Consider the following 72089-nt stretch of genomic DNA (forward strand, 5'->3'; position numbering starts at 1 on the left):
TTCAAAATAACGTGTTATTACCTAATGTGACTCTCTAAAACCTAAACCAACCCAAAAACCGATGACAAGACCAATTAATAGTATAAAAAACTTGTTATAAAATGTTGTAACCAGTCAATGAAGGATTACCGAAAGAAACCATCAACAATATGTTTTTGTTTCGTTTTAAACAAAAGTAAATGTTTTTCAACTAGAAAACATAAAAGAAGAGAAATTGCACATATGGTTAATGTGGTTTGACTGAATTGTAAGTTTAATCCCCGAGTTTTGAAAATTGTAAACTTAGTTCAAAAATTTGTAAAATTATTACTTCCCCCGTCCCATTAAAGTGTCCAAATTTCCTTTTTATTTGTCCCATTAAAAATGTCTAGTTTCAAAATTTATTAGATAATTTCAAAGTTTATCCTTAAACACACATAACTAACATTAATAAACAATAATGATGGACCCAATTTCCAAAGGCATTATTGTCATTTGTTAAGCAAAGAAAACAATAATTTAATTTACCTTAAACTTTGTGTTTTTCAAACTAAGACACTTTGACTGGGACGGAGAAAGTATATGTTTAGTCTTCACCGTTAATCCTAGTAGGTTTTAAAAAACATTTAGAAAAATGGTTGGAGTTTAAATCAGTATAATTTATAAAAATGATTATGTTGTCTAGTTTAGTGATTCTTTTAATCATGTCACTCCAACAATATTTACAAGTAAATTGGAAAAAACAAGGAGCTTAATGAAAGCCAAAATCATCAACTAACATATTCAACATAATGTATCATATAATAAACCACAAACTAGCAAGAAACTTATACAACAAAGTTACACATGTCAATGTTCAACAGAATAAATAAGAACAGGTTTCCTAAGAAGTGAGTCAATCTTCAATGTCGAATACACCAACAAAAACACGAAAACTAAAACCGAAACCGCTGACAACACAAGTGCCAAATATGTTGCAGTCACCTCCTTTGCTTGATGAGCATAGGCCATGGATGCAAGTGCAAGGAATGAAAGTGGATAGGAGAAAGCCCACCATGCAACACTAAAGTTTTTTACTGATTTCTTGAACAATACTGGTCTACTAGCCTGTTTCAGTATTCAAAAACCAAAGTTAGACTTGAATAAAATATTATTGTATAAAAAGATTAGTGTCATTTCATGCTAGGGGTGTAAACGAGGCGAGCCGAGCCCTGGCTTGTTTTAACTTATAAGAGCTCGAGCTTAGTTTGTTTCGAGCACCTTTTCAAAAGCTCAAGCCTGACTTGTGAGTTGTTTTTTCTCAAGCTTAGACTCAACTCATTTATTATTATTTATTAATTAATTTATATATGTTTGTACGTATTTAGTTTTTTATATTATGAAATAAAATCTTAAACAAGCCTAATGTCGGCTCAAGTTCGATTGTGCCGTGTAAAATTAATACAATGAATATGGGTGAGCAATAACCGAACCAAAATTAACTGAAAATTGTTTATCGATTTTTTTTGTACCCCCGGTTAACGGAAATTAACCCGATCAAACGGAATCATTTATATTTTCATATATTTCTAGCTTTTATACCACGATTTCATGTATTTTACCTTCATTTCTTGTCTTTATGCCTCTATTTCATGTATTTCTAAGTAAACGGTTTAATAGCTCAAGTTTGCTTTTGGTTATTAACCAAACCAAAACCGACAAACTAATCGAACCGATACAAGTTTCAAGCTTGGGCTCGATAAGTAATTTAACGAACTTTATTTGAGGCTCGGGTTTGGCTCGAGCTCGAAAAAACTCGGCTCATTTCGAGCTTTTTTATTGATCCAAGCTCGAGTAGCTTGCAAACGGCTTAATTGGTTTGCACCCCTATTAGATACTAAGAAAGCTAACATGCATACCAATGATATGAAGAGAAACAAGGATAGAAAGAAGAGCATCTTGCTAAACATATCAAAGCTTCCATTAATCGATTTCCACGCTAAGGCGGCCATGCTCGGGGTGGCAACAAACTGGAAAAACACTGGCCGAAGCCTCGAAGGAATGCGATTATTACCCGAAAAACGTTGATAAAGTGTGATAAAAACCACCAAATAATGTGACATCCCTAATGTAAACAAACAAATGCCACTTTCATGCCATCCCATCTTAATGGCTGCATGGGCACCTACTAGGTTACCAATAACGGACAATTGACTCGTCGGGTTCGCCACCATAGAGAGAAACCTTTTCTCTGTGGTGAACCATTGTCCGTATAACTTAACATCCAGAGCGATCACTGGGACTATAAGCGGCCACCAGATATACTCGTACGAGTATTTATTTCGAAAAATGAACTTTGGGGCTGATTGAAGCAACAAAAGCCATGATACCCATGGTGCAAAAAGGTAGTTTACTCCTATATGGTGATTATATTCGGCTTTCACCATGTTAAAATGGAAAATGCACCTAAGAACATAAAGTATAGAGAGCGACACGAAGATGCATATCGCGATACACCATACGAGAAAGAACGTGGTCGAAGGTAACTTGGTGAGCAAGTTATTAAAACTCGGCGAAAAATTGGTTTTCTCACTTAGGGTTTTCCATAACAAGGCTTGTGCACCAAGGGATATGCAAATCCTAAAGTAGCTTGCATTGATCTTAGCTATGATGGCTTGTTGTGACCTGTTTAACCTGTTTATCTGTTCTTGGTTTTTGAGGTCTGGAGAGTCGATAACGACCTCTAGTCCGATTTCAGGCTTAACCATTGGTTAGAACTTAGAATATATGTTGGTGTTAGAAAATTGTTAAGGATGTGGTGTCTTGTGTTTTAGTGTTTTAGTGTATGTGGTTTTTATAAGAGAATCGAAATTTGGACATATAATGTGACAAATATGGACGTAAGAAAATTCGGTTTGCATAGTTAGTAAAATATTGCAACTTTAGTAGACATATTAAGTTAAAGTTACAGGTATAAACACTATCAAATTATTTCGTTTTCATATGATACGCAAAAAGGCAAAATCACTTTCCTCCACTCAGTTTTTCTTTTTAAAAGAAATAATATATTTCTATTAAAGATAGGATAATTATATTTTTAGTATGTCAATATTGCGTTTTGGTTTGTAATTAAACTTACAAAAGCCATTAATTAATTTTATCTAAATCATTACTTTATATCGTTTTATAACTAATATACCATTAAATTTTATAAGTGTTGAACAAGTTTGTATATATTCACATTAATTTATATATATGAGCATCTAAATTTGTATTATTTATTTGAAAAGCTATATATTTATGCTTGTGGATATGTTTTGTGGGTAATGGAAGCATGAACCAATTAGGTCCGATAAAAAGAAGATTGCAATAAATTAGGTAAAATGATATAATAATATAACTTGTTTACGTTATATTAGAGCATGAGTCAACCATAATCGGCCAGTGCATGGTGAGTAGTTTTTAGCACTATGTCATATTTTTTATATACACACAAGAGGGGTACCCGTGTGATGTGACTAGAAATACGAATGACAAGTATTCGGACTTTTTGGTGAGTTCGCTTTGTTGGGAACTTGACAATGTGAATTATCAGATTCAAAACTTTACTTTTTGGCTCAAGTGGATTCTCATTAAGATAAACTATTTTATATGAAGATTGTTATTAGACCGTATTGTCACTATAGATGCGTTATCTTTGAGAGGCATAGTTTTTGGTGATTTGAATTGTGTATTTTGTGGTAACAATATTGAAACGTCCAAGCATTTGTTTGTGAATTGCAAGGTTATTAAGGTGATCTAGTCAATTATACATGATTGGGTAAAATTATCTATCCGGGTTCATTTTGATTCTGTGGAAGAAATTCTTGAATATCCAACTAAGAACATAAAGAATAAGGAGTTGTGTCTTGCGGTGCAATCTTATCGACGATAACTTGTTGGATGATATGTCTATCTAGAAACGATTGTATTTTTATTAATATTCCATTTGTATTGTCAAAGTTGGTGAACGACATCAAATCAGCATCCTTCATGTGTGTGAAGCAAAATAACGTGCTTAGAGTGGGAAAAATGGAACCGGTTCAACTTATTGAATTTTCCAATTTAATAAGATGTACGTTTTGATTTTGTTTCGTGTTTTTGCTTGTTTTTGGGCTACTGTCATCTTTTAAGTGGTCCTTCTTTTGATTTAAATAAAACTGGTCTTTCAAAAATAAAATAATTATGTAACATGATAATTTTATTTAATTAAAAAAATATAATGTAGCAACCAGCAATGTCATACTTATCTTAAAAAGAATAAATTTACTGTTTTTATGATATAATTATTTAAATATTAATGTATGAAAAAACTTTTGGAAGCAATTTAGTTTAAAAGTCAATTGTATGACTGCGAAAGACTTTACTATATGTTTCAAAGTTATAATTACTTAAAACTTTTATAATTATTTAAAATATCATGATGGCCTCTTTACGACGAACATTATATAGTCACACTAGTTTGAGGCCGTGTATCATATAAATAGTTCTTAAAAATACAATATTTAATAAATAATCAGTATACAAGAAAGAAAAAATCGTTAAACACTACGTTATATAATAGTCTTTAAAACAATTTCACCAAAGTAAAAGATAATTATAAATATCAAAATGTTTGAAAACCAATAGAAATTAAATATTAAATTAACAAATTTGAAGCATACATTTTTAGAGTGGTAACTATTATAAATTTGTTAAAAGGGTTAGGTTTAATATAAGAGTAATGAGTGACAAAATTTATAGCCTTTTATCAGGGAGTATAAATTTACTTAAGTGAGGGGGGTTATAACAAAAAAACATATTTCATTAATTTCTCATACTTCATACACATGGATATGCAATCAATCATTAAATATATACGTTACTAGTTTTTATCCCCGTATTACAGGGGTTGTTTTATATTGTTTGTTTTAATATTTATTTATTTTTTTAATTTATATTCTTTTTATTGTATGAAAGTTAATAATATACTTATGGTTTGATAATAAATTGTTTCACAAATAAATGAGATGTTATAACTCTGTTTATAAGCTATATGGTTTGATGAGACCCAAGACCCGTTTATTTTTTTTTACTATGAAATTGGTTTTTTAATTATCTATAATATATATAAACGAAGACATAAAAATCCTACGTGTCGCGATGTGATCGCTCCCCCTTTTTTTAGAGTCACCAGATTTGCTTGATTTTTAAATGGAGTCTTCTCATGCATTTGACCCGAATTCATGGGTATGGGTCTTACCAAACCCAGATATTCCTTAAACGGGTTATAACATCTCATTAAATTAAAAATATTCTCACCAAATTATTTATGTAAAAATCTTATAAAATAGGATATAATAAAAATAGTATCTTACGTATTTTAAAAAAAGATATATATATATATATATATTATTTAAATTAAAAAACCAATTTGATAGTAAAAAAATAAACGGGTCTTGGGCATCATCAAACTATAAGTATATTATTAACTTTTATAAATATTTTTATAATTAAAAAACCAATTTCATAGTAAAAAAATAAACGGGTCTTTTGTCTCATCAAAACCATATAGCTTTCAAACCGGGTTATAACATCTCATTTATTTGTGAAACAATTTATCATCAAACCATACGTATATTATTAACTTTCATACAATAAAAAAATATAAATTAAAAAAATAAATAAATATTAGAACAAACAATATAAAACAACCCCCGTAATACGGGGGATAAAAACTAGTAAATAATATTTATGAAAGTTAATAATATACTTATGGTTTGATGAGACCTAAGACCCGTTTATTTTTTTTACTATCAAATTGATTTTTTAATTTAAATAATATATATATCTTTTTTAAAATAAATAAGATATTATTTTTTATTATATCCTATTTTATAGGATTTTTACATAAATAATTTGATGAGAATAATTTTTAATTTAATGAGATGTTATAACCCGTTTAAGAAATATCTGGGCTTGGTAAGACCCATACCCATGAATTCGGGTCAAATGCATGAGAAGCCTCCATTTAAAAATCAAGCAAATCTGGTGACTCCAAAAAAGGGGGAGCGACCACATCGCGACACGTAGAATTTTTATGTTTTCGTTTATATATATTATATAGATAGATACTCTCTTAATAATATTTGCTAGTATATCAAAAACATATACAAGGCATAGCAAATGAATATTATTTTATTAGGATTTCTCTTATAATAACGTAAATTGAGAAACAATTACATGACCGAGTCATGTAATATTTATCGGTATCAAATCTTAACACGAATTTATTTTTATGTTTAGTGTTGATTATGACTGGATTTTGCACATTATAAGGCTGCTCTTTTCACTTTTCCAACTGAGCTCAATTGTTGCTCTCAGTAAATATTATACATAACAATTTGGAAATTTTAAATGTCTAGTTGAGGCACATTAAATTAAATTTTATTGATATCTTTAAGCTTTTCCTAACTTAAAACTTTTTATAACCCCACCCTTTTACACTTTTTTCCTTCAAGCATGTTATCTAATTCTAATCGGATGTTACTGGTTCAAAATGTTATGGAAGCTGTTAACTGGCAGCCCATATATAAAACGAAAAAGAGACTATAATATCATAACCAAAGAAACTAGAAATAGAAAAAGGTTAAAAACATTTAGTTTTCGTTATGCGCGGTCTGCAGAAAGAAAATTAGCATTTGAAACCATTCGCTAGCTGGTTTCTCACCATAAAAATTGCTTTTACCAGTTAATTTTTTCGCCTAAAGAGTACACATGACACACTTCTAAATTGTCGTCATGCCCACGGATTTCACACTCCTGTGTACGCAACATAGGCGAAAAAATACACGTTTATTTGTAAATGAGAAGTTGATGTTTATTTTGTCAACTTTAACTAGTCAAATGTTTTTTGGTTATTTCTTCAAATATAAATAAGACCATCTCCAATGGGTGGTTTTTATGTGGTTCAAACCAACCCAAAAACCAAATAACCATTGAAGAACTTGGTTTAAACAAAAAAAACAATTTTCAAGTTTGGTTTTTCAAACCACCATAAACCACTAATTATGGGCCCCATCACTACATCTTTCATCTCATATATACACCCATATTTATATTTATAAAATATATTAAAATATTATACATATATACATATTTTTTTATATTTATTTCAAAAGTTATTTATTTTTTTGTTTGTCTAACGCAATGGCAAGTTTAACGGTTAAAGTTTTTAACGGCTATTTTTTTAATGATTTTATTATTTATTTTAAAACGCTTAATTCGAATAAAAAAACAATACAAAAAGTCTTAGAAAAAAAAAACGTTACAATTAGACATTAGAAAGAGTCTTAAAAGAAAAATGTTACAAAAAGTCAGAAAAAAAAAAGTTACAACATGGCCTACTAAAGTAAAGAGTACTAAATTTTTATTATATTGCTATTTATTTAAATAACAATTAAATATTTTATAGTATTTTGAAATTTTTATTTAAAATAAATGTAAAAGTAAGTGAATATGTGAAAATGTAAAGATGGTTTGAGCTGGTGTATTGTTGGAGTAAAACATGGGGTTTTTAAGAAAGCTGACGTGACAATAATGTGACTGGTTTGAACCAACAACTGTTGGAGATGGTCTAATTATATCAACTTGGACAAACTTACCAAAGATGTAAACAGTATAAGAGTATTAAAAATTATTGAGTCTTAATTATATAACTTTCTTTTTGCAATAAATGGATGAAAATTCCATTATTTTGTTTATAACTTTTGGAATAATTTTTAGTCCCTTTATATAACCATATGCCCTTGTATATATAAGCCTATTTTTTTTATAGATATGTAATACAAAATACTTTTTAAAAATTTTCGTGCCCCCGCCGGACACATGCCCTAGAAGTCGATCGAACCCTACATGGGGTGAAGGCCGGGCCTGGTCTACAACTCTGGACTCGAGCTTCACATTAAGGCTCGTCCGTGAGGAGCTCACCTATCCTCTCTCCACCACATCATCCGCACGTCAAATTCTTCAACATGTTGTAGTTGTTGATAGTGGGAGTCTTAAATAGACCTAAGAAAAACGGGTTAGTTGACATCTAAACCCCACCTAGTTATTGCTCAAAAGCAAAATCACTTTGCTCCACTTAACCTCTCACCTCAATCTATTCAACATGTCTACATATATATGTATAGTTTATTGATATAAAGGGGAGTTATATGTGTTGTGTTTGTGCATGCATGCTCAGGAATCCTCTTTGTTATGTCAAGGATAAGGCAACATTAATTAGGTTTTAGTCCAACACATGCAACAAGTTTTTGTGCAAAATTATCACCAAGTTTTTTTTTTTTGAACAAACAGTTCAGAAGTAGGATAAATATATATCAAGCTAATATAGAACAAGATTCAGAACAAAGAAGATGCATTATTAACGTTACGTTATAAAATTTGTTTTTATTATTTATACGCGTATACATATCAAGAGGACCGAGTAAGTCTACCCTTAATGGATTCAACTTTCAAGTATTTAAGTAGGGTATTGTGTTACATAATTGTTGCTACCTTATGCAACATTAATAGTTGATGAATGGCAAAAAAACACTCAAGATGACTACGGTGATCACTCTATGATGAAGTAGGTCACGTACTATATATATAACCGTAGGTTTTATTTCGTTACCTAAACACTGTTAGATGGTTACTACGTAGGTGTTACGGTTATCAGGATATGAGAAGACCACCAAATTAAACCACTAAACTCTATGACTAGCTATAAATTTGCATGAGCGGGTACATGATCAATATAATAAATCACGCTGCATTTATTTTCAATTCGTGTGTGTATCCTCTTGATTTTATAGTTGATCAAACATTCGTGATCAACTTATTGCGTCTGATTCCATGTCCTTCATCTTCAAATCGTTGTTTATATTTAGTTAGCTGCAAAGTTCTATATATGATCCTACAATTAACTCAAACAAGCAAAATTATAGACAGAGAAAGTATTTCCACTAGCATTACACTAAATCATATGAATAAGCTAAAATTAAACTAAATGTGACAAAACTTAATACCCATATTTAGTATGAGATATATAAGCAGTGGTAGGAAGGATTCACTTGAAAAAGATGTCAAATTTGAACCAGAAATAAGATAACTTGAGCTTAACATTGTGTCCCACTGTCCAATTATTAGTGCACAAGTGCACACCTTCTTAGGGTTGACGATGAGTGGATTTTGCATCTCATCTCTCTTTTTCTTTTCTTTTTATCAAATTAAGTTAGAAAAGGCGCGGCTTCGAATACAATAATATGAACAAATGTTCGAACCAACGAAAAGATGAATAAGAGAAGTCATGAAACTAGGATTATATAATTGAGTAGAAACTAGAAAGTATGTTATATTTTTAAAAGTAAGCCTCCTCTTTATGTTCAACCAGCAAAGTGATTAATGATATATTTGTGGTCACATATTTGGTGATTTGGATTAGATGCTAACCATGGCTGTAAAATACATTCATGCATTGGATATATGCATAGATAAACCAATGTTTGAAAACAATTAACAGTTTGAGAATAAATATGACGCTAAATTTGTATCACAACTAAAATAATAAAATATATCACTAGCTCCATCAATAATTTAATATTTTAATCAGCTTTTGTGTTGTTGTATAAATTTACTAAGTTAGTTACCTAGGTACTATACATGTATTTTAAATAAAGGATACAATGTTAAGTAACAAAAGATGTTCACAATATAGTGTTTTATAAATGCTTCTGTCTGATATATTTTTATAGGGTTTGGATCAAACACAAATGAGATTAATATGTTAAATGTGATAATCAAGTCGAGTAATTATATATATAAGTAGAGTAATTATGTAATTATTCTATGATGTAATTACATAATTACTCTATTTGTATATATAATTACTATACTTGCTTTTAGCATACGATTATATTTAGCATGCGTATATTGCAATTATTGTGTTTCTTTACATTCCTAGATTGTTTCTTTCACTTTGTATATATGGTTTATCTCAATGAATGAGACGTCAGGCATTTACATTTATTAATATGGTATCAGAGCAATAATACAATAATTACAATACATGCATGCTAAATATAATCGTATGCTAAGAGTTACTTTCATTTGTACGTTAATTTTTCTCTATTTTTTATAACTTTACATTTATTATTGCTACATTTATTATCATTAAATTAAAAAAATACATATATTTTATGAGTTTAAATTGTTCTTTGGTATATCAAAAGGTGTTGCTCTAAATAAGTGTTTATATCCAATATGTGTTTCAAAAAACATTTGTTGAAGAACGACTATAGATCTGTGAATAGTCCACACAACCACTGTCAAGTGCCACACAGACACATGTGCACAAACACTAATACTTGGGTATACAAAAAAATCCAGTTCGGGTATGCAAAAGACCCCGTTCGGGTATGCAAAAAACTCGGGTTTCGGGTATAACTAGAATCGGGTTTCAGGTATAACTAGAACCGGGTTTCGAGTATTATAGGTTTAGATCGGGAACGGGTTTGGGTTTCAGCTTTGAAAGTCATACCCTATTCGTACCCTAGAGGTAGGGTCAGGTTAAGGTTCAGGTTTTAAAGTTTCGGGTTTACGGTTCCGAGTCTGAGTCCGGTTCCGGGTTCGGGTTTTTTGCGCACCTCTATATGACATGATATTGAACATTGATGAGTCCATTACTAGATTGGTTAGACCTAGAGAGATTGGGCTTGGCTTTATAGGGATTAGGGGCATTTAGAAAAATAAATACGAATGGGCCTAATGACTTTTGAGCTTATTTTTTATACTCTCGAACTAATCTAATTCCTTTTAGTAGTCTTAGATGAGAGGTCTCGTGTTCGAATCCGACATGGAGCATATTAGTTAGGAGTTGGAGTAACGCAAATTTGCTGTTTAAAAAAAGATAAAACAAACTAAAATGAATCCAATTTTCAAATAAACTTTGAGACTGCATAATCAAGAGTCAAGTGAAAAATAATTGGTTTTTATCATATTCTATTAGTTATGTAAAAGTAGTTGAGAAATACAAACTTTCAAGTATTGATCGATAATTAAACACGAAGTAGACGACTAACTCTCGTTTATATTAATCAGAAAATATAACTCAAATTGATTGCAATCTCTTAAGCCCCTAACTCAGTTTAACTCTTCTTCATGTTGACAATCCCTAACTCGGTTATTTATGATGTTAATTTTAACTTGGTAATTAAGTAACTCATTTTAATTCTTGGGTTGACCATATTCATAAGCCATACGACAATTGAGCCAACAAACTTTTCTTTAGTTTAACCTTTAATATTTTAACAATCAATGATAACCTTAGTATTTTTGAAAAAAAATAAAAGATCCTGTTAAATAAAATACTAAAACATAAATATAAAACATGATTAAGAAGATGTAAAATATATTCTTAAAAAGAAGAAATAAAATATAAGTAGATAATATAGTAACTAAAAGAAACAAGTGGATTTATGGGGGGGTGGGGTTAACCAAAGAGCACAAAAGGACCATACCTTAGAATATGCTCTTCTAAAAGTCGTATCACTTTGAAAATTTAAGGGATCTTTCATAATATGCTCTTTTATCCCATCACCCTAGATTAAATATATATTATAATATATTTAACACAATTAAATATAAACATATTAATAAATAACACCGGAAATCATCCCCCATAGCTAAAGCAGTCTAACCAACTCTCATGCAACTACAGTCTGTTCATGCATTTGACTATAAACTAGTCATGTTTAGTTTTGCTATATTTAGTTTGTAAATTACTCTAGCTTCTTTTGTTTCCATGGACGGATCGTTCTCATAAGTTATTTATCGACTCTTCAAATCCATACACGACTATGTGAGCTTTGGTAATATTGCTTAACGACGATAAGGGACAAGCATGTATATTACTTTAATTCCGGTTTCAAAAGAAGATAATTTTATACTTATTTAACTATACAAAGACAAGCGCATATCTATGAATTGACACAAAAAACACGTTAAGTTAAAAGTTAACAAAGACTACATTACGTAAAATCCTTAACCAACTATATTAAGGGGTAAAGAGCGGGAAATTAATCATTTTATGTTTACCCAGTTTCAATATCCAAAACTCCACGGGAAATCGGTTTCAACAACCCAAACCGGTTAAAGAATAATGAATAATGTGTGATGGAACATTATGTGATTGGTCAAGTCCTATTCTTCATATCAAACCTTCAAAAGCACTCCACTAGTTTCCACCCCTACCAATTTGGTTAGTTCTTCATAAATTTGGTTAAATAGTAGGTGATAATCATTCATTGGTCGGTACTCCTCTGCGTGTCCTAGTACCCTAAGTCTATAAGAGCATTCACGTTCAAACCACCAAATTTGGGGAGTGAAGCATTTCAATATATTTATGAAGTGGTTTAGGGTGTTGTGAGTAGATGAGACAAAAATGCAATGATTTTTCTATATATTTGAAAAGCTATTGTTATAAATTTTTAAGATTTGAAGTTCATGATTGTATTATAATTGTATCAGATTTCAGGGTTGGAAACGTGTATTCAAAACTATGATCCAATACCAACGTGACTCGTGGTGTCACTAATGATTTAGAACTATTCTCACTCATGAATATGTATATAGAATGTCACGTTTTGGATAATACCCTATATTATTATACCTTATATGTGATTTTGATATTTATGTCACAAGAAGTCAAAATACTATACAAAGTTTCTTTAAATTCACAGCATTGATCGATAAGCCTAGCAAAACAAACTGCATTAAAGAGACTAATACTTGTCTGTTTTAGAAACTTGTATTTAGGATTATTGTAACTTTACATGTTATAAGTTTCATTACATCAAATTAGAGGTGAATAATGGGTTGGGTTGGGTTGGGTTGGGTTGGGTTGGATCGAAACGGGTCATGGGTCGGAACGGGTTAGGGTCGAAACGGGTTAGGGTCGAAACGGGTCACTTAATAAAAGGGTTGTTTTGGTTCAGGTCGAAACGGGTTAGGGTCAACAGGTTCAGGTTAGAACGGGTCAAGGTTGGAACGGGTCAAAACGGGTTTGGGTCAAAACTCGTTTAAGTGATTTTTCACTTCGTTTCAACGCATAACAGCTCGTTTAAGCGATTTTTCAGTTCGTTTCAGCGCGTAACAGCTCGTTTAAGCGATTTTTCAGTTCGTTTCAGCGCGTAACAGCTCGTTTAAGCGATTTTTCAGTTCGTTTCAGCGCTTAACAGCTCGTTTAAGCGATTTTTCAGCTCGTTTCAGCGCGTAACAGCTCGTTTAAGCGATTTTTCAGCTCGTTTCAGCGCGTAACAGCTCGTTTAAGCGATTTTTCAGCTCGTTTCAGCGCGTAACAGCTCGTTTAAGCGATTTTTCAGCTCGTTTCAGCCCGTAACAGCTCGTTTAAGCGATTTTTCAGCTCGTTTCAGCGCGTAACAGCTCGCTTAAGCGATTTTTCAGCTCGTTTCAGCGCGTAACAGCTCGTTTAAGCGATTTTTCAGCTCGTTTCAGCGCGTAACAGCTCGTTTAAGCGATTTTTCAGCTCGTTTCAGCGCGTAACAGCTCGTTTAAGCGATTTTTCAGTTCCTTTCATCACTTAACAGCTTGTTTCAGCATGTTTTTGTTTCGTTTTTGTCGACTTTTCAGTTTCGGTTAATTTGTCGATTTTTTTAACGAGGACAACGGACGAAACGTTTTAGTTTTTTTTACATTTTTTGTCTTTGTTTTATTTTTTTAGTTATGATTTTTTTATTAATTTTTTTAAATATTTTTTGGTGGTTTCTATTAAGATCAAAATCCCTCAAAAAAAATTTCAAAAAAAACAAATAAAAAATCATAACTCAAAATATAAACGAATAACGAAAAAAGTAAAAAAACTAAAATATTTTCGCCGTTATTCTCGTTCATAAAAAAAAACCGACAAATTAACCGAAACCGAAATGTCTACGAAAACGAATCAAAAACCTTAATCGACCCGTCTAGTGCGAAAACTCGAAAGAAACCGAAACCCAACCCGTCCAGTGCTAAAACTCGTGTCGGCACGAAAGCTGATCCGAGTCGAAACTTAACCGATATCGTTCCAATCTAAAACCCGTTTCAACCCAAACATGTCACTTTTCCTTAAGAGTCTAAGACACTAACCCACATTGACCCATGTAATTAAATTTGTCAACCCATTTTGACCCAAAAATAAGAATGTGAAATTTCAAGTGACCCGTTTTGACCCATTTAATTAAAACCTATGACCCAAATCAACCCATTTAAATTTTAAAACAACCCAAATTGACCCATTTGGAATGGTTTGGGTCAAGGTTGCCAACCTTAAACGAGCTGTTACGCGCTGAAACGAGCTGAAAAATCGCTTAAACGAGCTGTTACGTGCTGAAACGAGCTGAAAAATCGCTTAAACGAGCTGTTACGAGCTGAAACAAAATGAAAAATCGCTTAAACGAACTGTTACGCGATAAAACGAACTGAAAAATCGTTTAAAACGAGCTGTTACGCGTAGAAACGAACTGAAAAATCGCTTAAACGAGCTGTTACGCGCTGAAACGAAGTGAAAAATCACTTAAACGAGTTTTGACCCAAACTTGTTTTGACCCGTTCCAACCTTGACCCGTTCTAACCCGAACCTGTTGACCCTAACCCGTTCCGACCCGAACCAAAACAACCCTTTTTATTAAGTGACCCGTTTCGACCCTAACCCGTTCCGACCCATGACCCGTTTCGACCCAACCCAACCCATTTGCCACCTCTATCAAATATAAGTGCTTAATCATGTGCTAAAAACACTCTCAACGTGCTAAAAACATGTATCTTTTGATCTAATCAAAGTACGTAGCTTCTATTAAAAGCCAGCTGGTCACTGGAGAATAAAACTAAAAATATCCCTTGGAATATTCCTTTCATTTCCTTCCGTATAATAATAATATTGTCCCCCCTCCTCTTCTTCCTCCTTCACCGATCACAAATTCATTCACAATAATAATAATAATAATAATAATAATAATAATAAACATGAAATTTGGTAAGAGTTTGAGCAATCAGATTGAGGAAACGTTACCGGAATGGAGAGACAAGTTTTTATCATACAAGGAACTGAAGAAGCGGTTGAAGCTTATTAAGCCACTCGCCGGAGAACACGACGGTGACCGGCCGGCGAAGAGGATTCGTATCTCCGGCGAAGAGTTGTCGAAGGAAGAAGTTGAGTTCGTGTCGTTGTTGGAAGAGGAAGTTGAGAAGTTTAATTCGTTCTTTGTTGAGAAAGAAGAAGAGTATATTATTAAATTGAAGGTAGTATTTTGATTATGTTACTCATAGATCTGTCTTGTTAATTGATTCATTGTAGCTGCTTGTTGATTAATTAGATTAAATTTTGCTCAAATTGTGTTGTGTGATTGATTAGGTTATGATAATGCAAGAGGTTGAATACAATCATAGGTCTATATGTCATATGTGTATGTTGTCTGTTACATAAACTGATAAAAGCATCTAGGGGCAGAGGTGCCAATCCTATCTGGCTGGTTAACCGAACCAAAACCGGACATTATCTGATATAGTAAAAACCGGTTAGCTGAACATAGGTTAGTAACTGATCTTTCAAATATCGGACCTCTATGTGGAGTCTACACAGTTCAGTTTGGGTCAGTTTTGGGCTAAAACCGGTTTCGGTTGTTGAATTTTTTTAAAATCGTTCGGTTTTGGCTTTTTTGGTTTCAGTTTTGCCATTTGAGTTTGAAGTTTTTGGGACGAGGGAAAATTTTTTTGGCCGAAATAATGAATTCGGGCCTAAATAATTTTGTTAATCAATAACTAACTGATTGTTATATGCTTCGGCTAAAATATTTGAGTTACATATTTATTGAATTCTGCAAAGTTACTTAAAACAAAATATATACAATGAAAATCTATAAATTCGGTTCGGTTCGGTTCATTTTCTTTTCGGTTTTTATTGCATGAAAAAGCACAACCAAACTGTAAGTTTGGATTTGACAAAAAAAAATGATACCAAACAGTTGGTTTTTGTATCGATTCATTTTTTTCGGTTTCAGATCGGTTTTTATTTTTTAATTCACACCATTATGAGCATGCAACCAAATTTATATTTGAAAGATATAATTATTTAAAAAGCATTCGCAATTGCCTGATTATTATAATATAAAAAATATTAAAATGAACTGTAGAATTGAAAATATGGTTATCATTTATCAAGATTATGTTATTTTGGCACTATTTAAAGATATCTAAGAGGAATAGTAAATTGACAGGTGGAATATTATAATCTTCCATATAGTTTGAAAAGAGGACTTCACTATAGAATAGTGATTTTTGTCTTGTTTTTAAACTAACATAAAGCAGCCCTTCAGTAGCTTGAAGTGGTGTATAATGTATATATAATATTATGAATATAAGATACTTTAGTCAATGTTAAAAGTCAAACCATCACTTGAGGTCAATATCTGGTATGCAATCATGCTTGGTCAAGATTTTAGTATAATCAAACATTCAAACCTGTTTCTTGGTTTGACTTACAGGAGTTTCAAGACAGTGTTATGAAAGCTAAAGATTCAAGCGAAGAAATGATCAAGATACGAAAAGAAATAGTCGATTTTCATGGCGAGATGGTTTTATTAGAGAATTATAGCGCGCTTAACTACACAGGTCATTAATCTTTCTCACAAATTTGAAAACTTTTATCAGTTTCGAAACTTATATCCTTGTTATTAACATATATATGTGTATATATATATATATATTTACTTTTAAACAGGAATAGTTAAAATACTAAAGAAATACGACAAACGAACCGGAGCCCTTCTTCGTTTACCATTCATTCAAAAAGTCCTTCAACAACCGTTTTTCACCACCGACTTACTTTACAAGCTAGTGAAGGAGTGTGAGGCAATGCTGGACCTCCACTTCCCGCTAACCGAACCACCGCCACCTCCATGCAGTGAAACTGGCGGTGGCAGTGGTGAAGGCGGTGAAGGACCTGCCGCCAGTGTTGATACTGGTGAAATACCATCAAAGGTTAATGAAGTTGCTGTGTTTGAGCATATGAGGGGTTTGTACACAAAAAGTACCATTTCGGCTTTGAGGGCATTGAAAGAAATAAGAAGCAAGAGCTCAACGGTTAGTGTTTTTTCGTTGCCTCCTTTGCAAGTAAGCGGGATCGAGGAGACTTGGAGTAAGCTTCCTCTTCATGGGCAACTAGCAAAATGATGTTATATTTGGTTTGTTACATATGTTGATTTGGGTTAGATGCTAACCATGGTTGTGAAATACATTCATGCATTCATTACATAGATGCATAGTTGATGATGATGATGATAATTAACCTTAAAGATTATGTACCTTTGGATTACATTCTTTTCTACCCTTGTTATCATTGTATATTTGTATGTGTGTGCTTTGCTTTTCATTCTCACTTGGGTCAGCCCATGTTAAAGCAATGGTGTCAAATGGATCCAATCACAGATGACTTGATATGGGTTTTGGGGTGGTTAATGTGTTTGTTAATTTATTACAAAGATTATAGAGTTGGGCAAACCGGGTTTTTTTAGGAACCGGAACTGGTTTTTGGTTTTGTCAACAAAAGTATTATTTATTTATTTATTTTACTTTCATGTGGTCTGAGAATCATGCTAAACACACAAAACCGAAGACGATTCAGTTATTCGTGGGTTAAAACAAGTAGAGATGTCTATATTGTGTTTGAAGTTTGAACTACCTAAAACATGATTTCCATTTCTATTACATTTTTTTAACTAAATGCACGTTAACTTTTAAGTTTTGACATAAGATACAACAAGTTTAGGTTTTGGCATAACCAAGTTAAGTTATGAGTTTGTAAATTTTTTTCATACAATAAAAGAATTATTTCGGTTTTGTTATTTTCGATACGGGTTGGTGTTTGAATAAGATTTTTTGATTTTTAACTGAAGCAATTCGAATATGAATTATATTTATTTTGTAAATTTTTTATTTTTAATATAATTAAATACTTATTTCTTAATTTGGTTTATCTGAGTCAACTGAATTGAGTTTGAGTTTCATCGTCAAATATCAAAATTCAAATAACACGAATGAAGCTGTTCAAAAAAATAACACGAATGAAAATGAATTTATTGAACACCCCTAGTTAGGGCGGACGGGGCGGTGCGTGGTGGCCTCCCCGTCACGCGTGATGAGCCAAGGAACACCGCCGCCGCCCCCCTTGTCACGCACAAATTGTTAGTTTGCGTGATGGCCATCACGCTTGGTGGGGGTGATTTCCAAGAAAAATAGCCGGGGGGGGGGTCAAAATAGCCGTTGGAATTGAAAAATAAAAAAAAACATTAAAACCAAACACAATAAAAACATTATAAATATATCTTCAAAACATACACAAATCCAACTCAAAATCTTCTATTACACACACCATTTTTAACATATCAAATGGAGGGTTCTAAGAAACGTGGGTCGGGTTCAAAGAAAACCCAAACCCGACCAAAGGTTCGACAAAATCTAGGCGAACCGACAAGATTTCGCTTACAAGACGAACCAGACACAAACCAACCTTCCGAACAACAACCTTATTATCCCCAACCTTTTCAACCGTCCCAAAACCAACAACAACCTTCCCAACAACAACGTTATTATCAACCGTCCCAAAACCAATCGTATCAAAACCAACCTTTTATACCCCCTTTTTCTACCCAAAATTACCCAAATAATGCTTTTCAAAATTTTGGATCTCAACCGTCTCAACTGTCTCAAATGTTTGGCTCTCAACCGTCTCAATTGTTTGGCTCTCAACTGTCTCAAATGTCCGTCGATCCCCTAGACAATAACGATGTTATACATCAATTTGCAAGTGTTTTTCGTCACGATGTGCAAACTTTGGATGAAGATGAATCCGAGGATGAGGAGCCGCATCAAAGAGGTGCTCGACGTTGGTTGGCCGATGAGGAGGTCGCCTTGACCAAGGCTTATTTACATTGCTCCGAATCAAAAAAACGCTCAAACCAACAAAAAAAGACGCGTTATGGAAACGTATTAAAGAACATTTCTCGCAACTTCCCGGCGCAACCGAACGAAACAAGGATCAAATGATTGGCAACTGGGGAGATTTGAATAAAAAAATGTCAAAATTTAATGCTTGTTACGTCCAAGAAGTAACTATTTTAGTTTATTTATTTTATAATCTATTACTTTATTTTTATAATTTGATATATATAATTTTTTCTAAATGTTTTGTAGTCCCGAACTCCACAAAGCGGAGCGAGCGAGGCGACTATGATAACGAACGCTTTGCGCGAATATGTCTCAGTTTACAAATGTAAGGATTTTCCCCACTTGGATGCGTGGCAGATTGCGAGACGTCACGCGAAGTGGGTACCGATTCCGTTGGTCGATTTGAACGGACCAACGGCTCCAAGTAAGAAAGGATCTTGTTCAAAAAGATCAAAAACTTCCGAGTCCGGAGACTACACGACGTCTACCGGCGACTTGTCATGCAACATGCCGAACATGAACTTGAACGAAGAACCCGAAGACATACCCACACCCACACGGCCGAATCGCAAGAAATGTGGGGAACCGTCAAGACTTGGAAAGGAAGCGGTGGCCGAAAACTTCGCCGAATACAAGTCGGCTAAGATGGGGGAAATGGCCGAGAAGAAGGAGTTTAGGAAAGAGGCTCATATGTTAAAAATGAAACGTGAGAAGACGTATATCAACCATTTGAATGAAAAACCAAAAAACGCCGATCTAACTTTCCTCCTACAACCGCACGACCATCTTGATGAACCCTTTAAATCGCTCATACTTCAACGAAAACGCGAGATATGCGACAAGTGGGGTTGGGAAGGGCCGTAGGTTTTTTTTTTGTCGCTTTTTTTAATTTAGTTGTCTTTGTTTAATGTAATCTTGTTTTATTTTTTAGTTAATGTAAAATATTGTTTTCTTTTTATTTAATTTAATATTTATTAAAAAAACCATCACACACCATCACACCACACCATCACCCCTAGTAAAAAAACCATCGTTCGGATTTTATTAGGATTGTTCAAAGGGTAAGACCCTACCCTTTTACCTAATACCCTACCTAAACCCTTTACCCTTTTAGGAAGAAACGTGGACCCGAGACCATACCCTCTAACCAGTAAAAGGGTCGGGTATAAATAAGGGTTTCAAGGGTCCTACCCTTTACCCTTTAAGACAATAATCACATCTCCTTTTTTCTGCATTACTAGTTGCATATCTCATAAATGACTTTAATATATAAATCCTAGAACAATTATACTTTCATTTAATAACATAGTAATGTCTAACTTCGAAAGTTTATCAATCATTTGAACTTATGCAAACCATATCCACATTCACAAATTACTTGTAGAGAACAATTCAGTGATTTCCATATATATGTTTCCATTTAGTAGTATGACCCTTTATTATATCTTGTTTATATATAAACATGTAAATTACTTAAAAAAATATATTTTTGAAGTTATTTTTTATGAAGTTTAAAGTTTATAAAAAATGTTTTTTTTTTCAGAATAAATCCAATAAAATTTATTTAATCATGAAAAAAATATAGTCTAGTAATTTATAGGGGTGTCAAATATGTCGGGTTGGCAGGTTGGCGGGTTAACGGGTTGTGGGTTGGTGGGTTAACGGGTGAAATGTGCAACTCGAACCCGACCCATATTATTATTCATGTCAAATATGTCAACCCTAACCTGCACACACATAAATTCGGATTTACCCGAACACGACCCGTTTAACCCATATTTTCTAAACAAGTTAATTTATATAATTAGACATACAAATTATAATAAATCAAAACCGTATATTGCAAAATTCAAATGAAATTTAAGCATGAGTCGATTTAGATGGTTTTGACGTTATGTTCATGCATATTGGTGAATGGATAGAAGAAGTGCATCTTGGGTAATGAAATTCTGGTTGAGAATTTAAAAGTGTCGTTCACGAAAAATATAATTTAAAAGGATACCTAAAAAGGTAATATGGGGAATGAAAAATAATTAAATTCTCCAATACATTTAAAAAAAAGGAAGGAATATAAAATTAATTTTAAAATATCTAAAATTAAACTGGTTAACAGGTTAGCCCGTTTTTATATAGGTAAACCCGAACCCGACCTGTTTATAAAACATGTCAACCCGAACCCGACCCGTTTTTAAACGGGTCGTGTTAGCCGACCCAATACCTGTTTTTTCTGTGTCGGGTTCGGGTTGGATTTCGGGTTGTGTCAAAAATTGACACCCCTAGTAATTTATTTACATTTTCAACAATTTTCAATATAAACACACAAAATAGTTGATCAAAACAAAAGATACACCATCCAAGCTATAATAACTTTACAATACACAAGATACAATAACCAAATTTATAATTTTATGATACAATAACCACTTTAGCCTTTAGAAATTATATGTCACAAACAATATGTTCAATATTATTTAGTTAATCTTGGAACAAATCTTTCTAATTTCTCCTTGTGTGCCAGTTTTCACATCAATGCTACTCATTTGGATCATTGATTTCTTGAACTCAAAATCAAATCTCAATCCCAACAACCCTCTAAATGTTCCTGCATAGTTTTTCACTATATCATGAGTCGTCGGGTCGCCCCATAATCTCTGATCCGATTCCAAAACACCATATCCGTCACGCACGTTCTTGAAATAGTTCACATCAAACTTCATCTGGCTGTTTTTATCCAATGCCACTCGCTCCGTGCCGTCAGTGTTCTTTGGACATGTGGTTTGGAACTTGGTTAGAGCCGACTGGCTCAAGCTCGGGTCTGAATTCCCTGTTGTTGTGAAGTTGTATAGACGGTATCTAAAGAACCTGCACTCGGTTTGGCCTATTGTATGTGCACCTAGATCACACATTTGATCATCAATACATTTATTTGTTATAAAGTGATAATATGATATTTAGTAATGATGAATACATATTTCATTATAAATAGTGTTTGGATGTGTCTTTGTTGTTTGAAGTTGTAATAATCAAAAGGTTATATATGGTAGGTTTGATGTAATATTCGTTCCCGTTAGCAACCAACCAGTATTGTTTGTTTTGCCTACAAGGAGCTCAGGACTTCCCAGGATGTCACCCATCCTTGGATTGTTGTCACTCATTTAGTGCTTCAATAATGCGTTGATTTATTTGACGCGCTATATTTCATATGACCAATATTTTTTCTTGTGGACAGAACATAATGATGTGAGACTAGTCTTAAGGGCTCAAACATAATAAAACATACCGGATAGTGTCACTAAATCTTTGTCGTCGAGGCCTTTAGCAGCAAACTTGCTTCTTTGGGTTCAACCGAATCTAAGGGTGATGGTAAGTTTGATGCTCTAGAAGCCAATGAGACTCTGCCATCTCGTCTCCCGGTTGGCACGGACCAACTAGGACCGTCACTCTAAGACATGACATAAAGTACGTCAGATAACTGATCATAATCAGAATAACTTTATTCACATGCTAAAAGCTCGTTATTTTGTATTATACTAATCAACTATGTATAGGAACACAAGGAAAATTAATAAAATCATATGTTACATAATTACTATAAGAGAATTAAAAGGGTTACCAAATCAACTGAATCGCATGCAGCCAACGCAAGAATATCCGCACAAGAAACAACACCCGGGCACAAAGCTTCAAGTTGTGCCTTAGCATCATCAATGACTTCAAATCCTCTTAATCCAAGATTAGGCAATGCATTAATCTCAGCATTACTACCCTTAATCAAGACTGACCCATCACACCCCTAGATAAAAAACCAATTAATAAAGTTTAATTTTTTTTTATTAATTCCAAAAACACCCTTTTAAGTAAACTAATACCTCAACAAAACAATCATGAAAATGAAGCCTGAGTAGTCCAGCCGCAACCGTTGGATCATCCTTGAAGTGCGCTTCAACCGTTGATCTCACCGTAGCTTCAGCTTTGGGACATGTAGAAGAGTAAAACCCTGATTTTAATCCTCCTTGAGGTTTAACAACTGGGATTAATATATTTAATATTAAACACAAACTAATGACTATTAACACATTAGTCTTCATTTTTATATCCAAGATGGCTCTATGCATGCCTCTATATATAGTGGTTGCATGTATACTTGTAGCTCACTAGTTTAAGTACATTTTACTCGTATTAAAGCGTAGATATCTAGTTTAATATTAGTGGTGCTCGATCAACTGACTCATCGAACCAATAAAAAAAGGAAAAGACAACGCGGTTTTAGTATCTTTTGGTGATTGTTGTATTATTATCTTCAATTGTCAATGGGTTCACATTAGCTTTTAAACATGTTTGTGAGTTAATGGATCAGCATGCATGATGAATTGATGATTTATATTAGTGTTCTTGATTAATATATGGTTTGCATGCATAATGCATTGTGTTCAGACCAAGATTAATGACAGTTTTCCAACTAATCTTACTATATTAGTATGGTTGTATGACCAATAACTTAATTAATATTATCAAAAGAGAGAAGTGTTAGTGACTTAGTGGTGGGGTATAGAGGGTCACAATGGCTGTTTAAAGTTTAAAGCATGACTTGAGAATATTGTCTTTTAAAAAGATGCATGTCATAGATGATTGTACCTAATAATGTAGTCGCGAATAATCGTTTAGATAGCCTAGAGTTACGGGTGCTTTAGAGTAAGGGATACGTTTAAACCTCACATGAAATGGTCACACGAAAGAAAAACAAAAGAGGTAATCAAGCTATGTTTATGGATGGACATGGACTGAAGATATATTTTGTTGTTTTTAATGTAGCGTTATATGACTCGTATTGCAATAAAACGTCACATAGACGAGGTGACACAAGAACTATGTATACACATGTTGAAGGTCGAACTAGATATATTATATTAGTTAGTTTGTTGTGCTACAGATTTAGCATTATCTAGTGTTTACAGTTTGTATAGAGAGGGCGGATGAAGGCTATTTTCAAATTATTGACTGTTTTTCAAGGTTTCTATCAAATGGACTTGTGAATGGGCCCTAAAATTTCATATGAGCCAAGCCCACTAATACTGTTTTTGATTGAGATGTGATCCTCATACACCACCCCACATGTCTATAAAGCTCGTATAGGCCTATACGGTCGTACAGGATACGAATGACTGACAAGGGGATAAAAAAGCAGCTTTTTACAGCCTATACGAGCCGTATAGGCATTAATGACTTGTATTACTCCCCGACAAACCATAAAACCTATATGGTCGTATATGGCTATACGACCATATAGAAAACATTTGCAGAAAAATTCAAATTGTCTTTTGACCACTATTAATCGCTGCCGGAAAACGACTATACGAGCCGTATAGTGCTATACGACCCGTATAGACAAATTTTCAGTGGTCCTATATAACAAATGAAATGGTCGAAAAGAAGAACGTTTGAAATTGCTAAAAAAATATGATGCAAGTCAAATAATATTTCAAAAAAAATGTCTATACGGCCGTATAGGTCTATACGACCCGTACGAGACACTATAAACGATGACCGACAACATCAGACACAAACTAACACGATTCAGGTGCTATACGACCGTATAGCCCTATACGAGTCGTATAGGGAAAAAATGGTGTGTGAGGATCATAGGTGGTGTTGGAGGATCCTAAGCCTTTTGATTTTATTTGTTGGGCCAATTAATGTAAATTTCCAAATAATACGAGAGAGAACAAGACATGAATCTAACCCAAAATTTACGAGGTTCGGTTTTAGCTTAAATGGGTTCATATGGTTTTGGAACGATCCTGTGAATACGTTTGCATAAAAGGATGGTGTTTGGCTCATTCTTTTTCGATTTTTGAGTCCCATTAAAAAATAATTCCCCTAACAGTAACTGTAAAAACAGAAATTTTAGTACTTTGCCAAAAATACCCCTGGAAAGTCAAAATCTTGATCATGGTGAACTAGTGGAGTAAAAACTCCCAAGGGTATTTCAGTCAATTAACACCAAAAACTAATCCAAGGAAAACAGAACCCATCATCAACCACCCATTTCATCTTTACAAAATCTTGTGTTTCAAGTTTCAACACACAAATTCAAGAAACCATGGAGTCCACCCTCTTATTATCACCCAGGTTTCTTTCAACTCAAAGTAAGTCTTTTTAACCTTTAAAAACATTAAACCAATCTGGGTTCTTTCAGTTTTGCTTCATAAGCTTTAAAAATCATATTTTTAGCTTCAAAATTGTATGTTTGATGGACCATAATCTTGAAATTGTGTTTATGTGTAAAGTATGCAAATTTGTTTAGTTATTAATATAATTTTTTTTAATACAATTATTAATTAAGTTGTGTTCAAACTAGGCATAGAATTTAGCAGCAATGTGAGGCAATTGATTGGTAATGGAAACACTCAATTTGCTAGAAGAAATGATGCATATATAAACCACCATAGAAGTAGCTTCAAGATCAATTCTTTTGTAAGATTACTTTATTTTTACTATTATTATTATTTTATTTTTTTTCACATGTATGTGAACATGGGAATTTCAGATATATTATTATTTTTGTTGGTTTCTTGAAGAATTAATTTTTTAATTTTTTAAAAAAATTTTATGTATTTATTTTTGCTGTTTTTGTGTGTTTTAAAGTTTTCAATTGGCAAGAAGAAGGTGAAGGAAATCAAGAGAGAGACTGTTGTCCCGGATCCGGATTACAGAATACCTATTCTTCTTCTTGGTTTGTAATCTTTTCATAATTCATAATGCATGTTTTCAGCTGTTTTCAAAGTGATTATTGGATTTGAAGAAGATAATAAAGTTATGGGTAGTATGGTAATTTGGCATTTATCTTGATAAAAAGTTTTTCAGCTAAATTTTGGGCTGCTAAACGGGTCGTGTTAGAAGCTTGGCGGGTTGAACCCGACATGGACCCGAAAATTTTATACTTACTCAAAAATCATGTCACGCATGAGCTCGGACAGGTCGCGTTTATTCACTACAAGTAGACGCAAACGCGACCCGTTTAACCTGAAAACAAATAATATGGTTATGTTCTTAAAGCAATTATGTTTAAACTATGCCAATTTATTTTTTAACTTTGAAATATTGCCACAAAAATACCCAAATAGTTTAAGTTAAAACATAAAATACATTTCAAAGATTAAAAATAAATATAAGGGTCAACCCGCCTGTTTAGCTAAACGTGTCCACGGGTTCGACCTGAAACTGATCTTGCCAGTTTAGACTAGACCTAAATCCATGAAATTTAAATTAATTTAAACAGGTTTAGCTGGCGGTTTAGCTTATGAAGATAATCTATTAGCAGCTGCTCCTGTTGGTCTTCTAGGATTACTTCTACTTTTCCAAGTACATTTTCCACAATATTTTAAATCTTGTATTCCTTATATATTTACTGTTTTTTCATAATTTTTTATTCATCTCAATATTGCAAATAAATAAAGTGTATATTTTATGTATGCAGACAACTAGAGTGAGGTTCGTCTTCGATGATGAAGCCCTGGTTTGTCCTTTAAACCCTCTTTACTTGATACTGTTAACTTGGTTATAATCAACAGAACTTTTTAAAAATTTGTGTATTTACATGTGAAAGGAGGTGAAAGTAGGAAAAGAGCTCGAGGAGTCGGGTGAAAATGTGTTTGTTGGAGGTAAAAACCGTTGGAAGTGAGTATTTTGATTATGCGTCTTTTTTTATGTTTTGGTCTAAAGTTTATAAAATTATCAGTTGCTAAAACAACTAACCTTATAACAGATATACTTCATTTCTAAATTGGGAGCTCTGGTGGCCAAATTTCCCAATTTTGGTTTACTTCAAAGAAACACAAACAAAACCAGAAGGGCAAGTTCACTTTTTCCCTGTGATTTTTGTGAGTTTTCAGTTCATTTCAGACTTTACTTGCTTTTTTCATGAACTTGATTCTTAAATATTTGTTTTATTTTTTGTATTGTTATTGTCAGAACGGGAAACAGTTATACGACGTTATGGTGGAACGGGCTGGACCGTCAAAGACAAGTGGCCCGAATTAGTACCCACAAAAGAGATCCATTTATTTGCAGGCCTTGAATAAAGTTGCAATGAATTCGACTATTCGAGTATGCCGTTCATAATAATTGACAAGCATTTATTTGTTATTTGATGAATTATAGCAATTAGCAAGCTCATAAATATATCACATAGGGCATGTTAAGACTTAAGAGTTATGGCAAGCATAAAACTTCTTTTTCAAGCATGCTTACATTACTATTAACAACCAAAATGCTATGATATGGGTATGTTCGATGTTTACCAAAACCGCAAAGGAACTTACAAGTTACAACTCCAATTACAAAAACTATTTATCGCGTAAAAAATTGCTATCAAGTAGATCCGACTACAATACAGTTGTTCTCTAATGTTTAAGAATCACAAATACTTAAAAGAATTCCTCCAAAAGTGATAATTGCATGTGTCCCTCCCACTAATTTCGATTCTCAAAATACATAAGGTATAGACACTTGAGTAAAAACGCTCCTACGTAAATTATAGTTGGTTTCGTTACACACTGCTACAGTGGTCATATGTCTGCATCATTTCAAAGTTTAAGTGCAAAGAATAAATATACCATACACAACACTACAATTCAACACGATCGACTTTGAGGGAACTATCACACTCCTATTTTTTGAATTGTGAGTTCCTTGAGCGAAGTCGCTAATCTCTGGAACACCTTGAGGTTATGTCCCACTTTATCCTGCACACCACATAAAAACCAATCAAATATATACTTTCAACAAACTTATTACCTTTTATATATTATTTTATAAGATTATATACGAGAAACAGTGAAACATATCATACCTCTCTAAGCAATTCAAGTCTTTCCAAAACTGGAAGGAGCTTTGAACAAAATGAATCCAGGTCTTCTCCGGTTTGACTAGAACGCAACAACAAAAGTCAACACTTACAAAATTAAAAACTACAATCAATCATATAATATTTTCTTCGAGCAAACCTGTTTTGAAAATGAATGAGGAAAATGTTGAGCAAGTTCTCGGAAAGCAGAAGCAACAGAGTTATAAGCCGATCCCTGTTGCCTGCCACCCGACACATTTCCACCATTGCTATGTACCTCCTGCATGCGTCATCATCATGTAAAATTAATATTATTTAAAAAAAATACGATTCAATCATTATAAAATTTAATCTTTAATTATTAGTACTTAGTAGTACCTTTTCTGAATATTATCCGATGATGCAGCTTGATCTTCAAGAACACACATTTTAATAATTTCATCTACCTCTTGTCTTGGTAGTTCATTTATGTCTTGAATCTGGAACACAAAATAAGCATATATTCAGTTGTATGCTGACATGGCAATAACATATAAACCAAATATGTAGACGACTCATGGCTCACGACTACTGACCTTGTTAAGCAATAATGATTTTTCCTCCGAAGCATTTTCAAGGGCAGTGGTCACCGAGTTCAGAAGAAATCCTAATAAGCTTAATGTGGGCTGATGTTGTCCAGCTGGAGCACTATAATCGGTAGAATTGTTGGAAACCTGGTACATGAAACTTTGGTCAAATATTGTCAAGAAAGGCGGTTTTATATTAAAATAGTTGTTTTGTACACACCTGAAGTCTCAGTGATTTGTTTTTTACAAGAAAATAGAGATAAGAGCTCAGGCTAAAGCATAAACGAAATGCACTTAATTCTGGCTTCTTCTGTTTCTGTAAAAGAAAAATTAGATGAAATTATGTTACAAGTTATAAGTTATAACTCATGAAGATAACGTCACGTGAGTCGAAGTAAGAAATTAAATAATACAACTTACGGAGTGAGCGGAAGTAAGAAATGTAGAGTCACATGAAAATAGAGCGTGCATCAATCCAAAGAGTCCTTGAACAAAACCATACTCGGCTCCCTCCTCATATGGCCAAACCTTAAAAGTAAAAAAAAACAAAGAAAAATGAGAAAAAACAGGTAGAAATATTATATAGAAATTACAAAAACAAGATTAATATTGAATTCATCAGCATCTGTGATAACATATAGAAAAACGGGTAGAAATATCATTCTAAAATTATATTTGACAAACTACTTATTGCAAACCTTGCTAAGAATTCCAACAACAATATTCATTTGTTCCATTGCCAATTCGTCTGCATCTGTGATATCTTGGCGAAGTACTTGATCAAAAAGTAATTGATGACCTTTGACAAAGTCAACAACTTCGCGTACGATTTTATTCTTTACCTACCAAAATAAAAAGGAGTTAAGTGTCAGAATATATGAAATGTAGTAAAAATTACTAATTCTAACAAACAAGACCAAAATGCCATAAATTTACCTCAAAAAAGTCGGATGTTTCAACCAATGAGGTCAAAGAGAACACCAAACGAAGTGATGGAGTAACCACCATTCTTTGTCTATGACTATCAGCAAATGAATCTTTCCCAAAACTAGTGTCAAAACGCCTTATATTTCCCTGTGTAATTAAGACTTGATGTTAGTTTTTAACTTTATTATCATTTTTTAAGCAATCAACTCATAAAAAGAATACAATACCGACCTTAACTTGCATGTTTTGTGTCATGCATGAAGAAATATGCTCAAATGCACCCATGGAAAAAAGAATCTGAGCCCCGGCTTTACCATACTTGTGACTAATTCTTAATAATAATGCAAGTTGTGCCTCGAGAGCGCACAACCGCTGTAATGGATCCATAGAATGTATGCTATCCTATTCCACGAAAACAACATTAAATTTTATAAAAAAAGGTAATAACGCAACTATATAGACTGAATTGAATAACGAGTTAATAACAAACCTGATATGAAGCATTGCTAATACTCATGAGACAAGACCGTAAAAATCCTCTACTTTGAAGTTGATTTAAGAAAAACTTCTCATGATCAATACAAATTAACGCATCCAGAACAAAGAGTGCCATTATCTTTCCAGATTCACTTGCTTGAGTTGCATCCTTAATAACCTACATATCAGTGGAATTTTAATGTCAAATAGACCCCATTAATGATAGTAATAATATTATAGAAAGAAGCGAACCAAATCTAAGACTGATTGAGCTTCTTTTCTTATTATAGATAAGTTTGCATGTGCCAGCTCAGCCTGATCTTGATCAATCTGAAAAAAGAACAAGCAAATTAGTGAAAGTTGATATAAACTTACATTTTCATTATGATTTAAATTAGACACTTGTCACCTTCTCGAGATCTAAATCTCCATTTTCTTGCTCATCAACTAACAAAGACTGAAGAATAGAAGTAGGGACATCTGGATCAAGTACGTGCTGACAGTACTGGAAGTAGCTTAGAAGTAAAGTGTATTGGCTAAAAATTGAACATTAACAAGAATCAGAAAACAGTATACTAAAGAACAAATTATTAGCAGGTAGAACATAACTTTTTAAATTAAAATTATACCGTCTCCTTAATGCTTCTGATGTGTCATGTCTCAATATTGCCATCATGATCTTATACAAGATAGAGTGGCATGCACCGTTCGACAGTCGTTTTGTCATAATAACATCAAGACATGTTACAGTGTCAGAGCTTAGCGCACTCGAGTTAATAAATCTCTCGTCACGTAACTTCGCCATGCATGTAATTGAAACCTTGAAATTCATAAAATTCACAGTTTAAAATTACTGGAAAATAAAACCACCAAGTGATAACTTAATTAATAATTTCACTTACTCGGGTTAACACTAGTGCCATCTTTAACGAACAATCTGGAGAACCAGAAGCATTTAAAGATGCATCAAGCAACTGAAACAATAATTCAGATCGGTTTTCCATGAAAGATAGTCTTCTTGAAGCTGAAATCTGAAGAACAGATGTCATTCATTATTAGTTTAGATTAAAGTGTCAGCAAATTTCAAATGAACAAAAAGAAATGCAATTAATTATTTTACATTGTTACCTCAACAATTTGTGACCATCCTGTTAACATATGAAGTTGAGCAGCCTGTTCTTCAAGGTTTTTGTTGTGTTTATATGCCCATCGAAGTAATTGTTGAACCGTATTCTTAACTTCATTGAGTTCAACTTCACTACCAAAAGTAATAAGTTGTGGATTGTCAAAATTGCACTTCTGAAGATGAAAAAAAAGAAAGAAAATATTAGGTATCAAGAGGCAAAAGTAGTCAAAGTCAACAGAAATGAAAATGAACTTAGATACCTGCCAAAGTGCATCTCGAAATGAATTTAGATCAATCAACCGATCATCTCGTTCTGAGTAGTAATAAACACCACCTTTTTCATTAGTTGTTGGATTAGCAAGTATATCATCAGCCTGTCAAACAGAATTTAATTATATTAAATCCTAGCCTAATTAAATGACATAAATAATTTGGTGATTGGTGATTACAATTTGTCCAAACTTTGCGTGAGAAAGAATCTCAGAATGCTTCATTGTTGTATCCGGAGACCTAAACTGGATTATCTCAAGCAATTCTAAAACCTGAAAATAGTCAAAATGAAATGTTTAAAATAATTTTCATAAAAAAGCTAACAGGTGTAATAAGAGTAAATGAAAATAAAAAGATATATACCTTACTCCTGCTGATGGCTTGGTTTCCAGTATCTTCAGCATTAATTTGAAGTAAAAGTAAATTATTCTCATTGTAATACTCAGTTTCACCTTGACCAAACAAATGACGAATAATGCTGTGACACGCTTCTCGATGACTGGATGATGTCATGTTGCCAATATGTAATTCAAGTGCCATAAGCTTCAGCAGCCATGCTCTCTGAACCAATGAAAATATACTTTAGTTTGAATCAAATTAAGTTCTATATAAGTTTTTATACATTTACAGCAATAAGCACAAAGAAGTTGGCAAAACCTGATGCAGAGAACTGATTCGAAGTGGCTGTGTGTTATTTCTTTTTGGTAATGGTGCAACACCAATGGTATCCAGATGCTGTTATAATAATTTCAATTAGATAATTGCACAGTTAACTAAATACAACTCCACTATATAGGATGACAGATTGTACCTTGACAAAAAACTGATACTTTTTGGTACTAAGTAGATCAATTGTAGGACCACTTGTAAGTGGATCTGAACATAATTCATAAAGTAGCTGCAAGAAATCAAAACTTGAACTTTTAAGAAAGAAAATAAAAAGACTATCAAGATATCAAAAATAAATCAAGACTACGTTACCTGAAATCCAAACTCATGAAGCAGATAATTAATATCAGGCTTTGGTAGTGTTTCCAGGATATCAAGAATAACCTTCAAACAACTGAAATGACGATATACAGAAATTGAAAATCAAACAATTCAACAAATTATTTATTTATATTAAAGTTACCTGTAGTTAAACTTTGGCTGTAACACTGTCCTCTCTACAGAAGAATCAATATCAAACCTCAAAAGAAAGTGTGTTATGTTGGGGGCTGGGCGACTAATGTTGTCGATGAGAAGCTGCAATGTGGAGAAAAAAATAAATAAAAATTCAAATTTAAATGATGTCAACAGAAAAACGAAACAAGAGCAAAAATACTAACTTGCATTATAAGCACGCCCAAATCTTCAGAGCTGTTTTCTATAACTTGATTCCCTTCTGAACTTAGCTCAAGACAAGCAGCATAATCCTCAACCAGAAGACCAGCTGAGTTCGATTTTAGTAGTAACGGTACAAGCCCAACCATGCGAGAACTGTCACACAAAACATGTTTGGTCAGAACAGGTAGATTGACTTAAGTGGACCCTCAAAAACATTGCCCTTGTTTAAACTTTTTACAAAATGATTATTGTATTATGATAACAAAGGCTGTAATTTTTTACAAATGGGACAATTTCGGCCCATTTGACATGTTTCAGTTATAGCAAATATTTTAAATTGACCAGCTACAAAATTAGTGAAACCCAAGTCGAAACTCGAAACTGCGACCTCTGGTCACAAATGCACCAGATACATGGGGCAAAACACGAGTGAATTTAAGACGCATAAAGAAGATAGTAAAATAAAAAAACAGAGTTAATGAATAGCAGAGAATACCTTAAAATTGTCATGATTTTTATAGAGCATTGTTGAATTTGTGGGCTAAAATCATATCTGATGTATTCCAACAATGCTACAATCTGATTATGATCTTGAGAAAGTATAACATCAAACGGCTGCACAGAAACAAGCAATGAAAACATATAAGTAAAAAAGCAGACTTTGATTTCATATTCATGAAGCTCTGAAAAGGGATAACAGAAATGATAATAAACAGCTTTTTAACAATGTGCAGTAACCTGGTAAATCGGGCGCCAAAACTCAGAAACTGATAAATCCTTCTCCAAAACCAGAATAACAATTTCCAAAGATAAAAGCACAGCTTTTTCAAGAAGTAAACCGTAAGTATGATTGGTTCGTTCAGCTATTATGGCATCCACTCCAGGCAAAAGAATACCCATTATATTTCTAAATACAGTCTTCCCACTCATGAAGTCCTGCAAACATCACAATCAATAAACTGTATAAACATATATCAAAAAAATTAATTAGCTTACCTTGAGCAATTCTATGACAGGAAGCTGCATCTGAAGTGGAGTTGACTGTGGTGCCATGAGCTGAGACTGATTGACCACAATGTCAATATCTTCATCCTTTATGTCATACATACTCAATATCCTGCATATATGATATTACTCCAGTTTTAGTAGAATACTAAAAATCAAACTAAATAACTTAACATATGAAACAGCTTACATTTTAAAATGTTGGAGGCATGCAACACCCAACTGCCATTTCTCAGATGGGTCAGCATAGGCCCGTTGGGAAAATGGCCCAAACACATGATCATATACGAACCTAAAGATACCTATAAATCTACGCCCCCTATCAGTTGTGTCCCTTTCATCAGCCATTAAAGCATTCAGCAGATTAAGAAACGAGATTGTAGAGGGATAATGTTCACTTCTTGCTTCTACTTCGTTTAACTCAAATCGCATGTCATAAACCTGCCAGAATCAAATCATTGTAAATCTTTCTATTAAATATAGTGTTCACATTTTTTAAATATTTAATAAAATATTAACAGATGAGACCAACCTGGGAACCCATCATTTGGCCAACTTGAGGTCCAACCACAACGGGTAAATCATACTGCTCAAGAAATCCCCAAATGGTATCTTTCAAGTTTGGGGAAACATCAATAAAAGTTGATATTGAAGTACGTAAAGCACCCTACAATGCAATAAGCCACATATAAATATCAAAAAGAAAACTAAAAACTGTAGCAGCAGAGAGGAGCATCATACCTTCAGATAAGGAGGTACATTTTCATAACTAAGAAGTTTAAATAACGGCTCAATATCAGGAAACCATGTCTTTCTTTCAATAGGGTTCCCATTTTCCACCACCTATCAACCATAAGAAAAACACATTGCATAAAGGTTAGTCAAATAACAAAATATTGACGAGCTATTATTGACACACACACACACACATATATATATAAATATCTATATAAGTAAGCTAAAACACCTTGCGAAGAACACATAGATAAGCAACAAGAGCTTTTGCATCTCCCTCTTGAATCTCTGGCAATGCGGAGCCCGCATTTTGAAGGGATTGCTTAAATTTCTCTTCATAAATAGACAAACACTCAAATAAAGTGTTCCATGAAATATTCCGAAACGTTCTGCCTTGCAATAGTTCATATACTTTGGAAGCGCCATCCTCGCTGGAAGCCTGAAAGTTGAAAAGTCAAACGTGGAAACTACATTGACCACAAGAACATTGTAAATATATTAAAAAACCAGGTTACAATTTATAAAATTTAACTACCAGTGTACTAAGCATCTTCAAGAATGCCACGAGTGTCTGAAAATTAGTGTGATCCTCTCCAGAAAATGTAACAAATGTCCATAAGACATCATTGCCAGATAAAAGTTCAGGTTCTTTCTGTAGTAAATATCAAACTAATGAGTATATATATGAACAGATGGACGCCTAACTCCATACAATGTATACTGACCTCATAGATTTCACTAACAAACTCCAGAAGTGAAACAAAAGTTTGAGGGGCATATTCGGCATTTTGCGAAGAATTTGTGCTACCATTAAGTACATAATCAAGTGAGCCAGACATTTTGTATGAACTAAGAGAAGTCATGGCCTTCTCCTTTGTTTCTTTCACCTACAAACCAAGAGAAAAACATCATATCAAGAGCATAAATGATAATTTATTCACTAAAGCTCAAAATTAATGAATTATGAGTTATGGAGAAGCATGAACATGACTAACCTTGTCTCTTGCAAGTGGGTGCGATAAAAAAGATGTTATCAGCTTGTGTAAGTATGCGTTATAAATGTAGATCATATCTTCATCATCATTCTGTAAAAAATCCAGCCAACAACTAATATAAGCCCTACTTTAGCAATTAACTTAGGTTCCATAACTTAAATTTATAAAATTAACAAAAAAAATACCTGATAAGCTGGCGTTCGAAGAACTTTATCAATCAGAAACTGAAAAACGTTGTTTGAGAAAACAATTTCCAGGCATGAATTGATATTTCTTCCATCATTATTTATCTCACTTGCATCAGTTACATCTTGTATAATCATCAAATGCACAGCCCATGCAAGTCTAACACAATGCATACACCCCTCAATTATCTGATCATTCCCGATAGCCATCACCTATTGAAAAAAAGTGATAACAGTTACGAATTAAAGCTAAAGAAACACTAACAATAAAGTACAATAGGTTTTGCACTTACAGTTTCATGAAAATCACGCCTAAATGAAGCATCTTGCGACAAGATAGACATTTTATCTGGTGATGCACTAAGAGCGTCTGATATCAGAGAAATTATAAGAGAAAACAGAAGGCTAAATGCGATCTGCAAAAAATAAAAATTTTATCAGTTACTATGGCAAAAAGAAAATTAAAGCTAAAAATATACCTGATTCTTTACGATGTCGGTACTGCCATTGATGTCCCCTGCACTATCTTTCAAAATTGTGAAAATATCTTTTACATCTTTTGAGCCTGAAAGCAAAATTAAAAGTATTTTCAGGTTAAAATACAACATAGTGATACCAAGGACCCTATTATCACAATTCGAGACTGAAAAATGTAAACAACTGAAATAGAAGAAAGATAGAAAACGAAAAGAATAAAAGTATTATTAAATAGCTTACTTGGGCGTACAACCAACAGTGATAGAACAAGGCAATGACCAAGAATGAGTCTTTCCCTACAAACAACAGCCCGTCTTTCCACAAGAGCCCCTCTTGAGTCAAGAATATATCGCTCAGAGTTGGGCCCACCCAAACCAGCTGGTTCTTCTCGATGGAGTTCCTAAAAGAAAAAAAAACAAATAATTTGACTCACATATAACCTGGAGGCAAAATTCAAGTCATAATAAAAAATTAAGAAGTACAATATAAGATAACAAAAATAATACCTTTATAAGAGAAATTAGCCGCTGGCGAAGCCCAGTATTGATAAGATCTTCAACATATTTTAGAATGTCAGCTTGAAGATCGGCCTCAAGCCCCTGATCAAGCACAATTGCCTGCAATATGCAAATAACAGCATTAATAACATGTCAGAAAGAAAAAAAAGAATTAACTGGAGTGTGATGGAAGATGGAAAGATACCCGTAACAGCGTATAAAGTGCGGTTATTAAATCTCTTCTCCCTGTATACCAAAGCCCTGATGTAAGGCGTAAAATATCTAATGGCCCCAGTCCTTGTAACCCCCACTAAATGGATTTAATACAGTTACACCGGTCAGGTATGATAATGCAACTCAAACAACACTGAATGAATATATTATAAGAGTCTATATTATAAGAGAAAGTCTACCTCTTGATTAGCAGAAACAAGCAGTCTTACACAGTCTATTTCATTAAGATGAAGATCATCACTCAGCTTGAGGGCCTAAATTACAAGTGATGAGAATAATGTGAGATGATAGAAACCGACAGGCTACTGAAACGTATACATATAATTGATAGGGTTCAGACCATCCTAACTTTGTCAATTTGACCATAAAAGTTGATTTTCTTCTCTACAAGAAAGCTAAAAGAGAAAAGTTAAAAGAGAGCAACAGGTCAAGCATGTGAACTTACAATTTGAACATCCTGGTCATCAAGTGGGATTAGCCCTGAATCAGGAAGCCTGACTTCTTTAGACTCAACTTGTGCTCTGTCAGAGGCTTTCGGAGGCTACAAATGTAATTAAGTTGCAAATTATAAGACTAACATGGTATGAATCAAAAAACATACAAGATACAGACTTCCTAAATTTAAGACAATGTATTAATCTCAATGAATCAGTGTCACATAAACGCACATTACAAGCACTTAAAACACAGTAAAAAATAAAAATAAAAATAAAAAAAACTTCTCTCTTTCTATTTCCATTTTTTTCACTATGACTTTTGTCTAAGAACATACAATAACAAATAAGCGTTTCTCTGTTTGCTAATTGTTTTCTAACAGTTCACTTATGCAATGTTATCTCAGATCTATAGATCTATAACTTGACCTGATTTTATATGATGTTGCAGACTTGCAGTCATTACCACAAGCAAAATTCATACAAATTCTGTTACAAATTCATCATAGATATGACTCCATCAAAATTAGACCTAATTTTAATACTTGCATCATATTCTTCTATTAATCAATAAGAACACATAGAACAATTTCTAAAAGTGTAACTTAACTTAGCCTAATTTTACATGATGTTAGAATAAGAGCACAAATGAGACAATGCAGATACTAATAAAAGTTTCTCTGTTTGCTAAGTGCTTCCAAACTAACAGTTCACTTATGCAATGTCCAGTCAAATATATAAATACCTCTTCAAGATAACTTGACCTGACTTTTTATGATGTTCCAGTCATTATCAAAATTGATAAAACTTTTTTTTTACAAAATCATCAAAAGTTAATGTTAACGTACTTGTAGCATATTCTTCTCTTAAATACTTAAAACACATACAACGACATCTAAAAGTGTAAGTTAACTTGACCTAATTTTACATAATGCTAGAATTAGAATACACATGAGACAATACAGATACTACTAAGTACTAAGAGCTTCTCTAATTGCTAATTGTTTCCAAAACAACAGTTCACTTATGAAATGTCCTCTCAGATCTATATTTATTCATCTATAAACACCTCTTCATAATAACCTAACCTAATTTTTATATGATGTTCCAGTCATCATCATCACATGAAAAATTGATACAAATTTGTTTACAAATTCATCAAAATCAGACCTAATTTTAACTTATTTGCAGCATAATCTTCTCTTAATTGCTTAAAACACATATAAAAAATCTAAAACTGTAATATAACTTGGCCTAATTCTATTTAATGCTAGATTCGGAACACATATGAGACAATACAGATACTAATATCAGAAACCGAAGTAGACCTAATTTTAATGTACTTTTAGCATATTCTTCTCTTGCTCATTTACAACACATACAACAGCTGTAACATAACTTAACCTAATTCTATATAATCCTACAAACAGAACAAATATGAAGCAACACAGATACTAATATCAGAAACAGAACAGAAACTGGAGTAAACCTAATTTTAACATACTTTTCGCATATTCTTCTCTTAATCAATTAGAACACGCACAACAACTTCTAAAACTGTAACATAGCTTAACCTAATTCTACATAATCCTACAATCAGAAAACATATGAGACAATACAGCTACTAATATCAGAAACTGAAGTAGACCTAATTCTAACATACTTGCAGCATATTCTTCTCTTAATCAATTAGAACACGCACAACAACTTCTAAAACTGTAGCATAACTTGACCTAACATAAAGCTAAAGTCAGAGCATATGAGGTATTAGGCAATACAGATAATAATAATAATAATAATAATAATATCAGAAACCGGTACCGGAAACGATAGGAGTGACCGGAGCGAAGGAAGCGCGTGACGAATAGCGTGAATGAGCTCAATCCTCTGCGACGGCGACGGAGTGGAGCCTAATAACGTCAGCTCAATGGTGGATAGCAGTTGCTTAGCTGGCACCATCGCCGTGTGTTCCAATGGCGGGAAAATTGCCCTAATTAATTTGGTTTCAGAGAAGACGAAGTGAGGGTTCTGTTAGCACACTGAGGGTTTTGTGACGATAGTGGTTTATGAGTAGGCTCGTGATTTGTTTAATAAAAGCTCGAATAAAATTAGTTAATAAAACCTTAATTTAAAACAACCTGTGGAGATTTGGCTCTAATTTGTAACCAATCCAAACTCGTCCCAAACTAGACTCAATAGTTATGTTAATTAGTTAATAAAACGTATTGTATTTTGGCTCAATAGTTATGTTAATTAAGCGTCTTATGTTTGTCTCGTTTAACATAACACGACACGTTCTATCAACACATGTCGCCAAGACATCCAATATCTTTGAGTTTGATGTCTTGTATAATTAAAAAAGACTTAGGATCCTCCTACACCACCTATGATCCTCACACACCAATTTATTTCCTATACGGCTCGTACAGGGCTATACGGTCGTATGACACCTGAATCGTGTCAGTTTGTGTCTGATGTTGTCGGTCATCGTATATAGCGCCTCGTATAGCCCTATACGGGTCGTATAGACATTTTTTTTTAATTTTTTTTTATATATTATCTGACTTGCATCATACTTTTTTAGTAATTTTTAACGTTCTTTTTTTCGAAGCTCTCATGTGTTGTATAACACCACTGAAAATTTGTCTATACGGGTTGTATAGCACTATACGGCTCGTATAGTCGTTTTCCGACTGCGATTAATAGTGGTCAAAAGGCAATATAAATTTTCCTGCAAATGTTTTCTATACGATCGTATAGACCTATACGACGTGTAGGTTTTATGGTTCGTCAGGGAGCAATACGAGTCATTTAATGCCTATACGACTCGTATAGGCTCCAACAGGCTGTTTTTTTGTCCCCTTGTAAGACATTCGTACCATTTACGACCGTATAGGACTATACGAGCCGTATAAACATGTGAGGGTGGTGTATGAGGATCACATTCCTTACAAAATTTGTCTTAGAAGTTGGCAGACGGTATGAAGAGTTAGAAGCCACTCCACTTACTTGACCGTAAAAATTAATACTCTTCACACATTATAAAAACGTGATTTTAGGGGCTTCTTTTTTTCGAAAAAGAGACCCAAATGTTTATAAGGATTATTGAAGACAACCCTGACAACAATATTTCAAAATTTTCGGGACAATTTATTTAGAAATGTAACATCATCGAGATATAGAAAAAAATAGCATCTAAAAACAACATATGGTTATGAAGAAAAGACAAAAACAACAACAAGATAAAAGGTGATTTTATAAACAATCAAAATTTACAACAATATAATCTAAGTTACATCATGAAGAAATACACAAATAGCAACAAAAAAAGTGCTTTTTATGAGCGAGATTAAACCAAAAATTGGGCAACAAATAATAATAAATCTAGAAACAAATAACAATACGCACAAAGGAAAGACTACAAAATATATTGGAGGTACATGAAAAATGTGATGAACGGGTGATGAACGGGTGATGAACGTGGTATTGGAGGTACATGAAAAATGTGTTGGTAACACTTCTATACTTTCTCCTAATGTTTGAAACAGGTACATGAAAATTCTGTTCTCTTTTGCCAAATTCGGAAAAACATCATCGATATGTTTAACATGTAAACTCTCATTTTATCTTATGGCTAACATTTGGCAATTTTGGCCGTTTACTCATTAACGGGTTCATTTCGATTTTTGGCTCGTTTTTAGCTTAACATATAGTGTTTGAACAAAAAAGTGTATATTATATACTGATTTACCTTAAATATAGTTTCGTTGTTCGTCTATTGTTATTATTCTTATAAAAAAAATTGAAAAATAACTCTTGATTATTTACTGCAATTTAAGTTCATGTGACATCCTAGAAGAAGAAATGAATATGCCACCATGTCCGATGAAACTCAAAGAACTTCCAGATTCAATGATTCATCATGCAGTGATGCAACATTACATCAACAAATGCCAATGTTAACAAAGATTGATGACGTCATCAATCCAATGTGATCAAATGGTACTAGTGGAATTAAGTTGCTAATGTTTAGATATGGACAACATTAAATTTATTTGTGTTGATGCCTGATGGTGATTTTATAGCTTAAGAGTTGAATTGATGATAACGGTGATTTTTGTGCTAAAATGAGAATGATGCAGATAATATAAACTATGGAGAACGAAATTTTATATCTAGTGTATATTTTGAAACACAAATATATTAATCAACTTTTAGACTAAAATAATGCGAGGAGGGAGAGAGAACAAAGTCGTTTAGTAGCAAAAACACTCACGAGCAAATAACGTGAGAGGTAAGAACATGTTTTTTTATGTGAATGGGGTAAATCGACGGGTTGAAGGCCTTTTAGAAAGCACCCCTTTGAGATGCTCACATACAAGTACCAACTAGAGACAAATATATGAAAGGGGTAACTCGATGGTTTAACAAAACATTTAAACCTATAACCATATCCTTAAAGGAACTTAACGTATAATTAAATTGCTATACTAACAGCTAGACAACCGTTATAGACAACCAAAATCAAAACACAAAAAAAGATGCATCAAATATAAACACTTCACTCATTCATTGCATAAATATAGTAGCCAACACCCAAGAAAGCATGCCCATAAGGCCATAACCAAACGAACTAACTAAAGTAATCGTATCCTTAATCACCAACCATGAAAATACAATCAACAACCAATCTTTAACCACACCCGCGACATTCACAGTCAAAGCGGACATGTCTTCCCAAATTGTGTCTAATAAATTGGAATATAGTTACGTGGATATATTTAATATTTCGGGTTTCACAACCGGTAGTTTAATACCACGACATCATTGTTTGACACAACTAAATATAAGCAACCATGAATGATATACAACAAGTTTAACAAGATCATTAACATGTTTTAACATAACATAAGAAAGAATAAACAAGTATTGTACATTAGGGCTAAATGTTCATAACTCACAATGTTGAAAAAAAAACCGTGGACGGCAGGATTCGAACCTGCGCGGGCAAAGCCCACATGATTTCTAGTCATGCCCGATAACCACTCCGGCACGTCCACCTGATATGCAATTTGTCATATACTTGTTTACTAAATATATCACATAGTATTGTGTTTATTACATTTTCTGTTCTTAGTCAATTATTTTGCATATTTTTTCTATACTAGGTATTTAGTTTGATGATTTTGTACAGGCTTATAATGACGTTTTAACAAACTTAAAGCGAAAAGGTTTTGAATAACACCGTATCAAGCTATCAGTTATATGAGGAAAGACAGAGAAACTTTATTTAAACGAGCTATGTTTAACTCGAATTGGACTTGAAAATTCATAAGAGACCACTGGCATGCGCAAAATAAGATTTAATCAAGTGTTTAACGAGCTGATTACAAACGAGTTACACATTTTCAATAATAAAAGTTAGTACATTTTTTAGGATATGATAATTGCATTTACGCTTTAAACATTCTTTTAATGACGTTACTCGACACGCATCTTATTATACATTTTCAAACTGATCTATGTCGTTTTCGAAATCTAAATACCTAATATCTTTATATCATAGAATATGATTAATAAAATTTCAATTTTTTTGTTTGCAATACTTGAATAATCTTTTATTATATTAGTACTTTATTTGGAAGAACCTTGAGAAACAATTAGTCAAGTAATGTTAAAAAAGTTAGTACAAAAATCTTTTATTATGCCAATTAATCAAGTAATGTTAAAAGAGTTGGTGAAAAATGCTGTAAATTATCATTAGTGTTCATGTTTTGAATTAAAAATTTAAACCATCCAAACCAACATATTTGAAAGACAAAAGTATCATTGAAAGTTAACAAAAACATCACATAACACTACACTGTTACATAAAACTAGGGGGGTGTTTGGTACAGAGAATTGGGGGGTGAGAAATGGAAATAGAAACAATTCTCTTGTTTGTTTACGAAATAAAGAGGTGAGAAATGGAAATAAACCATTTCCATTTCCCTGATTTCTTTTCTCTAAAAAAAGCGGAGAAATCATTTCTCCAGGGTTTCATTTCTCACTTCCATTCTCTTCCGATTAACAGATCCCCTCTCATCGCTATCTCCATGAAACTGGTGGAGAGAGAAACAACAAACCCCAAGCCCTAAATCCAATCGAATCAGATCATCCAGTTCTCACCAACTGTCAAATGCTCACAATTTGCTCCCAATTCACACCGATTCTCGTTCCGGTGAGTGATTCTGTAACTGATTATTGTTCCGATGACCTAATTCCGCTTTGATCCGTCTCGATTGGTGATTGATTGTTAGTTGTTGTGATTGATTGTGTAGATGTGGATCTGAGTTACGGTGAATTGTTAGTTGTGCTGGTTTATTGTTGTTTTGATAATTAATTGATGTGCGATGAGTGATCTTATGGGGATTTTGATGTGGTTTTGTGAAATCTAGAGTGTGATAACGTAATTGATTGTGGATTGTTAAATTATTTATGATGTAGGTTGCTTTATAGTAAGAGTTTGTTAAAGGATGTGTGATATTAATGTGATTATTGCAACTTCAATGGCAGCTGAATGTTATATTCTGGTTTTTAGATGTAGCTTACTTTGAAATTGTATATCATATAATGTAATAATGCCTCTTGTAGCATACTGCATACTGAAACTAGTGAATTATTTGTTGGAGATAATTAGTCAAAGGTGGAATAAGGAGTGTATGGTTTTGTTATTACTATTTACAGTTCTTAGAAGGAATATATCTTACTGATTTAGTAATTTATGTGCATCGTCATCTTGTTTTAGCATATAAGTTCGAGTTAGTTTAACACTGAATGAGGTTTTGGGAATAGTTATGTGATAGAAGCATATTTTCTTCGGTGGTTAATATGTTTGTTCATGGGAATTGTGCTCTATCTAGGGACTTGATTATTGCTTTTTTAATGCTTAACTCTTGCCTAAAGAGGAAAAGTAATTAGATGTGTCTTGTTTGTGACCATGGTAATTTTACCCAACCTTGTGTGCAAAAAGGATGAAGATAAAAGTTAATGTATTTGTAGTGCATCTTCTTTAATTTTTGTTATTGTAGTGCATACCTATGCAGGTGTTATGTGAAACCTCATTGATTATTATTTTTTCAGGAACACATGTTTGTTGGTGAAATAACTTTGAGGGTCCCAAAAGTGTTTGTGGAGGGTGACATTCATTAGAATATTTGGTTCTCATCAGGCTTAAAATGGCCTCTTCCAGCCTAGGACATGGTGGAGTCGGTACATCAAGAACTGTTGGTGGATTTAATGAATCCTCTACTGCAATTGATCGGTTGGGAAGGGGAATGCTTGAGATGAGACTTAGGGATAAAGTGGAACGTGGCGATGACAAAGTGAGTGTAAGTATAATCGTTTTAATAAACAGTTAAACGAGTTAAAAATATATTCAAAAAATCAAGTTTATTGTTCCAGGATAGTGAACCAGAGATTGTGCATGGGGCGAGTACTGAAGCTGGACATGTAATAAGGACAACAATTGGAGGGCGTAACGGTCAATCTGAACAGGTAGGAAGTGATGAGTTTAAAGAATTAGGTGGTCTGTTTTAGAATTTTGATATGTGCCTACGCATGTAAACGAACACGAACAAAGCATGTTTTTGTATGTTCGTTTTAACTTTAACTGAACAAACTATGTTTTGTATGTGAATTGGTTTGATCAATGCATATTTTGGTTGGAATTTATGCATCTTTTTATATGTTTTTTATTTTTTAATAAATATTTGTTATGAAAAAAATACTTGTGCTAATGATAAAGTTGATATAATTCTCTGTTTATTTTCTATGTACCAAACAAGAGAAATGATTCTCAGCTATATTTCTCTACTGAAATCTCTGTATTACCAAACAGAACAGTCAATTCTCATTCTCCAGACCAATTCCCTTTCTCTGCAATTCCATTTCTCTATTCCATTTCTCTACAATTCCATTCTCTGTACCAAACACCCCCTAGAAGTCATTGTGTTGACAGTGCAAAAATGCATAATGCATAAAGAGTACAATAAAGATAGTTTTTTTAGGAAAAGAAAGATCAAAGCCTTTGATCAACAAAGACCCATCACACCGAATTTCCATGTGTCGTCGTTTTAAATCAAAAGTTTCTCAATGGCATCCTGCAAAACCATGTAAAATTACGTTAGCAAATTCGGGTCAAACGGTCAAATAACCAGAACAGTGATGGCAAAACATGAACCTTGAGTTGCTGTATTTGAGATCTCAATTGACTGCCTTCATTACTGGTCACCGAACATGCAATGACAGCCCTTGTAACCCCGCATGCGCGCCCGAGTGCTTGCTTTGAAGGAACAAACACGTATGGTACGTTCTGCAAAAACATGTGTATATGATTATTGGAATTATAATTCAAGATTCTTGATTTTTCTTCATTTTAATCTAGAAGCGTCAAATTCGGTGAATTCTTACGTTATATTAATCAAATACTAAATTTTTAAGACAATTTATTGAGAATAGAATAAATATTAACCATTTTAATTTCAGACTAATGCAAAATAACTAAAGACAATAGAATGATTAGAGGTGCAAACGAGCCGAGCTGCTCGCGAGCTACTCGAGATCGGCTCGTTAAAAAGCTCGATCAAGCCGAGCTTAATCGAGACCGAGCCCGAGTCCAAACTTCACTTATCGAGCCCGAGTTCGAGCTTCACTTATCGAGCTCAAGCCGGCTCGCGAGCCTAAACGAGCCTGCGATTTATATAATTTTTTAAAATATATATTTAATAATTATTAATATATATATATAATGTTATAAAAAATAAATAAAATAACTAAATATTATTATATTATTTATACAGAAGATTATAATAAAAAAATATATATAAAAATAAATATATTATTTAAAAAATAACTGAATGATACTTTAACAAAATCAAGATTCATGCTTTTATTCATTACAAGAATATAATGCTAAAAATGAAGAAATCACTAAAAATCTAAAAAATTCTTGATCTTTTTCATTACTTTAATATAATAAAAATATAGTATCAAATTTTTTTATTTACTTCACTTTAATCTAACGCTACAAATTTACGACAGTTGTTAATCGCTGAAAAAAGTTGTTGACTTTTACAGCATAATTATAATCTAAGAATCATGACTTTGCAGTCAATTTAATAAAACACTAATAGTTTCTAAACACATATAAAGTACGCACTTACTAAAAAGGTTAATGAGATGAAAGCATATGAAATGATTTAAATCTATATATGCAACAATTGAATACACATATAATGTTATGTACCTTATCTTCAGCAAGAAGGGGAAGATGGAGAATAATTTCAAGAGGCTCAGCATCTGCCGCCATGACTACAAACTCGGATATACCCCTGTTAAGAGTCTTTGTAGCTGCATATCAACATATTGAAACAAATTATTAGAGTCATAAACAACAAAGATAAAGATCCAAACTAGGGGTGCTCGTTAGTAGATTTTCAAACTCGAGCTCGGCTCGTTTACTATTTATCAGTTAGTTTTTGTATAATTATAATTATTTTTATATGTTTTTTCTATTATAACATTTTATGTATAAAATATTATATATTATTTAGTTATATGACTATATTTATTTAACTTTTCATAACATTAGATATATTAATTAATAATTATTAAATATATATTTTAAAAAAATTATATAAATGGCAGACTCGTTTAGGCTTGCGAGCCAGCTCGAGCTCAATAAGTGAAGCTCGAGCTCGGGCTCGTTTATTAAACGAGCTTACTTTTAGGCTGAAGCTCGGGCTTTTTAACGAGCCGATCTCGAGCAGCACGGCTCGTTTGCACCCCTAATCCAAACATAATATTACCATGAAAAAAAATCCACATTTCATATAATTTCCAGAAGATAGTCAACATTTTTAGTTATTAACAATTAGCATAAAACAATTTTTACAACAAAATGGGCATTAACTCATACACCTATGAACGGCTAAAGCATAACTCTCCGATCAACATACAACTAATTTTCTGTAGAAAATAAGTCAATTCACAACATCAACAAACATATCACATCTCAAATAAACATGTTCGTAAACACAATTAATCAAATCCATTGTTAATTATTTTAAAAAAACAAAACTTGTGACCAAAAAACTACTAACATTTGACCACAACCACTAACACACATGTAAACAACCATATAAAGATCCAAAAATCAAAACTTTCATAAAAATATTTCATTAGCACCCTTATTAAGCTGCTTGTAATAAATCAAACCCTTATATAATTATTTTAAAACACACACACACACAAATCAACTTCCAAAACCAAAAAAATCATACCCACATAACCTCAACCACTAAGACATATGCAAACACCCCTATAAAGATCTAAAAATCAAAACTTTCACATAAAGATTATACTTTCATCAGTACCCTTATTAAGCTACTTGTAATTAATCAAACCCTTCAACAAATATGTAAAAAAAACACACCCTTACACAAATCAACTTCCAAAACCAAAAAAAAAAGCATATAAAGATCAAAAAAATCAAAACTTTCATATAAAAATTATACTTTTATTAGCACCCTTATTAAGCTACTTGTAATTAATCAAACCCTTCAATAATCATGTAAAAAAACACCTACACAACTCATCTTCCAAAACCAAAAGAAACCATATAAAGATCAAAAAAATCAAAACTTTCATACAATAACTATGTAAAAACACACACTACAACCACTAACACATATGTAAATACCCACATAGCCACAACCACTAACACATATCTAAACAGCCATATAAAGATCAAAACTTTCACAAAAAGATTATACTTTCATCAGTACCCTAAATAAGCTACTTGTAATTAATCAAACCCTTTAATAATTATGTAAAAAAAACACCTACACAGATCAACTTCCAAAACCAAAAAAAACATATTAAGATAAAAGAAAAATCAAAACTTTCATATAAAGATTATACTTTCATCAGCACCCATACAACTACTTGTCATTAATCAAACCCTTTAATAATTATATAAAAAACACATATATAAATACCCATATAACCACAACCACTAGACATATCTAAACACCCTTTTAAGTTATAAAGATCAAAAAATCAAAACTTTCATACAAAGATCACACTTTCATTAGCACCCTTATTAAGCTACTTGTAAATACTTATTAGCACCCTTATTCAAGCCCTTTAATAATTATGTTAAAAAAACACATATGTAAATACTAAATACCCATATAACCACAACCACTTAACACATACCTAAACACCCTTACAAAGATCTAAAAATCAAAACTTTAATAAAAAAAAGATTATTATACCTTCATTGGCACCCTTCTTAAGCTGCTTGTAATTAGCAGCTTGTTGAACAAGATCCAAGATTGCTATAGTAAGCTGAGCATCAGCCAATGGGTATGCTTTTGGATTCACAGTTTCTCCTGTCTGCAACAACAAATCAAGATTCAAGAAACATGATAATAATAATAATAATAATAAGATGGATCACCATGTTTTCGGCTAAAGAGAAGATGAAGCAGGGAGGCTAGGGTTTTACACTTAAAAGATTATATAAAAGACAACGGTGGGAAGGGTTTAAAGCAGGTGGAAATTAGGTCTTCGGCTGCTAAAGGGCTTTTTGGTCTATTTCTTTGTTGTAAATATATTATTAATTTTTTTTTTTGGCATATTTTCACAATTATTATTTTAATGCTTTTAGGGTTATTCACGAGTCGAGTCAGGGTGGATTCGAGCTTGAAACTAAACGAAGAAGCTCAGCTAAGGTATAGCGCAATTTTAAAGTTAGACGAGGCAACTCAGCTAAGTTTTAGCACGGTTGTGGTCGACGTTAAAAGTGTAGTTGAAAACTTATTTATCAAATTGACATATAGGGGGTGTTTGGGATTCCTTATTTTAGCTCGTCATAGCTTATAACTTATGGGTTAGTTATAAGGTGTTTCAGAAAATTAGATTTTGTGGGTGTATAAGGTATAAGTTACAACTTTTAAACTTATACCTTGTGCATTAAATAAGGTATAAGGAGGTAACATAAAGAATCCCAAACACCTTCATAGTTAAAAACTGAAAATTCTATTTACCAAAATGGAAACTTTATAAAGACTTCTTTCTCTCTTTCTTCGATTTTAAGTTTTTAAGTGTATCTAACATCTTTTTTAATGATCAATAAATAGAAAATTATTTAGATACTTTGTACGGGGTGATCCAATAACAAAATGTCGCTACTAACTGGCCCAACCCAGCTGTATGGAGCCCTTAAGCGCCTCTAAGTTATCTTCAATCCTGTAGAAAACTCATCCGCCCAAAGGTCCACAAAAGATAAACAACTATACATATAATATACAAAACGGGGTTCATCTGACACAATGAAAACTCGATAAATAGTAAGGCGGTTCGGATGGCCCAAAGATGGACGTCATGAAGTCTGAAAATTCACCAAAATTTAACGGCCCACTGCCACTGCTACTGCCTTCCCCTGATGGTGGTGGTGGTGGTGTCATTCCTTGCATCGGGTTCACCCACATCGAATGATGGAGAGGTGGTTTGGGATAACGCACAGACCGTCAAACGGTGGTAAGGTCGTATAATCCACGCTTGGTGGATCCGGTACAACTGGCTCACCCGCATGCCATTGATCGTGCATTCTTCGATTTTGATCATCTAGATACTGCATGTTGATACCATGCTCTCGCCATAAGCTTGAGCGCTGTTCCACATCTCCAAACGATCGTGTCTTTCTTTCTCTGCACGCTCGGCATTTGCCCCCCATGAAATTTTGATGGTCAAAATGGGCTCGAGACTCCTCCGACCAATTGTTGTAGGTTGAAGGCCTATGCCTTTCCACCACCTCATCGATCGACTCCATGTGGGCGCAATTACTATCATACGAAGCATAACCCGACGTATAATCCCAACCCCCGTGTTGGTAACTACTAGCACCATTGGTTTCCAGATCTTCATGTTCACTCATTTTCTTCTCTTCTTCTTCCCATTCTTTAAAAGTTTAAGCAATGTCGAGCATATTCATTAGCATCTTTAAAAAAGTGTTGGCCAATAAAACCCGCATGTAAGCACTTTATACCATATTTTAGAGCCACTAAAATGACCCCCACATGCCGACGAATGAGCATGTGTCAAAATCATTTGCACTTCAGTCTCATGTATACATCTTCTAAGGACTTGATCCGCATCAACCTTGAAAAGATCCGGTTCATCCCAAATGTTTTGCTTGACTTGGGCCATAAATTGTTGTCTCTGTTTCTTCGACCAATGTTACGGAATCGCACCCGTGGCTAAATAATTAACATAGTGAGCATAACACGGTGCGGTTGAGACAGCGAGCAACTGTTCATCTGAAAATTTTTCATTTATCTCCATCGGATCATGAACACCTTCAAGTGGAATCCGAGACAAGTGATCCGCTACCACATTCTCACAACCTTTCTTGTCACGGATTTTAAGATCAAACTCTTGTAACAACAACACCCATCGAATCAAGCGTGGTTTTGCATCTTTCTTTTCCATCAAATATCGGAGTGCACTATGATCAGAACAAACCACAACTTTACTTCCCAAGATATACGAATGAAACTTTTCTAAGGCATACACCACCGCAAGCAACTCTTTTTCGGTAATGGTATAATTCAATTGTGCCTCGAATAAAGTTTTTCTCTCATAATAAATCACCACCGGCTTTTTATCCACTCTTTGACTTAATACTATTCCAATCGTGCTATCACTAGCATCACACATAATTTCGAATGGATTTGACCAATCCGGTGATTGCAAAATGGGTGCTTTCACTAATTTTTCATTCAAACTGTCAAAAGCTTGCAAACACTCATTAGTAAACTCAAAGGGGACATCCTTCAATAAGAGATTACATAAAGGTTTTGAAATTGCATTAAAACCTTTAATGAATCTCCTATAGAATCCAACATGTCCCAAAAATGATCTCACCCCTTTAACATTTTCGGGGGTGGTAGAGATGAAATTACTTTGATTTTTGCTTGATCAACTTCCACCCCCCTACTTGAGACCACATGGCCCAACACAATGCCATCATGCACCATGAAATGAATTTTCTCCCAACTTAGAACCGAGTTTGTCTTAACACATCGTTTTAAAACTTTTTCTAAATCGTTAAGACAAGACTCGAAAGTTGGGCCGAAAATGGAAAAGTCATCCATAAAAACCTCAAGTGAATCCCCGACCATGTCTGAAAAAAATACTCATCATACATCTTTGAAAAGTGGTTGGGACATTACACAATCCAATTGGCATCCGCCTAGAGGCAAAAGTATTGTATGGACAAGTGAAGTGGTTTTGTGTTGATCATCCGGGTGGATTGCAATTTGATTATACCCCGAATATCCATCCAAAAAACAATAATATTTTTTACCAAAAAGTTTTTCAATTATTTGGTTAGTGAACGGTAACAGAAAATGGTCTTTTGATGTGGCGGTATTTAATTTTCTATAATCTATTCACACTCGCCACCCGGTTACCGGCAGGGTGACGATTTGTTCACCGTTATCATCTTTTATTACCTGGATGCTTGCTTTGTTGGGCACTACCTGTGACGGGCTCATCCATGCACTGTCTAAAATGAGATAAATGATCCCCGCATCCAACCACTTGATCACCTCCTTTTTCACCACTTCCCTCAAGTTCGGGTTCAATCTCCTTTGAGACTCCCTTGTTAGTTTAGCCTCCTCATCTTTAATTGTTTTATGCATAACAATAGATAAAATTTTTCATTTATCTCCATTGGATCATGAACACCTTCAAGTGAAATTCGAGACAAGTGATCCGCTACCACATTCTCACAACCTTTCTTGTCACGGATTTTAAGATTAAACTCTTGTAACAACAACACCTATCGAATCAAGCTTGGTTTTGCATCTTTCTTTTCCATCAAATATCGGAGCACACTATGATCAGAACAAACCACAACTTTACTTCCCATTGTGTGGTTCGATGCAGTTGACCATTGTGTAGGTTGTGTTGTTCGATGTTTTGTTCTCCCAAAGTAAAACTCGGTTTCATCTAAGCGTTCGTTCAATCTCGGGATCAAAAACTAGTGGTGATGACCTGTTAGAGCCTCTAGTATGCATACACATGTAAGTACCTGCACATTAACACAACCTGCGTACACCCAAAAATAACAAACAAAAACTTCAAAAGTTAACACGCGTTGAGCACTACTCTCCGACAACGACACCAAAATTTGACTTGAGGTCGAAGAATCACTCAAAATAAACCAAATACAACTAAATAGATATCAGTTAGTGGGTGTCGAACACAGAGAGTTTGTGGAATGCGTGTTTATGAGTAGCTTTAACAGACAATTAAATTAAACTAAATTGCATAAAAAGTATATTCATATTTTGATTGATTGGATTTGATTAACTAAAAAGAAATAAAATAACTTGCAAACAATGATCAATATTAATAAACCGATTAAGAGAAAGCGATCATTCTAGATTTCAGGTTTAAATCAACACTAATGTTCATGCTTAATTGAAAGAACTACATAGACACAGTTCATGTTTGATTACTTGTTTGTGATGAAAGGGAACTAAGTACGTGGATTAAAATAATGCAAGGTTGCTACCCAATAATCAATTAACTAGTATTCAACCCTAATTCCTCCCATGATATCTTGATTACCACCGGCACCAAGAACGTATGGTTTAGATTATGATCAAACACAAGCAACAATTTACAAACAACTATTCAAACACCATAACAACTAAACAAACATTGCAAAGTTATTATTCTAAGAAATTCAGGAATAACATAGTGTATCAATTAAACCTTACATCCAAGATGATCACCAATGGAATTAGCCTACTCTTGGTATGATGAATCATCATCACTTCAATTGTATTGTTCATAAGAATCAAATACACAACCCAATGATTACAATCACCAAAAATATTGTTTGGCACACCCCAAAATCTTCCTAGACTTGTTTCAATTGAAAAGTATGTGAAAAGACACCCCAAAACTGTCTAAAAAGATATAAAACTGCAGTTACGACTCGGACCGTGGTCCACGGTCCAGACCGTGGGAAACGGTCCACATCGTGGGCCACGGTCCAACTACGGTGATCAGAATGACCACGGTACGGTGAATTCTGTGATTTTGGTGCCATTTTGTCCGTGGTCCACGGTCAACGCTGTGGGCCACGGTGGAGCTCTTGCTTAGTTTCTTGTTTTCTTAATATCCTTCTCGTTTCAACTCCGTTTTCCTCGCCGTTTTAAACCCACATTCTCGTGATTTCAACCTCTATATCCTCCTATCTGCAATCATATGAGTAGTCGTAGTAAACTAATTCCATGAAATTAATTGGTTAAGCATATGCATTAATATCTTTTAGCTCGCTTAACGGCTTCCCTACGACTCACACGTCAATAACATAACCTCAAATTAAAAATTATTAAATATTAAATCATATTGTATCAAAGCGTCCTTATCGAGTACTAGAACCTAAACATAAGTTACATGCTCATTTTGTATACTTAAATATGAAGCTTTTATGTATGTTAATTAGTTAGAAGATGAATGAATAATAAGAGAAGATGGAGATGATTTATTGAGAGGAGTAGATGGTTGAATTGAATGAAATTGGTTAAATTAATATGGGTTGGTTAGTATAAATGTATAATTGAATATATGGTTGTACTACATTGAAGGTGATGGGTCTTTTTGCAGTTGGTAAGACAGAAAGTAAATGTGCTTTATTCATGTGAAGTCATTCTTTTTGCAGTGATCAGTTATTCAAGCAACCAGACATAACATAAAGCAAATTTGAAAGTTTGTAGTTTTGTGTAGGGAAGTAGGAGAAAAGTATTGTTAGTGTTGAACAGGTAAAAAGCAAACGTGGAGTTTCAGGATCGGTATACTACTCGTATGATTGCAGGTAGGAGGAGATAGATTATGAAATCACGAGAACGTGGGCGAAAACGGCGAGAAAAACGGAGTTGAAACGAGAAAGATATGAGGAATATAAGAAACCGAGCAAGAGCTCCACCGTGGCCCACGGCGTTGACCGTTAGGCACGGTCAAACTGGCACCAAAATCACATAATTCACCGTACCATGGTGATTCTTGTCACCGTAGTTGGACCGTGGCCCACGATCTGGACCGTTTCCCACGGTGTGGACCGTGGACCACGTTTCGAGTAGTAACTGCAGTTTTATCTCTTTTTAGACGGTTTTGGGGTGTCTTATCACATACTTTTCAATTGAAACGAGTCTAGGGAGATTTGGGGTGTGCCAAACAATATTTTGGGTGGTTGTAATCATTGGGTTGTGTATTTGATTCATATGAACAATACAATTGAAGTGACGATGATTCACCATACCATGAATGGCTAATTCCATTGGTGATCATCTTGGATGTAAGGTTTAATTGATACACTATGTTATTCCTGAATTTCTTAGAATAATAACTTTGCAATGTTTGTTTAGTTGTTATAGTTTGTACATACTTTTGTTTGCATGTGTCTGCAAAAAGAGTTGTGCCCTCCCTGCCAACATTGAAATGGACTTCACACTGAATAAAAATATAAAATCCCGTAGATCGCGTCCATATCACCTTTAAGTATACAACATAATTTATGCAAACAATAAAGCTAGCTACCTGCTTAGGTGATGTTGCAGTCCACGATGGTGGTGGTTGTGGTGGTCGGAGATGGTTTCGGTTCGCCGGAATAATAATAAGTTATAAGAGGAATGAATAATAATAGAAGATGAAGAGGATTTATTGAGAGGTATAGATGGTTGAATTGAATGAAGTTGAAGATGAGTTGGTTAATATTGAATAATATGGTTGGACAGTGAAGGTAGTGAAGTCTCTGTGAAGTTAATATTTATTAGTCATGTTTTATAGAAGTACACAAGTAACAACAAGGTACTATGTTGAGTCGTTGACGGTGTGAAGTCGCTATCTATGTAGGCAAGGTACAACTCTTTTTGCAAAAACAAAGCAAACAAAAGTAGGTACCAACAATTTTGTATTAATTTAATAGATTGATAGTTTATAAAGCATCACATTAAGACTTAAAAATTCAGACTTCAACATATTATTATGATACCCACAACAAGCCAAATTAATACTTTACAACTATATTCTTTATTCTTATATGAAAGGTTCTAACATGTGTGTGTAATCATGTAAGTTATTTTCAATAATCACTTAACAACTTTGTGATTATTCCTATCATTATCTACTCATCAGGTTATTCCAAATCATCAAATCATCAAGTCATTCAAATCATCAAATCATTAGCTCATGCATTTCATCATTTTTATGAATTTCCTAAGTGTTTAATTAACAAAGTTTCATATTATAGTTACTTTTAATTTTTGATAATTCTATCTAATTCAATCTTTCAATCATGATTACGTATGAATCTTTGTTTATCTCATTCAACTAGTCTGACATAGTTTCATGCACCCTAATGTTCTATTCAAGTTTTGATCTTTCAATTAATCATGTTACAAAGTTTCTATTTATAGCAAGTAAGTGGCGGCTAAGGCCTCACCGGCCTTCAATGACATGTCATTTGTTTATTGATAAAAAACACAATGATTGAAGATATGTATATGTGTTTGATATATAATGAATTGCATACTTGAACTAAAGTAGGATGCACTGTGCCTTAGACGTGTACATAAAAAACTGGTTCCGTACCTGACCCGGAACCGATTCTCACTTTTCATTCATAAATCGGTTTCTACCTGACTCAAACGAATTATTTCATTTTTAGTAACAAACCTAACTTTTAATAATCTTTTTATTGGATAATATCAGTTGACTAACAAATATTTTCTCACTAAATATTCTTCTCAAAAGCAGTCTTTTCAGACGGTTTTTTAATGTTTCTACCTTATCCGTGCAAATTTCAAGACTTGGAAAATTGTTCCTTTTAAATTCCGTCTTGGCAGACGCAGTTTTTAATTTTAACAAACCTTATACTTTATAAATTTATTTTATTTTTGCTTGTAAATTTAATTGATTCAGTATAAGCGATTCATAAATTTTCGTTTTCAGCCAATGAATTTCAACAATCGTCTACATAATTTGCCACCTCAAATAAAAAATAAAAAAAAAACACATCAATATATTGAATGATAAGAATATGTTATTATTAACACATAAAACAAAAGTAAGGGATAACCTTCGTACCGATCCCGATTTTCCCAATCTCGCATTCCCACCTAGGTATCGGTATCAGTATCATGCTTTAGGCAAAAATTCTGTAAATACTAAATACCCGAATCAAACCATACCGATCTCGAAACCCTACATTGGTAGGTACATTTTCAACACCGACTATACATGTTCCCTACACAAAACTACAAATTTCTAAAGTGCTTTAAGGAATGACATGTCTTGTTGCCTCAATACACCAATCACTGCAAAAAGGATTGACATGAAAAAAGCACCTACTTTCTGTATTTCAAACTGACCCATCACCTTTAATGCAACATCATAATTATACATTTATACACACCTACCCATTTACCAACATCATAAATTCAACCCATCTTCACCCCTCTCTCAATAAATACTCACAATCTTCTCTTATTATTCCTCTTCTAACTCATTATTTTTCCGGCGAACACCATCTCTGACCACCACCACCGTGGACTGTAACATGACCTAAGCAGGTAGCTAGCTTTATTCTTTGCATAAATGATATTAGAACCAAAATCAAATACAAAAGTGTGAATCTATATCTCCTTTTAAATATCACCAAAGTACTTTACTTACAATATTAAGAGCTTCATATTTAAGTATAAAAATGTAATAACAATTTGTATAAAAATTATGATATAATGTTTAGGCGTACTGGATAAGGATGCTTTGTTACATCATGACATAATTTTTTAATAATTTTTAATTCAAAGTTATGTTATATAATTTTTAGTTTTTTACACATGTTTTTCCGACCGAGACCACCTCCTACCGCCACCGTGGACTGCAACATCACCAAAGTAGGTAGCTTTATTGTTCACCTAAATGTTATTAGATCTAAAACTATATACAAACGTGTGAATCTCAATATCATTTTAAAATGCACCAAAGTATAGAAATGTATTAGGATTCGGTATTAGTATCGAAAATGTTCAGTCTGATACCTTAGTCAAAAATTCTGTAAATAACCGAAACGAACTGTACCTATCCTGAAACCCCACGTTTGCTCGTTACCGGTTCAACACTAACTATACTTGTTCCCTACTTCCCTACACAAAACTACAAAATTTCAAACACGCTTTATGATATGTCTGGTTGCTTGAATAACTAATCACTGCAAAAAGAACGACTTGACATGAAAAACACCTTAAGTTTCTGTCTTACAAACCCATCACCCTTCATTGTACTAACATATATTCAATTATACCCACCAATCTATCTACCAACTTCATTAAATTCAACTCATCTTACTCCTCTCAATAAATCATCTCTTATCTTTTTATTATATTCCTCTAGCAACTTATTATTGTTCAGGCGAACCGAAACCATCTCCGACCACCATAACCACCGCCATCGTGGACTGCAACATCACCTAAGCAGGTAGCTCTATTGTTTGCATAAATGTTATTAGATCTGAAATTATATACAAACGTGTGAATCTCAATCTCCTTTTAAAATGCACCAAAGTATACAAACGTATTAGGATTCGGTATCAGTATCGAAAATGTTCAGTCTCATTCCTTAGTCAAAAATTCTGTAAATAACTGAACAGAACTGTACCGATCCTGAGACCCCACGTTTGCTTGCTACCGGTTCAACACTAACTATACTTGTTTCCTACTTCTCCACATAAAACTACAAAATTTCAAATGTGCTTTATGTTATGTGTGGTTGCTTGAATAACTGATCACTGCAAAAAGAATGAATTCACATGAATAAAGCACCTTCACTTTCTGTCTTGCAAACTGCAAAAATACCCATCACCTTCAATGCAGTACAACCATATATTCAATTATACATTTATACTAACCAACCCATCTTCTTAATTCAACCAACGCCATTCAATTTAACCAACTACCCCTCTCAACAAATTCTCTCAATCTTCTCTTATTATTCATTCATTTTCTAGCTTATTATTTTTCCGACCGAGACCACCTCTTATCGCCACAATCACCGCCACCATGGACTGCAACATCACCTATGCAAGTAGCTTTATTGTTTGCTTAAATGTTATTAGATCTATAATTATATACAAACATGCGAATCTCAATATCCTTTTAAAAAGCACCAAAGTATACAAACGTATTAGGATTCGGTATCAGTATCGAACTGTTCAGTTTGATACCTTAGGCAAAAATTCTGTAAATACCCTAACTTGAGACAAATTTGTACCAAGGAGACGAGAGGGACGGAGGGAGTATTATACTTTTAATTTTGATAAACCTTATACTTTATAAATTTATTTTAATTTTGCTTATAAATTTAATTGATTCGGAATGATTATTCATAAATTTTTCGTTTCAGCCCATGAATTTTAACAATCATCTACATAATCTGTCACCTCAAATAAAAAAATAAATAAAATGAAAAAAACACATCAATATATTGAATGATAAGAATATGTTATTATTAACACATAAAACAAAAGTAAGGGATAACCTTACACAAAACCACAAAATTTCAAATGTGTTTTGTCTGGTTGCTTGAATAAACATATCACTGCAAAAAGGACTTCACATGAATAAAGCAACCTTAACTTTCTGTCTTTTAAACTGCAAAAAGACCCATCCTTCAATGAAGTACAACCATCTTCAATTATTCATTTACCAACTTCATAAATTCAACCTTACTAACCCATCTACCAACTTCATAAATTCAACCTGGCTTCACTCCTCTCTCAATAAATACTCACAATCTTCGCTTATTATTCCTTTTCTAACTCGTTATTATTCCGGCGAACACCATCTCCGACCACCACCACCGTGGACTGCAACATGACCTAAGCAGGTAGCTAGCTTTATTCTTTGCATAAATGTTACTAGAACCAAAATCATATACAAAAGTGTGAATCTATATCTCCTTTTAAATATCACCAAAGTACTTTACTTACAATAATAAGAGCTTCATATTTAAGTATAAAAATGTAATAACAGTTTGTATAAAAATTAGGATTTGATGTTTAGGCATAATGGATAAGGATTCTTTTACATTATGATATAATTTTTTAATAATTTTTAATTCGAAGTTATATTATATAATTTTTAGTTTTTTTACACAACCACCGCCACTGTGGCTGAAACATCACCTAAGCAGGTATCTTTATTGTTTGCATAAATGTTATCAGATCTAAAATTATATACAAACGTGTGAATCTCAATATCCTTTTAAAAAGCACCAAAATATACAAATGTATTAGGATTCGGTATCAGTATCGAAAATGTTCAGTCTGATACCGTAGGCAAATACTCTGTAAATACCCGAAACAAACTGTACCGATCCTGAGACCCCACGTTTGCTTGTTACCGGTTCAACACTAACTATACTTGTTCCCTGCTTCCCTACACAAAACAACAAAATGTCAAATAGTGCTTCATGTTATGTCTAGTTGATTGAATAAATGATCACTGCAAAAAGAATGACTTGACCTGAAAATAAATCTTAACTTTCTGTCTTACAAACCCATCACCTTTCAATGTACAAACATATATTCAATTATATCCACCAACCCATCTACCATCTTCATTAAATTCAACCCATCTTACTCCTCTCAATAAATCATCTCTTATATTTTCTTATTATATTTCTCCGGTAACTTATTATAATTTCGGCGAACCGAAACCATCTCCGACCACTACAACCACCGCCACCGTGGAATGCAACATCACCTAAGCAGGTATATTTATTATTTACGTAAATGTAATTAGATCTAAACTTATACAAACGTGTGAATCTCAATCTCCTTTTAAAAAACACCAAAGTGTACAAACGTATTAGGACTCGGTATAAGTATCTCAATTTCAATTTCCTTTTTCATTCCATTTCACCAGTAGTTCGGCTTAAGGGTTTGATACATATTGTCACTACCGGGGTGCATCATGTATTCGGACTGTAAGCTTTGCTCAAGATCTTTTCACGCAAGTCTCCAACAATCGGTACTCAAATCCTGTTTCCAAGTCTAAGTATACCATCGTCACCCTTGACTAGCGAGTCAATTGTGTCGTTACGTTTTTCGTCGGAGATCTTGTTTTCATTGATTGCTAGAAGTTGAGCGGATTTGATTTGTTCGATTAGATCTACTTGAAGTTCTAATCGTAGAGGACGAACTCTTTTTGGTTTCTCATGTTCCTTACGACTCAAGGCGTCAGCCACAACGTTGGCTTTACCTTCGTGATAAATGATTTCACAGTCGTAGTCATTTAGTGTATCCATCCAGCGTCTTTGACGCATGTTGATTTCTTTTTGTTCGAATATATGTTTTATACTTTTGTGATTAGTATACACGATGAATTTAACTCCATAGAGATAGTGCCTCCATAACTTTAAGGCAAAGATTATGGCGCCTAACTCTAGATCGTGAGTTGTATAGTTCTTATCGTGTACTTTGAGTTGACGAGAGGCGTAAGCAACTATTTTCTTTCGTTGCATTAGTACGCATCCCAAACCAGCATGGGACGCATCGCTAAAGACAACAAAATCCTCGGTACCTTCTGGCAATGCCAGTATAAGTGCATTGGTTAGTTTTTGTTTGAGTATATCGAACGCCTCTTGTTGTTTGGTTCCCCATTCATACTCGACATTCTTACTAGTTAACGAAGTTAGAGGAACGTCTATTCGAGAGAAATTTTCAATGAATCTACGATAATATCCGGCCAAACCTAAGAAACTTCATACCTCGGTTGGAGACTTTGGAATCTCCCACTTTGAGATAGCTTCAATCTTTGCGGGGTCCACTTGAATTTCATTCACGTTTATGATTGGACCAAGAAATTGCACTTCGTGAAGCCAAAATTCACATTTTGATAACTTGGCGTACAACTTATCGTTTCTAAGTAATTCAAGTAAGATTCAGAGATGGGTTTCATGATCTTCCTTTGACTTAGAATAAATAAGTATGTCGTCGATGAATATGATAACAAATTTATCCAAGTAGGGTTTACAGATTCGATTCATCATATCCATGAACTTGGCTGGGGTATTGGTGAGGCCAAACGACATGATAGTGAACTCATAATGTCCATACCTTGTTCGGAATGCGGTTTTCGGGATATCTGCGGATTGAAATTTGTGTTGAGGATAACCAAAACGTAGATCTATCTTAGAGAAATAGCTTGTGCCTTGCAGTTGGTCGAACAGATCGTGAATTCGGGGTAGTGGGTATCGGTTTTTGATGGTTACTTTGTTTAAGGCTCGGTAGTCGATACACATTCGCATTGATCCATCATTCTTTTTGACGAAAAGAATTGGCGCTCCCCACGGTGATGAACTTGAACGGATAAAACCTTTCTCGAGTAGTTCGTCAAGTTGTTTCTTCAGTTCCCTCATCTCGGTTGGCACTAAACAATATGGAGCTTTGGCGATTGGAGTGGTTCCAGGCATGAGATCCTAAACTCGACTTCCTGATCAGGAGGAATTCCAGGCAGTTTGTCGGGAAAGACATCAGAAAATTCGGAGACAATAGGCACGTCCTTTATCTCCTTTGGTTTAGATTCTTTGGTGACGTAGGTCATGAATGCTAAGCATCCTTGATTTAAACATTTATTTGCCCTAATCATGGAAATTATGCTAACTTGGCCAACGTCTTTATCCCATTCAATTCGAATGGTTCGTTTATCAGGGGCTCGAAGTTCAACGGTTTTGCTATTGCAAATAATACGAGCATGATTATTGGATAACCAGTTCATACCAAGTACTATATCAAAACCAACAAGAGTCATAGGTAACAATTGAATGGTTAGAACATAACCAGCTAATAAGATTTTTTCGTTTTCTAAGGCTTCGGAGATTTTAACAATTTCGCCACCGGCGGTCTCGACGCTTAGAGTTTTATTTAATTTCGTTAGAGGTTCCTTTAATAGACTACAAAAGCTATAATCTATAAAACTTAAGTCGACACCTGAATCAAATAGAACTATAGCATACGTGTCATTAACTAAGAACGTACCGGTGATGGTTTCCGGTATATTAGCTGCTTTCTTGGCGTCTAGAACGAAGACTCTTGCGTTGCCTTTCTTGACTCATTCTTTTGTCAACTACCACCCACAACACCAGCAGCAAGCTTATTCTTGGGGCACTCGAAACTGAGGTAGCTCGTCTCCTTGTAGTTATGGCAAGTCATTGTTTTCTTCCAACAGTCAGCCGTTTCATGACCGGGTTTGTGACATGAATCACACACGGTTGTCGCAGACGTAGCGAAATGGCATCGACCTTTGTGAAACTTCTTACAAATTTTACATTGGGTGTAGTTGGAGTTGGATCCAGCTTTTCGTAGCTCCACACCCTTGCCCTTGAATCGGGCATTTGCGGTCTTCTTTTGGTCGCTTGACGGCACCACTTTCTTGTATTCTCCTTTGTTACGGATAAGACCGTTCATCAAGTAACCAGCCAATTCCATGGCATAATCGGCGGTTTGTGGAAGGTGAGACCTTACCATGTCGCGGATTTCCCGCGGGAGTCCCCATATGTATCGTGTTACTTTTCTGGATTCAGGCGTTACCAGCTGGGGCACGAGTCTACAGTACTCGTGGAATTTGGTGTTATATTCACGGAGATTGGTTCCAATGACTTTATGATTAAGAAATTTGGATTGAATTTGGTCGGTTTCATGCATCGGGCAGAACTTTGCTAGCACCATTTCCTTAAACTCTTCTCACGTCAGATTGTTGTGTTTGTCTTCCTTTGCTCATAATCAACGTGTTCCACCATTCCAAAGCCTCACCCTTAAACATTTGCGACGTGTACTGTTTTTTCTCTTGCTCGAAACACTTGCTAATAATTACTACTAACTTCATCTCCTCCAGCCAACTTAGGGTTGCAATGGCGCCTTTTTCGCCATAATATTCTTTAGGACCGAAATTCTTGAAGTCCTTGAACGAGAAGCTTTCAATTTTAAGTTTCTTAAATTTTTGTTTAATGCCGCCATCAACGTTTGACTCATGAACACTTTCTTCGGGATGAGATAGATTAGGCCGGGATTTGGATTTAACATATTTGCGGGAATGTTCGGTAGAGTGAGTTTGCCTAGATTGAGTTCTGATGTGTGATTCGGCTCTCACAGCTTTCTTTATCATTTCTTGAATTCGATTCATATATTTTTCGGGTATTTGTTGATCTTGTTCGTTTTGAGCGCGGTTATCTTCTCCTTTTCAAGAAGCTCCCGCGTTATGAGATTTTCTTGATTCGACATTCTGAAATATTTACATTCTTTTCTTAAAACACATTTTTATTCATTTATTTACACGCGCGCGCGCGCACACACACACACACATTTATATATCATTACATTACACACAAACATATATATATATCTTTACTCGATAAATATATTTATTCTTATCCTTACTAGAACGATTCAACGTTCTTATTATTTCACACATTGCTTACACACAAAACATCAAAACACTTTATTACACCCTAATCTTTCATTAACTTTTTCACCATATTCTTCATCTTGTTACATTTATGAAGCAGTTTGTCTCCCATCTTTTTCTTTTTGTTTTCATCTTTTGGAACATTCTTTCTCAGTTCATCGGTCTCATGTAATGCTCGATCAATATGTTCTTCTTGAGATTCCGGAATCACATTTGGATAACCGTACTGAGGCGGCGGGTCACGGTATCCCATCATAACAATGTCGTAGTGGTTTTTGGGATATGATGATGAAGTAACATCAGATGGATAGTTGTAAAAGGCGTCAGCTGCTTCCTCTTGCTAACGAATCTCATCTGTTTGTTCTGCAATTGAAGGGATTTTGCCTTGATATGGTGGGAACTTTGGCGAAGACTTGTTCTTGGTTCCTTGAATGTCTTGCACATAGGGATCTTCAGAATCATAGCATAGATTCATGTGGAAGAATGGTTGCATACATCCTTTATCTGATGGACAGTCACATTTTGTTGGTTCCTCTCTTGGAGTTGTTATTGCTTCAGATATTTCCTCTTCTGGATATTCTTCTTCCATTAACCTTGCAGTTTCAGTCACTAGAGGGTCCAGGTGATACCTTTCGTATGGTTGGATGGCTCTCATCTTTGGCTGTTGAGAAGGTTCCTTGGGGTGAGAATCAACAGAGTTGTAAGCAGAGGTTCCAGTGTGCCATCGCCTTTGATCAGAGTGGCATTGCATCCAGTCGGAATAGTCAGACTCGGGTTCCACCTTGATTTTTTTGTTGCCTAGAAATTCATAGGATGGATGGATGATGAATCGGGATGTCAGACGGATGATACTCTGGAATGTTCGATGGGTGGTACGTCAGAATGTTGGACGGATGATACTCCGGGATTTTTGACGGATGGTAACTTGAGGTTTTAGGGGGTTTATATTCTTGCCTTGGTGGATCATTTGTTAGGTTGATCGGTAGTTATTGTGTTCTGGGAAAATACACCGGTGTGGTCGTTCGATTGGGTGATCTTGATTAAAGAAGTCTTTGTAGTAGTCTTCACTCATGTTATCTTTGGGAATTGGTTCGGGGCATCCGGCTCTCCTTGCGTCGCGCATAAAGCCTTCGATTACATTCTTGAATGACATCTATGGGTGGTTTAGATTGAGGAGGGATAGAAAAGGTTTATCAGCCTGTCTTATCCCTATTTATTTAAACACATAATATTAATAATTCTTAATCACTTGGATCGAAGCTTAAGTATTATTAATTAATACCTAATTCGCTAAGATCGATAGCTCTGATACCGATACCGACCTGTCACACCCCCATCTACGGCATGGGCGTGCGACCATCATGTGGTACCGATTTTGTAAATTAATCAGAGTTATGGTTTAAATGCGGAAATATTTGCGTGGATTAATATATTAATATTTACATATCAAAAGACAAGATTATAAAAATACCCGTTTAATATTTTACAAAATATTCATTGTTTATATAAACCACCATTACATATTTTAAAGTTTTACAAAATGATCTGAGCCATCAGATCACCTAGATGTCACTTCAATTCTTTAAGCGGCTATCCTTCGTTACCTGTAAAACAGTTTGAAAATACGTCAGCAACACATGCTGGTGAATAAGCTGACGCATAAAATATTTTATTTACTTAATTACCCCTCGAGACATAACTTAGGTTCGACCCATCGTGGCTTAGGAATAATCAAGTTAAAAACAAAACACAATTATAAACTTAAGCTCTACTCGAAACCGCTCAACAAACACCGTAGCGTTCGAGATTACTTAGCTACTATCACACATGATTACCCTCTCTCGGACGTAACTTAGGTCCGGCCCATCATGGCGGAGGCATATAACCAAGTGTGGCGCGGTGTGCCCACCGTCTTCCACATATGTAAGGATCCAAACAAATGTACACGACAGCCTGAGGGCCAACGATTACTTTTGTTCATATTGTTTTAGAGATGCGTAATCTCATGTAATCATTTTACTTGACTCGATTAATACAAGTTTATAAAACGTGTTTTATTATGTTAATAACACTTGATTAATGATAATGAACGTCGTCACATACTTGTATATGGTGCAAAAGTTAAGTAAATCCCCGAATCGAACTGTGCCGATCCTGAAACCCCACGTTTGCTTGTTACCGGTTCAACACAAACTATACTTGTTCCCTACTTCCCTACACAAAACTACAAAATTTCATATGTGATTTATGTTATGTATGGTTGCTTGAATAACTTATCACCGCAAAAAGAACGACTTGACATGAAAAAGCACCTAAACTTATTACTGCAACCTTATCCAGTATGAGAACCTAAACTTAAGTTATATGTTCATTTTTTATAGTACTTAAATATGAAAGCTATTATGTATGTTATTACATTTGTAACTAATGTTTATTATTAATAGTAAGTAGAGTACTTCATCAAAACATATATAGTTTGGTGATATTTAAAAGAAGATATAGATTCACACTTTTATATATAATTTTGTTTTTTAATAACATAATTTATGCAAACAATAAAGCTAGCTACCTGCTTAGGTGATGTTGCAGTCCACGATGGTGGTGGTTATGGTGGTCGGAGATGGTTTCGGTTCGCCGGAATAATAATAAGTTATAAGAGGAATGAATAATAAGAGAAGATGGAGAGGATTTATTGAGAGATATAGATGGTTGAATTGAATGAAGTTGAAGATGAGTTGGTTAATATTGAATAATATGGTTGGACAGTGAAGGTAGTGAAGTCTCTGTGAAGTTAATATTTATTAGTCATGTTTTATAGAAGTACACAAGTAACAACAAGGTACTATGTTGAGTCGTTGACAGTGTGAAGTCGCTATCTATGTAGGCAAGGTACAACTCTTTTTGCAAAAACAAAGCAAACAAAAGTATGTACCAACAATTTTGTATTAATTTAATAGATTGATAGTTTATAAAGCATCATATTAAGACTTAAAAATTCAGATTTCAACCTATTATTATGATTCCTACAACAAGCTAAATTAATACTTTACAACTATATTCTTTATTCTTATATGAAAGGTTCTAACATGTGTGTGTAATCATGTAAGTCATTTTCAATAATCAATTAACAACTTTGGGGGTATTCTTGTCATTATCTAGTCATCAAGTTATTCCAAATCATCAAATCATCAAGTCATTCAAATCATCAAATCATTAGCTCATGCATTTCATCATTTTTATGAATTTCCTAAGTGCTAAATTAACAAAGTTTCATATTATAGTAACTTTTAATTTTTTATAATTATATCTAATTCAATCTTTCAATCATGATTAAGTATGAATCTTTGTTTATCTCATTCAACTAGTTTGACATAGTTTCATGCACCCTAATGTTATATTCAAGTTTTGATCTTTCAATTAATCATATTACAAAGTTTTTATTTCTAGCAAGTAAGTGACAAATTATCAATATGCTAATTCAATATATATTTTAACAATGCATCATATCTTAGTTCAAGTATGCAATTCATTATATATCAAACACATATACATCTCTTCAATCATTGTGTTTTTGACCAATAAACAAATGACACGTCACTGAAGGCCAACTAAGCCTTAGCCGCCACTTTATGGACACAGATATAATTTATTACTGAATTAAATGATCCCATCCAGTAAGAGAACTTAAACATTAGTTATATCAATATTGCATAAGTCGCTAAGCGGTCCCTAGGCGGCCGACCCCCTTGGATGGAGTGCTCGGAGTATTCGCGGAGTACTCGGACATAATAAATATAAAGAAAATTAATTTTTGTGTAATATATATTTCAAATATCATAAGTTTACTAATATTTATAACAAAATAAGTGAATATCAATATAAATAAGAAAAATACATTTTTAAATACTAATTTGTTCTAAAAATTGTTAATCATTAATTAAAAAAAATGATATTCGTTTTTTAATACTATAGAAATATGAATGATGTTGTAATTCTAAGTCAAAATAGGCCCAATAACCGACTAGATGTATTTCTGGCTGATATTGACCACATTTGAACAATTTTTAGCAACTAGGCGGAGTTAAAGAAACTCCCCTCGGCACCATACCCTGTAGCGAGTACTCGGCTTTGCTGACCTACTTTTACAACATTGAGTTATATCACAATTCGACTTCCCTTGATATTATTATAAGTTCATTGATGCAAACAATAAAGCTACCTGCTTCGGCGGTGGTTGTGTGAGGGCGAAACGAAGATGGTTTCGGTTCGTCAGGATAACAACAATAACTATAGTCTTGAGGAATAGTCGAAGATAATACAAAGATGGCGTATTGAGAGAATATGGTTGAATTGAAGTTGATAGACGGGTTAGTATTGAATATATGGTTGGACACAATAGTGACAGATTGAGGTGATCACATATTGAAATGAAATACCTAGGATGGGGCGGGGCAACGAGTCAGGCGGTCCGTTATAGAAAAGTGGTTGGCGTTAATTATAGTATCACGTAAAAAACACAATTTCAAAAAGTGAAGATTTTGTAATTGTTAGAGGGGGCAAAGTGAAAAGAGGTTGAAAAGACCCAAACCAAACAAATCGGGTCGGGTGCAATGATATTGATATTGGTATTAGTAATATTCACACACAAAAGAAATCCCCAATCATCTCGCACAAACCCTAAATCGGAATGAGTATGTCGTTGTCGTCTCTCCAAGGCGAAGAAGAAGGTATGTATTTATATTATGTATGTATGGATTTCTATTAATTATTATTATTCATGGACAAAAATTGATTATTTACTTTTACATCTTTATAATAATAATAATTAACAGGGGTATGCACGATGGAGGAGGCTCTGAAGCGCCATTGTGTTGTTGAGAATCCAAATCCGAACTTCGCATCCGGTAATAGTTCGTTTTTTAAAGCATCATATTATTATTATTATTAGAAGTAGAAGAAGAAGTAGAAGAAGAAGAAGAAGATATTTGAATGAATTAACAACAACAGCTTGTCCTCAGGTACCAAATCATCCATTTTCAAGCGCTCATCACTTGATGTTTTTTCAGGTAATAACACACTTGAACATATCAACAACATATATATATATATATATATATATATATATATATATATATATATATAACGTGACCATGCTCTCTTTTGTCTGAATGCATATCTGGATTAATTAGTCCTTTGTTATTTAATTACGATAGGCTGTAGAATGCCTCGCAAGCGCCCTCTTGTTGCCTCTGCAGCACTCATTCAAGGTACGTAAATTCGTAATCTATGCTCCTGGAATAGTTTAAATTAATTATACCTGACATATTCTACTCGTTAACCAATAATAAAGACAAAACATGTTTATAAAAAACTTAAACTTCACATACTTAGTACCTGGTTTAGACATACAAACCATACTTAAAACAAGTGGCACTGGCAATGCACCTGCACATTCTTAAAAAAACATAAACAAATAGTCTAGAATCAACAACAATTAAAAACATAAACACATGAAGCCTCCAGTGCCTCGTTTTTTTCTCTTAACTTTTCCATTGTTGTAAAACTGGTTTAACTATTTAGGATGGATGGTTAGCATGTTTATTCGTGACTAAACTCACATTTACACAAAGTGGTTTCGTTTGAGCATTACTTGATCAAGATCATTTGCAATCACGATTATCTTGTTAATTTATACACATATAGGTAGAGAGAAGCGCCGCTGTGTGGATCTTGGCCAGTCCTTTGTTGAGAATCCAAGCTCTGCATCAGCAACTGCTGCTGATTCTGGTAACCGTTTGTTTGTTTGGTTGGGCTGTAAAACATATTTTTAATGTCAGTTATGCCTGATAGGTACCAGTGCTGAAGTGCCAGGAGGATCCATTTTCGAGATTTTGGCTGGTATAGTGAGCAAGTCCCCTTTTGTCTGACCGTTAGTCAAGATTTTTGGATTAACTTAAAAATCTTGTCTTGTTAATTAATAGGTAGAAAGGCTCTCAAGTGCCCTTGTGAGGCTGATATTGTTAACTCTGCATCAGCAACTACTGGTAACATATTTGGATTCGGTGGAGGACCTTAATCTTTAATATTCCTTTTAATAAATCACTTTTATATTTTCATGTCGTGTGAATCCAAGCTCAAGTGAAAGGGAAGCGCTCTCGTGTTGAGAATCCAAGCTCTGTATCAGCAACTTCTGGTAGCCACTCGTTTGATTGCTATTATCCTTTGTAAAATATGCTTCTATTCTTATAGTTATAATAAATTAATAAGTAACTATGTACATAGTAGTTTTTTTATTTTCATCATGTTCTTATTGAACAATTTTTTTATTTATTTATACCTAATAGGTACCAATTTCAAGCCTTGCTCTCTGTCTATGGATTCGTCAGATGATGAATATGATCCTTCAGGTAACATTCACCTTTCTGCTTAAGCTTAAGAGGAAATTAATGTAATATTTCCATAAATGTCAGTGGTTCTAGAGTTGAAAAAATAAAACATAAACAAAATTACTTTTGTCTTGCATAGAAAAGGAAATGTTATAAACTCGGTAGCAAGCTAAATTCTTCTACTTGATTTAGGATCCCCTTTTTCCTCATCATCTGTCTATTGTATTGTACGAAACAATGCCAAACTGATACAACATTATGTGATCATGTAATCAAAACAAATGTGTGTCAGTACCACGTGTTGAACTTATTCGATCAAGTGAATCAAGAAACCAAACCCAGTATTTACATAAACCTCACGCGACTCATTTTATTAGTAATAAACAAGAATGAAATACCAACTAAAACGGAACACCCAATAGCCTACTCCTATTCAAACTAGGAAGCAATTATTTATTAATTGTAATATAAATATTAAGCCATCTTTTTCTTAGACATTAAGATAAAATAAAATAAACTTATACTCCAAGAAAACTAGATTAACCCGGCCTTGAACTTTAGATCTCCACCATAACCGCTCCTTGAGATTTTCTATACCACATTTATACTTTAGTATTAGTCATTCAGGTCCTTCAAGTTGTCTTGCACCAAGTTTTACCTCACATGTATAAGCATTTCCAAATTGTAGAAATGTTGCAACGTCATCAGGACATTTGAAACAGAGAACTACATTCAGGAAGAGTTACATCCAACAGTAAAACATGTTGGGAAATAAATACTAGACTAGCTACTTAGTTACTTATCATCCATCATAATTAACCTTTATTCGCAAGTCCAAGTCAAAGTAACTGGATTTAGAACCCAGACATACATAATTAGTTCAAGTCAAAGTAAAAACTGGATTGGGGATTAGATCTCATGCGTGTAAAACACGTTTCCCTTGCGCTTGATAGTCCAGGAATTTCCTTCCATTATAACTTCATCACCTAATAATAACCAATTAACAGAAATAATCATAAGTAAACAAGGCAATTACTTACAAAATAATACTGATAAATAATAATAAAAATAATAATATTAATAAAAAGGTAGGTAGGTTGGTTGTTACCAGCAGCAATTGCTGCTCTATAGATTGGAGTGTCTTTCAGGATTTCCCATGGCAAGTTCGGGGGGGAGGGGGGGGGATACTCCACTTTTCATAAGCCAGCTACTAGTGATGCCACCCTGCTGCTTATCAACCGGCCGTGTCATAAAGGGCCGACGATAACCGATGATTTCCTTAACTCTGCGACCTCCCACCACTGCAATTTGGTACCGCACCTTTGGTATTCACATTTATTAATTAGTTTTTATAACCAAATCAATTTTTTTTTAAATTACTTTATTCCCTGCTTTAAAAAAAAACACTTACTAACTCTAAAACTACTTCTGGTATTTATACATTAGTTAAGTGGATTTCGTTGTTACCTGAAGCATCATATACATATCCTGAATAATCCTCGGGGAGCTTCCTAACGAATCCTCCAGCTTTGGTACCTATTCAACAGAAACCACATGATAAAATTAAAACAAAATATAATATACATAATTAGTTATCAAAACCATATGAATCCTGTCACTTCAGCACTGGTACCTATCAGGCATAACTGACATTAAAAATATGTTTTACAACCCAACCAACCAAACAAACGGTTACCAGAGTCAGCAGCAGTTGCTGATGCAGAGCTTGGATTCTCGACAAAGGACTGGCCAGGATCCTCCCAGTGGCGCTTCTCTCTACCTATATAGGTATAAATTAACACGATAATTAAGATTGAAAATGATCTTGATCAAGTAATGATCAAACGTTAATATTCTTATCATAAATCATGAATGCTCTTATAGATAAAAATATCAAAATCTAATTGTGATAAACAAAAGAAAATATATGTTTTACTCAGTCTCATATTTTACTCAACAACGCATGCTCATTCCTACATCACAATTATGTAAAGTTTTA

General features: G+C 33.8%; 6 protein-coding genes, 1 long non-coding RNA gene, 1 other non-coding gene and 1 pseudogene across 10 annotated transcripts; 4 read left to right on the top strand and 5 right to left on the bottom strand.

The window, feature by feature from the left end:
- Positions 1-828: 828 nt before the first annotated feature.
- Positions 829-2726, bottom strand: LOC143566472 (S-type anion channel SLAH1-like). Its single transcript, XM_077053165.1, has 2 exons — positions 1878-2726; positions 829-1086 (listed from the first exon to the last, which is right to left on the bottom strand). Exons 1-2 carry the CDS (start codon positions 2724-2726, stop codon positions 829-831), a joined length of 1107 nt encoding a protein of 368 aa, XP_076909280.1.
- Positions 2727-14897: 12171 nt separating this feature from the next.
- On the top strand, positions 14898-17381 carry LOC143567588 (SPX domain-containing protein 1-like). The gene is made up of 3 exons (XM_077053976.1): positions 14898-15315; positions 16557-16683; positions 16793-17381. Exons 1-3 carry the CDS (start codon positions 15040-15042, stop codon positions 17242-17244), a joined length of 855 nt encoding a protein of 284 aa, XP_076910091.1. The 5' UTR covers positions 14898-15039; the 3' UTR covers positions 17245-17381.
- A 3934-nt stretch (positions 17382-21315) lies between these two features.
- Positions 21316-23269, bottom strand: LOC143567593 (peroxidase 25-like; annotated as a pseudogene). Its single transcript, XR_013141441.1, has 4 exons — positions 22887-23269; positions 22631-22810; positions 22298-22459; positions 21316-21910 (listed from the first exon to the last, which is right to left on the bottom strand). The product of XR_013141441.1 is annotated as a peroxidase 25-like (transcript).
- A 1720-nt stretch (positions 23270-24989) lies between these two features.
- LOC143567603 (uncharacterized) lies at positions 24990-27206 on the top strand. The gene is made up of 8 exons (XM_077053987.1): positions 24990-25163; positions 25376-25491; positions 25663-25750; positions 26297-26379; positions 26495-26533; positions 26624-26694; positions 26783-26897; positions 26989-27206. Exons 1-8 carry the CDS (start codon positions 25118-25120, stop codon positions 27055-27057), a joined length of 627 nt encoding a protein of 208 aa, XP_076910102.1. The 5' UTR covers positions 24990-25117; the 3' UTR covers positions 27058-27206.
- A 122-nt stretch (positions 27207-27328) lies between these two features.
- LOC143569019 (nuclear pore complex protein NUP205-like) lies at positions 27329-39075 on the bottom strand. Its single transcript, XM_077055030.1, has 43 exons — positions 38938-39075; positions 37128-37223; positions 36862-36936; positions 36654-36758; positions 36458-36568; positions 36192-36351; positions 35954-36039; positions 35768-35890; positions 35475-35687; positions 35290-35379; positions 35020-35181; positions 34830-34946; positions 34527-34733; positions 34301-34402; positions 34092-34226; positions 33750-34000; positions 33551-33671; positions 33293-33490; positions 33051-33169; positions 32557-32707; positions 32361-32473; positions 32210-32291; positions 32040-32126; positions 31886-31963; positions 31592-31789; positions 31408-31500; positions 31219-31332; positions 30961-31131; positions 30735-30863; positions 30462-30652; positions 30242-30368; positions 30085-30162; positions 29846-30010; positions 29587-29757; positions 29365-29502; positions 29127-29270; positions 28849-28956; positions 28649-28744; positions 28438-28575; positions 28241-28341; positions 28023-28142; positions 27869-27944; positions 27329-27761 (listed from the first exon to the last, which is right to left on the bottom strand). Exons 1-43 carry the CDS (start codon positions 39073-39075, stop codon positions 27678-27680), a joined length of 5562 nt encoding a protein of 1853 aa, XP_076911145.1. The 3' UTR covers positions 27329-27677.
- A 3019-nt stretch (positions 39076-42094) lies between these two features.
- Positions 42095-42176, bottom strand: TRNAS-AGA (transfer RNA serine (anticodon AGA)). The gene has a single exon. It is a non-coding gene; the product is annotated as a tRNA-Ser (tRNA).
- A 1054-nt stretch (positions 42177-43230) lies between these two features.
- Positions 43231-44736, top strand: LOC143567614 (shaggy-related protein kinase kappa-like). 2 transcript variants are annotated; one of them, XM_077053996.1, is made up of 3 exons: positions 43231-43336; positions 44239-44480; positions 44560-44736. In XM_077053996.1, exons 2-3 carry the CDS (start codon positions 44334-44336, stop codon positions 44692-44694), a joined length of 282 nt encoding a protein of 93 aa, XP_076910111.1. In that variant the 5' UTR covers positions 43231-43336; positions 44239-44333; the 3' UTR covers positions 44695-44736. The 2 variants fall into 2 exon arrangements, with proteins under 2 accessions (XP_076910111.1, XP_076910107.1); XM_077053992.1 differs by having other exon boundaries at positions 43234-43336; positions 44239-44486.
- A 357-nt stretch (positions 44737-45093) lies between these two features.
- LOC143567631 (uncharacterized) lies at positions 45094-48674 on the bottom strand. The gene is made up of 5 exons (XM_077054005.1): positions 48620-48674; positions 48435-48555; positions 46403-46506; positions 45338-45469; positions 45094-45257 (listed from the first exon to the last, which is right to left on the bottom strand). The coding sequence occupies exons 1-5, from the start codon at positions 48620-48622 to the stop codon at positions 45231-45233; spliced, it is 387 nt and encodes a 128-aa protein (XP_076910120.1). The 5' UTR covers positions 48623-48674; the 3' UTR covers positions 45094-45230.
- Positions 48675-68360: 19686 nt separating this feature from the next.
- On the top strand, positions 68361-69780 carry LOC143566488 (uncharacterized). Its single transcript, XR_013141242.1, has 4 exons — positions 68361-68431; positions 69408-69491; positions 69555-69602; positions 69686-69780. It is a non-coding gene; the product is annotated as an uncharacterized LOC143566488 (long non-coding RNA).
- The last annotated feature ends 2309 nt before the right edge of the window (positions 69781-72089 follow it).

The sequence above is a fragment of the Bidens hawaiensis genome, unplaced genomic scaffold (genome assembly GCF_021521415.1).
Source record: "Bidens hawaiensis isolate Kalapana, Puna unplaced genomic scaffold, B.hawaiensis_p1.1 tig00001236_1, whole genome shotgun sequence".
In the NCBI taxonomy this organism is placed as follows: domain Eukaryota; kingdom Viridiplantae; phylum Streptophyta; class Magnoliopsida; order Asterales; family Asteraceae; genus Bidens; species Bidens hawaiensis.

Bases quoted from the DNA above. Each gene is read 5' to 3' on its own strand.
- LOC143566472 (XM_077053165.1), bottom strand. From the start codon at position 2,726: ATGGTTAAGCCTGAAATCGGACTAGAGGTCGTTATCGACTCTCCAGAC. The intron at 1,087-1,877 runs GTATGCATGTTA...ATACTGAAACAG, and splicing joins TGTTTCTCTTCATATCATTG to GCTAGTAGACCAGTATTGTT.
- LOC143567588 (XM_077053976.1), top strand. From the start codon at position 15,040: ATGAAATTTGGTAAGAGTTTGAGCAATCAGATTGAGGAAACGTTACCG. The intron at 15,316-16,556 runs GTAGTATTTTGA...TTTGACTTACAG, and splicing joins AGTATATTATTAAATTGAAG to GAGTTTCAAGACAGTGTTAT. The intron at 16,684-16,792 runs GTCATTAATCTT...ACTTTTAAACAG, and splicing joins TAGCGCGCTTAACTACACAG to GAATAGTTAAAATACTAAAG.
- LOC143567603 (XM_077053987.1), top strand. From the start codon at position 25,118: ATGGAGTCCACCCTCTTATTATCACCCAGGTTTCTTTCAACTCAAA. The intron at 25,164-25,375 runs GTAAGTCTTTTT...TGTTCAAACTAG, and splicing joins CAGGTTTCTTTCAACTCAAA to GCATAGAATTTAGCAGCAAT. The intron at 26,898-26,988 runs GTGAGTTTTCAG...TGTTATTGTCAG, and splicing joins ACTTTTTCCCTGTGATTTTT to AACGGGAAACAGTTATACGA.
- LOC143569019 (XM_077055030.1), bottom strand. From the start codon at position 39,075: ATGGTGCCAGCTAAGCAACTGCTATCCACCATTGAGCTGACGTTATTA. The intron at 31,964-32,039 runs GTACAATCTGTC...TTATTATAACAG, and splicing joins AGTATCAGTTTTTTGTCAAG to CATCTGGATACCATTGGTGT. The intron at 28,576-28,648 runs GTGTGTACAAAA...TTCATGTACCAG, and splicing joins ACAAATCACTGAGACTTCAG to GTTTCCAACAATTCTACCGA.
- LOC143567614 (XM_077053992.1), top strand. From the start codon at position 44,334: ATGGCCTCTTCCAGCCTAGGACATGGTGGAGTCGGTACATCAAGAACT. The intron at 44,487-44,559 runs GTAAGTATAATC...TTATTGTTCCAG, and splicing joins GTGGCGATGACAAAGTGAGT to GATAGTGAACCAGAGATTGT.
- LOC143567631 (XM_077054005.1), bottom strand. The intron at 46,507-48,434 runs GTATAATAATCT...GTTGATATGCAG, and splicing joins TAAGAAGGGTGCCAATGAAG to CTACAAAGACTCTTAACAGG. The intron at 45,470-46,402 runs GTACATAACATT...ATGTTTTTGCAG, and splicing joins CCCTTCTTGCTGAAGATAAG to AACGTACCATACGTGTTTGT.